Genomic DNA, 72,089 nt, shown 5'->3' with positions numbered 1-72,089 from the left:
TGTGGATGTGTTCCAACCTAGAAGCTCTCTGAATCCCCTACTATTGCAATTTTTATGAACACTTCCTCACATAGGCATGATCAATTATTAACTCCATCTCCAGCCCCTCTCTCCTCTCTGGAGAAAATTCCAAGCTTCTAATCATAGCTTTGACTTTCTGGTGACTAACCCCCATCCAGGAGCCAGCCAGGAGCTACCTGGGAGCCCACCCAGAGTCACCTCATTGGAACAAAAGATGCTCTTAATGCTCTTATCACTGAGAAACTTACAAGGGTTCTAAAGAGCTCTGTACCAGAAACTGGAGGCAGAGATCAATATATATATTATCTCACAGCACACCCTCTAGTCTCTGGCTACAGATCCCTTACAACATGATACACAAATCAAAAGGTACTGCACATGGCCAGAATCCCATGCTCATTAATAATCATTCCAGACCATCATCATATTGTATGAGAATGTCTCCCAGAATGTGAGGCCACTCAGGTTTGCACACTTTCGTTCAATCTTGTCAGGTTCCAAAAGTAGGAGTGGTCTCAACAAACATAAGCCTTCACCCTTTTAGGCATCTGATATAATTGAGCTAAGAGACACTATCATCTCTTGCTCTGAGCCTCTTTCAAGATATTAATGTTATACTAGATTTCCCTCATTACATAAATCGTGCATTCATTACTTTACTCTTAGCTACTATCCCTTCTTCTATTTATACTGAAACTTTTCCGCCTTTGGAAGGGACATTAAGTTTGGTTACTGTACTGGTCTAGACTTCAGGCAGCAATAATACTCTAGCAAGTGTTTCCCCCTCAGTTTATTCCCATTCAGGTAGCATACGGTTACACAGATGCAGAACTAGTGAGCTATATTTACCACCAGGCAAGATAGCTGCATTTGCTGATAGCTCTAGTTTTGCCAGATAGAATGAAGGCACATCCTGCCCCATCAGGCCCTTGGGGACTGTAACCCAAATGTTAGAAATATAGTTAGTTTCGTGCTTGGGATTAATTCTTGTTTCCCATCTTTGTAGTTGCAACCATGGTCCTGTGACCATTGCATCAGGTAGGGAAAAAAATGTTGATGTGATGTAGGGAAGAAAGAAAAAGAAAAAAAAAAGAGAGCCACTATACCAACGTCCTCCTTCCTTGGAAAGAATTACGTAGTCATACCAGCATCCTTCCCCACAATCTCTTCCCCAGATCCACCAGATAAACAGAAATCTATCTGGTGGGGACCCTCCTTAAGCCTCACTTGTGTTATTGAGTGTGAGCACACACTCATGAAGACATGTAAGCCAGCCCTCCATGTCTTAATTTCCCCCCATTTTAGACAACTGATGTTTCAATTGCCCATTCCAATTCTCTATCAAACTAATAGAATATCTCTCTGACCATTGTTGGACATTATGGGCTGTAAAGTAGTATGGTTCATAAACATACTTTATCTACTGTTTTAAATTATTAAGGTTTGTTTTATGGCTCAAAATATGGTCTATCTGGTAAATGTTCCATGTGCACCTGAGAAGAATGTGTATGAAATTCATTTTATTTTATTCAGCTTTTGGCAGTTCTTATAGACTTTGTGATAGACTGAATAATGTCCCCCAAAAGAAGTCCACATTGTAAAGGGATTTGGCAGATGTGATTAAATCAATGATCTTGAGATGATAAGGTAAACCTAGATTATCAGGATGGGCCCAACGTAATCACAAGAATCCTTATTAGGGCAAGAGGGCAGCAAGAGAATCAGAGTCACACAGAAGGAGAGGTAACAATGAAAGCACGTGTCAGAGACAGAGACACTGAAGATGCTACATTGCTGACTTTGAACATGGAGGAAAGGGCCATGAGCCAAGAAATGCAGGTAGCTTCTAGAAATTGGAAAAGGCAAGGGAATGGATTCTCTCCTAGAGCCTGCAGAAGGAATGCAGCCCTGCCAACACATTGATACTAGGACTTCTGACCTCCAGAACTGTAAAATAAAAAATTTGTACTGCCTTAAGTACAAGTAAGTTTGTGATACTTTGTTATAGTAGCAATAGGAATATACATCCAGATCTATATTCAAAGGCACTAATTGTTTCCTCAGCTGGGTTGAATATATTGATGATCCCATTGAACACGTTTTATTCTGTGTGTTTTTCATTTCTAACTTCTTTCTTTGATTTTTTCTAATAGTTTTCATCTCTCTGCTGAGAGTGTCCACCTAACATTGCATGTTGTGCTCTTTTTCCATTTCAACTTTTTGCATGTTAATATTAGTTATTTAAAATTTTTCTATCAGATAATTTCAATATTTGTGTCATTTATAAGTCTGATTCTGGTAATTGCTTTGTCTCTTGGGCATGTAGTGTTTTATCTTGCCAAATTACTTTATTTAAAAGAATGGTACAAATGGAAGAACTTCAGTGGATGTTTTGGTACAACTTATAGAAAATGTAAAGGTAACCCTAACATGATTGCACTACCTTGGTGATGAAGAAAGTCACCCTTGTGGCTATGGGAAAGGTAGACTTGGGTTAGTATTTGTTATCACTGTCTTCCCAGGGTGTGCATGTCAAAGAGATACTCTGCCATGCCAGATTTTGGAGCCTCCATTTTGCACTAGTTGCTTTTGTGGTCACCCAATTCTTTGATGAATTTCTTCTACTCATTCAGGTGTCTCAATGAAATCACACAAATGGTGGTGGTTTTGTCAATGGCCAGTGTGTGCATTTTGTACTGACTGATTCAGACTTTTTTCTAAGTGTGTTAGAATATACTAATACACTAAGACTGTGTTTTCTAAATACACTCCACTGCATTTAGCCCATTCTTCCAGTCATCACTATCTATCTACCAGCTTGGAGTAAAAGAGACTATGATGATTTGATATAAAAAAGACTTCTATGCACCCATCTTTCTGGAGACAGGAAGGTAGTTTAGAAAGCCATATAGCCAGCGAGTAAGGCATAGTTGTCCATTCCATCTTTAGGTTTGGCAAAGCAGAATACTAGAAAAGGAAAAAACTTGCAGAGAGTGTTGCCAAGAACCCTGGAGAAAAATGGACCAGAGTGATACTCCCTGGGTGCAAAACAAAGATATAATCAAGGAATAACCCCTACCCAAGGTAGAGAGATCCAGAAATATTTGTCCTGAGTGATTTCAGAGTGGGCCTAAACCAGTGACCATTTGTCAAGTGGAAACGTTAAATACAGTTTCCTTGTCTTTGTTTCACCATTGCATATTTGATGTTTGGGAGCAGATAACTTGTCTCTTTAGAGTTCATGTATATGGACCTGACGTAGATTAGGAGATCGTTGACTTCAGATATCCTGTACGGTAATCACACTTGATGCAGTAAATTAGATGAGAATTTTGGGGATTTTAGCACAAAGGTTAATGTCTGCACATGAAGGAAGTGAGAATAATTGTGACAAGAAGAAAGACTGTGAGAAATTGGAAGTTTTTTAAAGGAAATTTTCTGCCATTTGGCCTTGCAATTCACTAAAAGGAAGGGGACGTTGATGTGGAGTTGGCCGTGTAGCATGTTTTAGCCAATGGAATACAGGTAGATGTGATGCAAGTAGAGGCTTTACATGTGCTTAGGTGGCTTGGCACGCCCCCTGCCACTTCTATAGTCTCTATGAGAACAGGCTTCTCGTAGCTACTGTCACTTTAGTCTGGACCTCCAAATGAAACATGGAGTATCAACCACATCTGAAGTCTGGATGTAAACCAAGTCAACTTGCAATTTTAGACAGAATCACCAGGGCTGATCTCCAAACCTATGAGTGTGAAAATGAAATTTTGCTATTATAAACCGCTGAGTTTTGAGATTGTTTATTATATAGTAACAAATAGCTGCTATGCAGTCAGCAATAACCAAGATAACTGACTTTAAAATTTTTGTCAATCTGGTGATTATGATTTGGTATCTCATTGTTTTAATTTAGACTTACCTCATACTTAATTAGATAGATCATTGTTTTAATTTAGACTTACCTCATACTTAATTAGATAGATCATGTTTTCACATATTAATGGACTATTTGCATTTTCTCTTTTATGAATTATCTATTCATCTATTTTGACCATTTTTTCACTTGGGTACTTTTCTTTTTTCATTTGTGTTTTCTCCCATATTGTACACATATTCTTCTGAATTTTGCACAACAATCATTTGTTGGTTGTATGTATTGCAAATATTTCCCCTCTCTGTCACGCTTTTCTTTGTCATGGCTTTTGATGAATAGAATGACAACTTTATTGCAGTCAAAGTTATTTAGCTTTTTAAAGTTGTACTTTTGGTGTTTAAGAAATTCTTCTTTGCTTCCAAGTTATAATGATATTCTTTAAGAATGCTCTGGCTATTCTTGGCCCTTTGCTCTTCCATTTGAATCTTCAAATTAGCTTGTCAAGTTTCATTGAACACTCCTTTGGTATTTTGACATAATCTAATACTGGAGTCTTTTCATACTTGGGCAAACATACATCCACTCCAAAAACAGAACAAAACAAAATGAAAACAGAAAAGGATATTGTGAATTACTGAGAAATCCTGTGAACATTGTACTGCCATATTTTATGCACTATATAGGCAGATAAATTCCATTCTTAAACTAAAGTGAGGTTCACAGAAACATTGGTATCCAAATTTGGACCAAGAGAAATTTGTTTTGATCTTTAGAAGTGCTTATGGCAATCTATGCATCATTTCATCATCTGATCACTGCCTACCCCTCAGGCCTCTTCACTCATCACACTCCATGACAATTTATTCTCCAGCAATATCCTATTATGAGTATTACCATTGAGTTTCCATGCTATTTCATGCTCTGTGAATTTTTATTACTTTTAGAAACGCTTGTCATTTTAGATGTTTTGAATCCCTATTTATTCTACAGGACAAATGTCTACAAAAGACATCCATGGACTGAATTAATAACTCCTTCTACTTTGCTGTCATTGAATCGCACACGACATTGCAATAACTTATTTACATGTTTTTCTCACTATGCTAATTATTATGCCCTGAGTTAAATGGCTCCTCTACTATGATTTTTTCTGGTTCTGTCATCAGAGTAGTGCTGGCCTCAAAGGATGAATTTGAAAGGTTTCAGTCTGCTTCAATTTTCTGGAAGAGTTTGTGTAGAACTGATATTATTTCTTACTTAAACATTTCATAGAGTTCACCAGTGAAACAATCTGGTCCTGGAGTTTTCTTTGTGGAAAGGTTTTTTTAACTTAAATTTCTTTAACAGATATAGAACTATTCAGGTTATCAATTTCTTCTTGAGCCAGCTTTTGGTAGCATATGTAATTCAAGAAATGTTCTCACTCTATAAATTGTTGAAATTATTTGCATAATTTTTAATAAGATTCTTTTATCATCCTTTTAACATGTGGAGCTTCTGTAGTGATATCACTTCTCTCATATCTAATATTGGCAATTTGCGTCTTTTTTCTCCTTGGTCATTCTAGGTAGAGATTTATCAATTTTATTCATATTCCCAAATACCTGCTTTTGATTTCACTGGTTTGTATTTTATTTTACTCTTTTGTTTTCTATCTTATTGATTTTTGTTTTCTATCTTATTGATCTCATTTCTGTTATTGAAATCTGCTGTTCTGTTATTTCCTTTCCTCTGTTTACTTTGGATTTCCATTTGCTCTTTTTTTTCTAGTTTCTTAAGGTGGAAGTTGAGCTTATTGCTTTGTGATCTTTCTTCATTTACGTTTAACGAGATTATCAATATGCTTGTATTTAAATTTGTTGTCTGTCATGCTTGTGCTTCCTATTTTTCATCTGTTTTTTGTTCTTTCCTGTATTTTCCTGACTTTTTTTACGTTAATGAATCTTTTATGATTCCATTTTGTCTTCTTTCTTACCTTCTTAACTATACTTCGTTTTATTTTTTATTTTACAATATACATCTTTAACTTATCACAGTCTAACTTCAAATAATATTTTACCACTTCATCCATCCATTGTGCTATTTTTTACTACATTTTACTTCTACATATATGTCTTTAACTTATTACAGTAACTGGTTTTAACTGGTTCATAAAAATTATTTCAAAGATGTCCATTTTCATTTGTAAACAGGAAATCTATAAATTAGAGAAGAGATTCTTTTTTGACAAGAATGTATCTGAACAGCCTCGAGTATGCATTACAGCCTTCTCCAGACATGACAGGTGACATAAAATTTTGTTCAACTAACTCCTACTTTCCCTTTCTGCTTCTTTCCAGTAATAAGTTTCCAGGACTGATGGATTGGAATTTGCTTGGATTTTAACACTGTATTGTTTGAATAACAATATTTAGTTATTCTTATTTATTAATTAAATAAGAACATGTTTCTGTATTCCAGGAAGTAAGAACAGTTGCAGCCGAGTAATATCCTGTTTCCACGATGGGTACAAATGCCAACGTGTTCTAGATATCCTGGATTTGTGTATGTGTGTAGATGTTTGTCTCAAACATGAGAAGAACCATATATATATGCCTATGGCATGAGAAGTAGAACATTTTTCTAACATTTGCTTTCTGATCTGTCTCTATAAAATGATATGGGCGAGGGAAAATAAGCTTATGAAATATCGAAAGTTTTTAAAGCAGCTAATTTTAAAACACAATTAAAAAGATGTTCCCATGTTTTCATGACTTACCTCAGATTTCTTTGGGATCATATTGAATTCCCCCCTTGATTTTCTTTACCTCTGCATCATCTAAGTCAGCACATCTTTTCTTTTAGGTAAATTAGATTATTTTTATAAATAATATTTCAATAACAGGCTCAGTCAAAATGGTATGTGGTGCAATTTTGATATCTTTCACCTTCTAGGGAAGTTTCATAGAACAAGAAAAAGTAAACAATCAGAAGCAGAGCCTGCTTCTCTCATATGTTTCATGTTTGAGCTAATTTGCGGATGTTCTTTTAAATAAAGTACACACTTACATTATCCAAATATAGCCATTTTCTCAGCTAGATTCCCTATTTAGACAGATATAGAAGCCATTTAGACAATCAAGTGATTATTAGAATGGAATTGTAAAAGAGCTATCATTTTACTTTATATACTGTTATTCGATGTTATACTTCAATCTGATAATTTTCATTCATGAACACAAATTAAGAATAATTACTTGTCATCTTACTTACTATTTATTTTTCTTTTTTTCCCTCACTGTGTCTTCTGGGCAGAGCAGTAGATTTCTTAGTCAGCTGATGCTCCATGTAATATAGGCATATTTCAAATAAAGCAGATGGCTATGAAGAAAAATGTTGACCCAATTTCCCTGAAGACATATTGATAAGAGGAAAGGATAAAGAATATTTGTTGTAACATCTCTAATATCCACAAAAGTTATTTGTGCATATGAATCATTACATTAGGGATTAATTACCTGAATAAAAATTAAAGACTTGAAGAGAACAAGAAGAAAAGCCACAGGCCAAAAGGAAACATTTGCAAAAGACATATCTGTTAAAGGACTGTTATCCAAATATACAAAGAACTCTTAAAACTCAACAATAAGAACATCAGTAATCCAATTTAAAAATGAGCAAGATCTGAACAGATAGCTCACCAAAGAAGAGATACAAATAGCAAATAAGCACATGGAAAGATGTTCAACATCATATAGCACAGGAAACTGCAAATTAAAGCAGCAATGAGATACCACTATAAACTTATTAGAATGGCAGAAATCCAAAACTCTGACAAGACCAAATACTAGCAAGGATGTGGAGTGACGGGAACTCTCATTCACTGCCGTGGGAATGCAAAATGGTACAGCCACTTTGGAAGATGGTTTGGCCATTTCTTACAAAGCTAAACATACTCTTACCACATGATCTAGCAGTCACACTCCTTGGTATTTATCCAATTGAGCTGAAAATTTATGTCCATACAAAAACCTGCACACAGATTTATAGTAGCTTATTCATAATTGCCAAAACTTGGAAGCAACCAGGATGCTCTTCGTTAAGTGAACAAATAAGTAAACTGTGATACATCCATACAGTAGAATATTATTCAGTGCTAAAAAGAAATGAGCTATCAAGCCATGAAAAGATATGGAGGAAACTTAAATGAATATTACTAAGTGAAAGAAACCAATATGAAAAGGCTATACACTATATAGTTCCAACCATATGACACTTTGGAAAAGACAAAACTACAGAGACAGTGAAAAGATGAGTGGTTGCTAGGGGTCAGGGAGAGGGAGAGATGAATAGGTGGAGCATAGATTATTTTTAGAGCCATGAAACTATTGTATATGATACTATCATGACATATCATTATACCTTTGTCAAAATCCATAGAATGTACAATAGCAAGAGTGAATCCTAATGTAAACTATGGACTTTGGGTGATAACCTTGTGTTAATGTAGGTTCACTGATTTTAAAATATGTACCACTTTGGTGGGGGATGTTGATAACGGGGCGGCCATGCTTATATGTGGGCAGGGGGTATGTGTGAAATCTCTGTAACTTCCACTCAATTCTGCTGTTAACCTAAAACTTCCTTAGAAAATAGTCTGTTAAAAAAAATTACTGCTCTTATGTGGGATATTGATGGGGAGGCTGTATGTGGAGGAATGTAGGTGGAATATGGAAACTCTCTATACTTTATGCTCAACTTTGCTATCTAATTTTTGTCCATCACCATACATATGTTCCCCTCTATCCATTTTGCCTATGCCCCAACCCTCTTCCCCTCTGGTAATCACTAATCTGTTCTCTTTATCCATGTATTTGTTATCTTCCATGTATGAGTGAAATCATGTGGTATTTATCTTTCTCTGTCTGGCTTATTTCACTTAATGTCATACTATCAAGGTCCATCCTTGTTATGGCAAATGGGACGACTTTGTCTTTTTTATGGCTGAGTAGTATTCCATTATTATAGACCATATCTTCTTTATTCATTCATCTGTAGAAGGGCACTTGCATTGTTTCCATATCTTGGCTCTTGTGAATAATGCTTCAATGAACATAGAGGTTATTAAGTTTCTTTGAATTGCTGATTTCAAGTTCTTTGGATAAATACCAAGTAGTGGGATAGCTGGATCATATGTAATTTCTATTTTTAATTTTTTCAGAAATCTCCATACTGTTTTCCATAGTGGCTGTACCAGTTTGCATTCCAAACTGTAGTGTATGAGGGTTCCCTTTTCTCTACATATTCTCCAACATTTGTTGTTTTTTGTCTTAGTAATTATAGCCATTCCTACCTGTGTAAGGTGATATCTCATTGTAGTTTTCATTTGCATTTCCCTAATAATTAGTGATGTTGAACATCGTTTCATGTGTCTGTTGGCCATCTGTATCTCTTCCTTGGAGAAATCTCTGTTCACATCCTCTGCCCATCTTTTGATTGGGATGTTTGTTTTTTTATTGTTCAATTAAATGGCTTCTTTATATATTTTGAAGATCAACCCCTTGTCAGATAAATGATTTACAAATATTTTCTTCCAGTTGGTGGGTAGTTTTTTCATTTAGTTCGTGGGTTCCTTTGCTTTGCAGAAGCTTTTTAGTCTGATGTAGTCCCAATTGTTAATTTTTTCTTTGGCTTCCCTTGCCCAAGTAGACATGGTATTTGAAAAGATGCTGCTAAGACCAATGTCAAATAATGTACTGCCTGTTTTCTTTTAGGAGTTTTATGGTTTCAGGTCATACATTCAAGTCTTTAATTCATTTTGAGTCAATTTTTGTGTATGGCACAAAATAATGGTTTACTTTCATTCTTTTGCAAGTGGTTGTCTAGTTTTCCCAACACCACTTATTGAAGAGAATTTCCTTTCTCCATTGTGTGTTCTTGGCTCCTTTGTCAAATATTAACTGTCCATAAATGTGTGGGTTTATTTCTGGGCTCTCGATTCTGTTCCATTGATCTGTGTATCTGTTTTTGTGCTAGTACCATGCTGTTTTGTTTACTGTGACTTTGTAGTATATTTTGAAATCAGGGAGTGTGATACCATCAGCTTTGTTCTTTTTTCTCAGGAATCCTTTGGCTATTTGGGGTCTTTTGTTGTTACATCTAAATTTTAGGGTTATTTGTTCTATTTCTGTAAAAAATGTTGTTGGAACTTTGATAGGGATTGCGTTGAATCTATAGATTGCTTTAGGAAGTATGGACATTCTAACAATGTTAATTCTTCCAATCCAAGAGCACGGAATATCTTTCCATTTCTTTGTGTCTTCTTTGATGTCTTTCAACAACGTTTTATAGTTTTCGGTGCACAGATCTTTCACCTCTTTGGTTAAGTTTATTCCTAGGTATTTTATTCTTTTTGTTGCAATTGTAAATGGGATTGTATTCTTAATTTCTCTCTCTGGTATTTCGTTGTTAGTGTATAGAAATGCAACCGATTTTTGTATGTTGCGACTTGACTGTATTCATTTATTGTTTCTAAAAGTTTTTTTAGTGGATTCTTTAGGGTTTCCTATATATAAAATCATGTCATCTGCAAAGAGTGACAGTTTCACTTCTTCTTTTCCAATATGGATCCCTCTTATTTCTTTTTTCTTCAGCACTCATTCTTAACATACCTCAAACAATATAGCCATAGGTAGTAAGGTTAAGGATGTGGAGTGTTAGACAATCATAGTGTCCAACACAAATACAGATATTTTTACAATAGTAGCATCTAGAAATATTGTTTTCACACAGAGGAAGTGATCCAGAAATCTTTTCCACATCTTGGAAACTTTAGGGTGAATTTATACATTATAGAAAAATTGAATAAACCATCACTTGAGTCTACCAAAATAATTTTAAAGCAGAGATATGGGTTCATGATCACCAAACAGTACAAAGGATAACATTTAACTACAAAATGGTTGAAGTCATTCAGAGTGCATAACTACATAGAGACAACTAGTTGAGTGGCATAGCTCACATAACTTGTGGTCTTATCAGGTCCCCACCAATTTGCCAGCATCTGAAGATAATGCTGATTTTGAAATAGAAATATAGGAAGGAAGAATTTCTTGACATTTCTCTCTCCTTCACCCTAAACATTTAATCCATCACCAAATTTGGTCAATTTTCACTGTAAAATATGTTCACTCTCTCTACTTCTTCCAAGTTTCCTTGCCGCCACATTAATCTAAACACCCATCATCTTTCTCTTGGCTTCCTATAATAGTCTTCTATCCCTATGTCAACTCTCTTTCTTTTGCAATTCATTCTCCACACCGCAATTGGAGTGATATTTACAGGTGTATTATCATCATGTTATTCGTATGCATGTAACATTTCAATGGCTTTCTGTTATACTTGAAACATAAACTCCTTAACATGTCCTTTATAATCCTATGTGATTTGGTTCCAATATATTCCTCCAATCTCATCTCTCTCCTTACTGCATCCCACACTATCCTTGTCTAAGTTCTTTGACATGTAAATTTTTTTCCTGCCTCCTGTTCTCGAAACTTATTATTCTTTAAAACTGTTACTAATTCTCTTTCTGCTTCTTGAACTAAATAATGCCATCTCACCCTTTAGATGAGGCTTCAAAATATGAAATATAGAGTTAAAAAATTCCCATTTACTAAGACATTACTTCTTACAATCAGAAACAAACATGGCATTTAGAGAGGCACTGTTAAAAATTACACAGAAAAAAAAAACTGTTGACTAAAATCAGTTGAATACCAAATTTATTGTGTGGTGAGTACTAAAGCCAGCATAATTTTCTCTCCCTACATTAAACTGGGGCTGGACACACTTTCCAATCCCTATTTTAAACAGTACTGAGACCAAGCAATAATAACTTAGTTTCTTGTTCCGGGAAATACCAACTAAACAGCTCACTAATCAAGGTTTCCTTCAAGACTTTTGCCTTGCTGTGCCTACCAATCCAAAGCTACTATGTTATAAACGCTGCTCAAACCCAACCAGTTCTCTGTCTTTCAAGGTTCACCTTATAATCACTCATCCCAGGTCCAAAAACCTTATAAATACCCTTCCCTAATTTTTGTCTTCTGAGACGCTACTAGACTGTCAAGAGAGTATTTTCCATTTTGTCAGTAGGTCCAATAAATTCAGCTTTGCTTGATCAACACGTTTATATCATTGTCTTTGGGGGATTTGACAGTCAGTAGATACCATGCAAGTTTTTGTGCACATCTGCATGCATTCTCATTGGATACATGCCTAAGATTGAATTGTTGGGTCATAGGATAGGCATATGTAGTACATTGTTAAGTAATGGTCTCCTCCCCATATCCATGTCTTTTAATAGTTCTCTCATACATTAACTATGTGAATAGCTTTAGCCAATAGGACATCAGCAAACATGACATAAGCAGAGGTTTAAAAAGTGCTTGCACATGGGGCTTGTCTTTTCAGAACACTTATGCTATGTGAAGAAGCCTGGGTTAGTTTGCTGAAGACTTGTACCCAACCATGAGCTATCACCAGACATATGAGTGAAGCCATTTGAGACAATCTTGTTCCAATCAAGCCATAGTATTGCAGCAACATTTCCCAGTCTTGTCTTCCCTGAACAAGACTAGTAAAAGAACCACCTGGCTGAACTCAGCACAAGTTGCTGATGCAGAGAATCATGAACAAATTAAAGGATTATTGTTTTATGCCACTAAACTTTGAGATGATTAGTTAATGTGGCAATAGATATGGTATATAATTAACTTTAATAGAAATTGCCAAATAGCTTTCCAAAATGGTTGCACCATTTTAATACTCCCATCAGAAGTGTATGAAAGTTCAAGTTGCTCCATGTCCTCACTGACATTTGGTATTGTCATCTCCTGTATTTTTAGCTGTTTTGTGCAGTGAGATCTTATTGCACTTAGAATTTTCATTTTTTGATGAGTACTGAGTTGAGAATTCTTATATGTTTATTAGCCATTTGAATATCTTTTTGTGAAGTTCTTGTTCAAGTCATTTGTCCATTTTTAAAATGTTTATATTTTTCTTTTTAGTATTGATGCTGGAGTTCTTTATAGGTTCAGGATGTGTCTTTCTATCAGGTATACAAATGGTAAGTATTTTCTCCAGCACTCATTGACTTGCCCTTTGATATTCTCAACAGTGTCTTTAGATGATCAAAAGTTATAAATTTTGACAAATTCTAACTTATCCTTTTTTCAGTTATCCTTTTGTTAGTACTTTTTGTGTCTTGTTTAAGATGTCTTCATTTACCCAAGGCCATGAAGACATTTTTCTATGTCATCTTTTCCAAGCTTGTAGTAGATTGTTTCCAAGATGTTCACCACAAATTTCTTCCCTCTGCACACATAATGTGGTTCCTCTAATAATAGAAAGAATATATTCTTCTCTTCCACTCAAATATGGGTTGGCTGCCCATAGCAACTCACTTGACCAACAGAATGTGGTGAAAGTGACATTCTTGAACTTTGGAGGTTTGGTCAGAAAAAGCTTTAAAGCTTCCACTGTAGTTTCTTGTAAGAGTCACACTAGAGGAACTCAGCAAGTGTGTTAGAAGTTTAACTACTCTGAGACCACCATGGTGGTGAAGGAGCGGTCCTAGTAAGCAACCATCTCAGATGATGCACCAGAGACATAAGTGAAAGAGCATATTGGATATTTTATTCCCAAAACATGTTACTTGGAGAAGAAATAAAGCCCCAGACAGATGGCCCCATATGAGCTGTAACAGCTATTTTCAACCTTTTAAGCCATTCTAGCTGAGGCTCCAGATATCTAGAGAAGAAATGAGACATCTCTACTGTGCCATGATCAAATTCCTAAACTACGCAATCATGAGCATAATATATTGTTGGTTTTATACTTCTAAAATTTATAGTAATTTGCTACGCAGTGATAAATAACAAGAACAAAACATAAGTTTAGCTTTTACATTTAGTTCTATAGCTCATCTCAGTTTAATTTTTGTGTATGGTATGAAATAGAGTTAAGTATCATTTTTTTCCCACACGGATATTCTGTTACACAAGCTCCATTTTATGCTAAAGAACTTCTTCCTTTTTTATTGAATTGCTTTAGTGACATTTAAAAAATAAATCAAGTGAATATTTGTTTATGGATCAATTGCTGAACTCTTATCCTGTTCCATTAACGTTTGCCTTTCCTGTAGGGTATTTTTTTCTTCAAGATTATTTTGGCTCTTCTAGTCTTTTGCATTTTCATGTAAATGTTAGGATCATCTTGTCGATATCTATAGAAAATCCTGTTTGAATTTTGGTTTGGACTGTATTTGTAGATCATTTTGGGAAGAAGATACATCTTAAAATACTGAATCTTTTTTATTTGAATCTTCTAGATTTTCAATTAATTTTTATTTAGATCTTATATGAATCCTCTAGATTTTCTTTAATTTTTCTCATAAGTATTTGTTAGTTTTCAGTGTGGAAGTTTTTCACATCTTTCATTGTATGTTAAACCAAACTTGCATTACTAGAGAAAATCCAAGCTAAAAGTAGGAGCTCATAGCATGCAAATGAGGAATTGAATGGGAGTGTTTTATGATTAGACAGTTTGATCATAAAATGTTTGCATTAAATATAAACTTAACACCACCAGGACTTAAACATTTGTGGTGATTTGAAAGTCAGTTTTGAGAACAATGTGTCAATTACATCTCTAAGTCAGAAAATTTCATAAAGGTGAAATCTTTATATTGTTTGTTCACAGTCTTAAATGGTTTCTGCCCCAATATGACCAGGAATTTTCATATCTGTAACCAAATAGACAGGTAATCACTTCTTTCATGCTACAGGTTTTCCGCAAATGCCTGTTAATCTGTGACTATCCATTCCTTCTTAGAAGTGAAGCATTACTGTGATTATGGTACAATGGAACAGTCTGCTGAGGGGACAGGGCTTGTGGTTTGTCAGGTTTTACTGGAGATGGCTCTGGCTTGGCCATTACCTTTAGAGGCCCATAAATGTTGGTATCAGTAGGTCTTTTGTTTGGGGCTGGACAATTTACCTAAAGACGAATATTCAAAAATCTTCTGTAGATTTATAAACAAGTCTGGTAGTGATCTCAGAATCAATAGGGGAACATGGATGGGGCAGTCTTACAATTCAATATATAGACTTTCATCCATTCCATCTATTTTCAGTAGATTAACCAACTATGCTGAGCTTGGTATTTGAGAGTCTGGTTTCCTTTTCAGCCTTGCAGTGGATTAGACCACAGTTTTTTGTCAGAGTTAAGGGTAGGATGATCATGTGGTTGGTGGAGTGAGAGGAGAAATTAAAGTCTATTTGGATCTTATACATTTTTCCAAAGGTTTCCTTTGAGACTTACTTGTACCCTCACATTCAGAAATAGCTAGGTGCCTCACAATCCAAATCCTATCTAATGTTATGTGAAATAGATCAGCTTGCTTGTGCTCCTCTCTCCCTCCTTCCCAACTAGGTTAGTTTTCAGTGTTTTTGAGCCTAATAAAATGATTAAGCGATAACCTGATTTCCAGCTTCCCAAAAAGTTGTTGCTTCTCTCCTCTATTTAAAGGTAAAAAGTATTAGACTTATACAAATAATTGTGATTTATTTAGATATTTCATAAACAGACATGAACTCACCACCTGACTGGAGATTCTGAATATTGATAATAACATATCTACCCATAGGTTTCTCATCTTTCCATATCCCTGCTCTCTTCCATCAGAGAAAACCACTGCCTTATAGTTTATGTTCATCATTTCCTTGTATTTAGTTTTATGACACATATATATAGTCCTGAAAAGTATATGGTTTAGTTCTATTTATTTCTAGTTTCTAAACAGGGCAGTACATTGCATGTAATCTTCTGGGAATTACTCTTTTTCTCTTAATATTATTACTAAGATTCATTCATAGTGGTGTGTGTCAAATAATAAGAAATATGTATATTGGTCTCCGCCTCCAGTTCCTGACATAGAACTCCTAAAACCCTTGTAAATAGAGGAGCTAAGAGAATCTTTAGTTCTAACATTTAGTCTTTGGCCCTAGTTCCTCAAACAGAGCTCCTAAAACCTTTGTAATTTCCTGAGTGACAGGAGCATCTTACATGGAGTTCCTAAATTCCTTGGAATTTCCTGGGTGATAGGAATGTCTTTTGTTCTAATGAGGTGGCTCTTGCTGGGCTCCTGGATAGGGGCTGGTCACCAGAAAAACCAAGCCATTGTTAGCAGCTTGGGATTCTCAACCTCCCCTTCTCCAGAAAGAGGAGAGGGGCTGGAAATTGAGTTAATGATCAATCATGCCTACTTGAGAAATCCTCCATAAAAATCTCAATAGTATGAGTTCAGAGATCTGCGTTGGTGAGCACGCCAACTGGGAGGGTGAAGCACCCCAACTCTATGGGGACAGAAGTTCTAGTGCTAAGAACCCTTCTGGACCTCACCCTATGCATCTCTTCATCTGATTGATCATTCATATCTTTTAATATATCCTTTATAATAAACCAATAAGTGTTTCCCTGGGTTCTGTGAGCCATTCTAGCAATTATTAAACCCAAGGAGGGGGTTATGGGAACCAAGATTTATAGCCAGTTCGTCAGAAGTACAAGTGGACTACCTGGGACTTGCAGTCAGCATCTAAAGTGGAGGCAGTCTTGTGTGACCAAGCCCTTAACTTGTGGGATCTGATGTTAACTCCTGGTGGATAGTTTCAGAACTGAATTTAAATGTATGATACCATGCTGGTGTCAGAGAATTGCTTGATGTGTGGAAAACCACACACACATCTAGTTCAGAAGTATTGTGAGTGTGAATAAAGGAGAAATACAGGAGTGTTTTTTACAAGACATTGCGTAGTTGTGTGTGTTCATTCCTGTTGACCACTATGTGGTATTCCTCTTAAATATACTACAATTTATTTATTTATCTCCATTAAAAAATCAGGAAAGTTATGCATGAATCTTTGTATCATAAAAAAAGGTTATGCTTAATTCAATTCTGTGCACTTAAGGATAAAAGAGATAGGATTTTGAGAAAGAAGTAGTCATAGTTTGAGTATAAGTGATTAAAACTTGGAAAATTTTTCAATCATCTTGACCTTAAAATTAAATAATATGGCAATGTGTACGTGTGGTATTTGAAGTATGGCCTATAATGATCTACCTTCATCAATTCAGACTCATACACTAATTAGCGCAATGGGATCACCTTTGAGTTTAAGAAGGAAAATCAGAAGTCCTTGAAGTTCATTCTTTCACCCTCCCATTTCTCCCTACTCCTGGGAAGGGAGATTGGTCAAGGGGCTCTCTAGAACCATAAACTACACAACATACACACTATACTCCTGAAGATACTTAATGAGGCTATAGTGAGTTCTATAAACTATTGTAAGTGGAAAGATACTCACAAGGTATGTTTGTCATGTCAATCTTGGCTCTCCCCCCACTCCTTGGTAACCCCCATTCTATCCTCTGCTTCTGAAATTTGACTATATTCAATGCCTCATATAAGTGGGATCCTTTAGTATTTGTTCTTTTGTTTCTGGATTATTTTTCTTAGGATAATATCCTCCAGATTCATTCATGTTGTTGCAAATGGCAGGATTTTCTTCTTTTCTTAAGGCAGAGCAATATTCCAATGTATGCATAGGCCATATTTTCTTTATCTATTCATCCATCAATGGGCATTCAGGTCACTTCCATGTCTTGGCTATTATGAATAATGCTAAATGAGCATGGGAATGTAGATATCTCTTCCAGATCCTGAATTCAATTCCTTTGAATATATACTCAAAAGTGGGATTGCTGGATCATATGATACTTCTATGTTTTAATCCTTTGAGAACCTACATATTGTTTCCCATAGTGGCTGCACCAATTTACATTCCCATCAACAGTGTACAAGCGTACCCTTTTCTCCACATCTTCATCAATGTATGTTATCTTTTGACTTTTTGAAAGAAGACATCCTAACAGGTGTGAGGTGATATCTTCATTGTGGTTCTGATTTGCATTTCCCTTATGATTAGTGATGTTCAGCACCTTTTCATATACCTATTGGCCATTTGTATATCTTCTTTGGAGTAGTATCTATTCGTGTCCTTTGCCCATTTTTAAAATCTGATTAATTGGGTTTATACTCTTGAGTTGTAGGAGTTTCTTACGTATTTTGGATATTAACTTATCTTAGTTTGAGCTGCTATGATAAAAATGCCATAGAATGAGTGGCTTAAACAACAGAAATTTATTTCTCACAGTTCTGGAGCCTGAAAAGTCTGAGATTAGGGTGCCAGTATGGTCAAGCTCTGGTGAGAGCCCTCTTCTTGGTTGCAGACTGCCATTTTCTCCTTGCATTCTCACATGGCAGAAAGTAGAGAGAGTGGAAGCAAGCTCACTTCTGTCTTTTTTGCAAGGACACTAATGCCATTTATGAAGTCTTCACCCTCATGATCTAATTACCTTTCAAATGCTCTACTTCCTAATACTGTCATATTGGGGGTTAGGTTCTCAAAATATGAGTTTTGGGGGTACACAATCCTTCAGTCTATAGCAACTATTTATCAGAATTTGGTTTGCAAATATTTTCTCCCAGTCTGAATGTTGCCTTTTCACTTTGCTAACTGTTTCCTTTGCTGTGCAGAAGCCTTTTAGTTACATGTAATCCCATTTGTCAATCTTTGCTTTGGTCGCCTTTGCTTTCAGTGTTGTGTTAAGAAATTATTGTCAAGGCCAATGTCAGGAAGCATTTTCCCTATGTTTTCTTCTAGAAGTTTTACAGTTTCAGGTCTTATGTCTAAATCTTTAATCCATTTTGAGTTGACTTTTGTGTATGGTATAAGAAAAAGGTCCAACTTCATTCTTTTGTATAGGAAAATACAGTTTTCCCAACACTATTTATTGAAGAGATTATGTTTTCCCCATTTTGTATTCTTAGCACCCTTGTCAAAGACCAATTGACCATATACGTGTGGGTTTATTTCTGGGCTCTCTATTCTGTTCCATTGGCCCAATAGATTTTTAATATATTCTGGTCACTGCTTATTCTTGGGATTTTGAAGCTAGACTCTAACAACGTCAAAAATTTACTTAATTTTGTGTTCTTTTTTTTTTTATTGAGGTCAGATTGGCTTTTAACTGTGTAAATTTCAGGCATACATTATTATATTTCAGTTTCTGTATAGATTGCATTGTGTTCACCACCAATAGTCTAGTTTATATCTGTCACCACACACATGTGCCCCTTTACTCATTTTGACCTCTCCAACTCCCTTTCCCTCTGGTAACTACTAATCTGTTTTCCTTACCTATGTGTTTGTTTGTTTATCTTCCACATATGTGTAAAATCATACAGTATTTGTCTTTCTCTGTCTGACTTATTTTGCTTAGCATAATACCCTCAAGGTTCATCTATGTTGTCATAAATGGCAGGATTTTGTCTTTTTTATGGCTTAGTAGTATTCCATTGTACATATATACCCCAGGTTCTTTATCCCTTCATCCGTTGATGGGCACTTGGGTTGCTTCCACATCTTGGTTATTGTGAATAATGCTGTGATGAAATAGGAATGCATAAATCTTTTTGAATTTTTGATTTCATATTCTTTGGATAAATACCCAGTAGTGGAATAGCTAAAAAGAATTCAACACTTTTGTTTCCTTAGGTAAGCATGTGTTTGATGCCACAGAATAATTAAATTCCTCATTTTACTCTTCTATGATCATCTTTACAGGGACTTGTTAGATAACATTTTTAAAGAAGGCTGCCATATTCCCATAACTTAGGGCATAGTTTGTATGACAATGATATTAAAAATTGCAGTAGAAAAAATATGGTGGTAGAGATACATTTTTGTTTTTCAGATACACAATCAATTCTGGAATTTTAAGAACTATTAATTACACAAAGCAAAACAAAATTTTTATTTTTCTTTCCTTTTTCTTCGTAAAGAAGGAAATGTTGGCATTTTAAACGAGAAACCAAAAGAAAGAAGTTACTATTTATACTTAAAAACTACATATACTTTTAATTTAAATTTTCTTATCAATTATAATTGTGATATTTAATTTAATTTCACACAGAATGGATATGAATACATATGTCTTTGTGGAGTTTTGTGAACCCTCCTTTCTTCTCAAGTTGATAAATATTATTTTTAATAAGCCTTCCAATGATGACTGATATTCTCATATTATGGATTCATTCCTAAGTGACAGTTTTTAAAAAATCATCTCCTAATGGAATAAAATATTCCAATGGAAAGAAGCCTGAGGATCTTTTTAGCACTTCTAAAAGTAGTAAAAACTTCTGAGTCCAACAGAAGAATTTCTTTGGTACCACAACAGAGACAGGGTAGATAGTTTGTTGTGAAAACTCCTGAGCATAACTTCAGGGAGTACACCAGGAATAAAATGGAGATCATATAGGATCAACAATCAACATGTAATTTATTTTATAATAGATGTATGGCACTCATTTCATATTCACGTTTCTTCTGTTATACCTCTACAAATTATTTTAGCTGGATGTTAGGCCTCTCATAGCACAATAAACATTTTGTTTTTGATTCTCAGTCTTAAGAATACTCCCAATAAACTTTCAAGACAGATATTCTGTAAAATACAGAATATGCAAAATAAATGTGCCTTTCTAATTATTAAATTCTGTTCGTAATTTCCTAAACATATATAAAAGAAAAAGAAGCATAGAAGTAGAGGCTATTCTGGAAATCACCAGATCTGTAACACATGTTATGAAAGGTTATATCATCACAGAAGTAGAATTCTGGGTGTTACCTGACTTAAATCTCTAGTGCCTTGAGAAATGGTATATGCAACTCTGCACCAGAGACAAAAAGAATTTTCTTCTACCTCCACGTCGCAATACATTCATTAAAAGTAGTTTCTGTTTTGAGTGTAACTTCAATGCTGTATGAATATGATCATTCCCACTGCCCTTCACAAAGGCCGTCCCCTAACTTTCCAGCATACCTATGATTTGCAAACATACATTATTCCGCTCATATCTACAGAAGACTTTTTTGAAAATATTTTCACTGGTTTTAATGATTGATTAGCAATGAGAAATGGGTAACAAATAAAGAATAATTAAATAGGGACTTTGAGGGCATTGTATGCAAGAAAATCATTTTAATATGGAGGGGAGAAATATCCTTCTTATGTCAATTTGAAGAGGTTTAAAATTCTGAACTGTTGTTACCATCAGTTACCATCAAACCATGGATGGTGAAATTCACAGTAATTCCCCTGGAGCTTATGATTCAAATTTAGGGAGAAAAAAGTTTTGTTCCCAAAAAGTTGGGGATGATTTTTTTTTTGAGGCAGATTAGCCCTGAGCTAACATTCGCAGCCAATCCTCCTCTTTTTGCTGAGGAAGACTGGCCCTGACCTAACATCTGTTTCTATCTTCCTCTAATTTTTTTTTTATATGTGGGACACCTGCCACAGCACGGCTTGATAAGCAGTGTGTAGGTCCGCACCTGGGATCTGTACCCCGGGCCTCTGAAGCGAAATGTCGTAACTTAACCACTATGCCACCGGCCAGCCCCTGGGGATTTTTAATACCCATTGAGATTTCAAGATTCCTCAATGACTTTTTTTCTTTCTCATCATAGAGTTTATGTTGAGTTGATAAAAAAAGTATAAAACATTTGACAGCAAATTTCAACTCAGTCAGTATATTGTGATAGATTCACTTATAATCTTAAAGAACAAAGACAGAATTAGACATTGCATCTATTAAAATGAAGGAATGATTTCCAGACGTAATTAAGCAGTTAAAATTAATAATCATCCCAAGCTATTATTGACCACTTACGCTCTGCATGGCATTTTAATAACTTAATATTTGGACTGGTGCTAAAAAGGATTAAAATAATAAACAGCCCTACTATCAAAGAACTTACAGTCTAACAGGAAACATATGAAATATATAAATATAATAATAATATTAAGCAGAAAAACTGTCATTTCAGCATATAAAAATGTGATAGGTTAAAAGGAGTGACAGAGCATTTTTCAATCAAAGGGTCCCAGATAATTTAAAAAAATATGTTGTGTTTGAGCTGACCACTGAACCATGGGAAAGATTTGGACACAGGGCAATGTGGGAAGGGGTGATGTCATGATATTTATAGATAAAGAAAAAAGAGTGAACTTCTATATGGTGACAATTCTCTTAGAGGGTCTATGGTATACCCAGCATTCTTGAAAGATTGTACAAGTAGTAAAGAAAACGAGACTGAGGCTGATTATTAGGTGACCTGTACATGCACTAAACACTCTGTAGCAAAGACACTGTTCAGTGGATAAAGGCAAAGGTTCAGACTTACACACACCACTTTTGAATCCCACTTATCTACTGTGTGACCCAGGTTAATTTACATAGGATCTATAAACCGTAGTTTTGCCATTTAAAAAATCAGTTTGAAAATACCTACTTCCTTTTATTAAGAAGCTTGAGACTACAAACTTAGTTTTATAACATAAATAAGATGTATAGTTCAGTTTGTAGGGAAAAAATTATGCTTCAGTGGAAAATTATGCATTGTCTAGATTCTAGAGGACATCCCTTCAAGTTATCTGATTCTGATTCTGTGGCAAGTATTTTACCACATTGTAAATTATAGATAACTGATAGCAATGCAGAATAATTCCTGCCTGTGACACGCAAATCCAGTCCTGTCGGGTAGAGGTTGAACTGGCTTCCCTGCGCCGCCGTAGAAGCAACTTTACCTTCATTTACACATTCGTCTCCACATTCCTTCACTTCTCATAAATTTGTGCTTTTTGTCTGGTTATTACATTTTCTTGGTTTCTTCATTAATTGAGTTGAATAAAATCTTTAACACATGTTTATCTTATATCTATATGAGAGTTATTTCACCTTTCTTCCGGGATTTAATTCTTTTTACTACAGATTATTTTGCAAAGATATATCTATTTTATGTGTAGCTGTGATTGATTCCTATTGACTCTGGATATGCTTCAGTGTATTTATCCATGTTTTTAAAAATCTAAGAGTGTTTGACACATTGGCTAAATTTATTATAAGAGCAAAATAAATGATAGTGTTTGAAAAAAGTATTTTGCCTAGGACTTCGTAACTTAGCATATCTCTCTTGTTCATTATTGTCTCCCCAAAACCTTCTTCAGTGCCCCTTTCACTTCCTTATTCCTTAAGGTATAGATGAGTGGATTCAACATAGGAGTTACCAGGTTGTAGAAGAGGGTGAGAAACTTGCCTTGGTCTTGGGAAGAGCTGTTTCCCGGCTGCATATACATATAGATGATGCTCCCATAGAACAGGGAGACCACAGTGAGGTGGGAGCTACACGTATTAAAGGCCTTCCGTCGTCCAGCAGCCGACTTGATCCTCAGCACTGCTGCAGCAATGTAGCCGTAGGAGACAAGAATAAGAGTGAGGGGCAGTAGGACAATGAGAATGGCGAAGGTAAAGGCCAGCATTTCCACTGGGCGAGCATCCACACAAGCCATCTTGATCAGTGCTGGCATTTCACAGAGGAAATGGTTAACGCGTCTCCGGCCACATCTGGGGAGAGTCATTGTTAGTGGGGACATGACAATGGCATTGACCAAGCCACTCCCCCAGGCCACAGCCACTAGTCGTAAACACAGCTGGGGGTGCATAATGACCAGATAGTGCAAGGGTTTGCAGATTGCAACATAGCGGTCATAAGCCATGACAGCCAGCAGGATGCACTCAATTCCCCCAACAGAAAGGAAAGAGAAAAGTTGGACAACACAGCCAGCATAGCTGATAGTCTTATCAGGACCCCAGAGGTTTACCAGCATCTGTGGGATACAACTAGTACTGAAGCAGAGATCTAGAAAGGAAAGGTTTGCCAGAAAGAAGTACATTGGGGTATGAAGTCGAGGGTCTAATACACACAAAAGGATTATGGTTGAATTTCCCAACACAGCCACTGAATACAGAATAAAATTTACTATGAAGAGCACCATCTCCAGCTTGGGACGATCAGAGAAGCCCACTAAGATAAAAGCATACTCTGAGCTGTCATTGGCTTTTTCCATGGCCTTCCTTTCACATCATCTGTATATCAGACAAGAATAAAATGAAGAATATTTAATATATATTTTCTGAAAACCATTGAATATCACGATTTATAAGGAACATATAAGCTACGAAGGCTAGCAACCCATCCACCATTAAAACAGCTTCTCCCTAGCCATCCAAGCTGTTCCTCATTTGTTCAAACACATAAGGCAAATTATTTCATTGTTGGAAAATTCTGACTTATAATCATCATTCTTTTATTAAGTAGAAATTTTTTCCCTTATTTATAAGACAACTATAATTTTATTGAAATATACATCATATCTAATCTCTCTTCATATGACAGCCATTAAAATATTTTAAGACAATTACTACATCTAAACTAAATTTTCTTTAGGCCAAGACGTTCAATTTCCTTCAACTATTCTTCATATGACAAGATTATCAAGTGTATTATCACGCTAGCAGCTGTCTCCACATAATCTCAATTTGACAATGACCTTCCGGAAATGTGATAACCAGGGCTAAGCTCAGTATTCAAGATATGATTTGAAAAACACAGGGACTATTACAATCTTATTAATGTGGTATAAGTATCCATTTACTTCATAGCATCCAGGTCATCATTTTATTATTTGGGTTATAATTGTCCCTACTAAATATCCCAGTTCTTATTCCCATAAAATGCTGTCAACTCAGATCTCTATCATTCATTTCTTTGAAAGAAATAGAATCCTGCAGCCTAGATTGCCAGGGTCAGGGAGGATTTTTTTGTCCAGAAATAAAACAGCAACTTTGGATGTATTTGTCTTGTGGTAGTCTTTTATAAACATCAAAACAACATGATTAGCTTGCAGAAGAGAAGTGCATGGCAATAGGGATGACGGAGAGAGAAGGAAGGAGAATGTGGTAAATAAAGAATTTTTAAAAGTAAATTAAAAAAAGATTGACCCTAATTTGGCTAAGAAGAATAAATAAAGCTGGATTCATAAAAGACAGGTTCCTAATTGGAATAGAGGATACTAGGATAATAATGAAACATCAGAGATGGAGAGACAAGTGTGAAAACAGCAGAATAGCAAGTACAGATGGAAACATGACAAACCCTTAGTCATGTTGATTCTTTGACAGCTTAAGCATAAATAAAAAGACTAAAATTATTAAATAGATATTTTAAAATATTTAGACTGCTGTATGATTTAGAGAATCAAGGGGTGCTTCAATTAGTGATAGTATATTCAACTAGTAAGCTGGGAAAAAATAAAGACAGAGCAGAGCATAAATTATTGTCACAAATATTTTGATTTTCAAATAAAAAATGTGTCTTTGGTGAAAACTTCTCAACTTCAAAGTTCCTATAGTAAATTTATTTTCCACAGCCAAATGCAGTATACCAAAGTAAAAGAAAGAAAATTTTCCTGATTTTCACTGGTCATATAAGCTTACCTGGTTTCAACTTTCCCAAGGGACCTAGGGAGAACACATATTAATGCTTTTTTCTCTGATTGAGATTTATTATGTGGGATATTGTGGAAGATTGTGAGTGTAATATAGGTAGAAAACAACACTAAGGTGATATGAGACCAATGCATCAGAAAGTATACAGAAGTGGTTACAATGATCTCAGCTTGTCCAGAAACAGAACAACAGTAAAGCCCTGAACTGTCTCCCGTGCATTAGATTCTAGTTTCTTCCTGAATGTAAAAGAGTTGTTAAAGCCATGTGATTCCTTTTTCTTATAATTTGACTGAAGTGACAGAGTAACAGTATATCACCACCGCAGAGAAAAGGTAAAATGGAGTAATTGCCATAGGGCAGTTAAATTATGAAGAAAAGAAGCACTTGTAATAGAAAATATCATTAGCATTTGTCCTCTGTCTACTTGCCATTTGGGCCAAACATCCAGCCTTCAGGAGGCTTTCAGGAGCTGTCAACCAAAGACCCAAAGCAAAGACTTCCTGCTGACCCCAGAAGATAACCTATGCACATTTGGAAGCTCTTATAGATCTAGGCAGAAAAAAAACAGAGAACTAATTTCTTAGCATTGAAGATGGTGCCTGGATGTTGACATACATGCTTTCTTGTTAAGATCACGGGGACTGCACACTCCTTTGGGTAATTAGCTGGGCTGCAGAAGAGAATAGAGGAGTATAGCCTTAGGGGAAATCTTGGAATAACATCGGATGATTGGGAATCAAAACTCTTAGGTTCTTTCCTTGGTTTCTGTCTGGGGCCACAGTTGTCCATAGCCTCAGAATTTGACCTTTCCTTCCTATGGTCATATTCCCGGTGTTTGGTGGGGTGAAAAGATCAAGTTTGGTAACATAGTACAAATATGAACCACTTTTGAACACCTCTTTATCCTTGAACTGAAATGAGATTTAGTCCGTTTTCTGAGGAAAGAAGAATTTTAAAGTCTAAATTTCTTTATATTGTAGTATAATTTTCAAAAGGATAATGAAAAATATTTCTCTTTGTGACTTCATTTGTAAATATTTTTTTTAAAGATTAGCACCTGAGTTAACAACTGTTGCCAATCTTTTTTTTTGCTTTTTGCTTTTTTCTCCCCAAATTCCCTGCCTACCTAGTTGTATATTTTTTTAGTTGTGGGTCCTTCTGGTTGTGGCATGTGGGATGCTGCCTCATTATGGCGTGACGAGCGGTGCCATGTCCGTGCCCAGGATCAGAACTGGTGAAAACCTGGGCTGCCAAAGCAGAGCACGCGAACTTAACCACTCGGCCACATTTGTAACTTTTATTTTCACTTTGATTGCTAAAGTTACTGGAATGTAGTAAATATAAAATGAATATGTGGAATTTGATTGGTTGATGTTCTTTAAATTATATTCAAACATAAAGCATAAATCACACAGATTACTCTTTGGAGAAGGTAAAATTGCCCTCCAAGAACCTCCAAAATGAGAACATCATCTCTGCGACCAGTGAAATTAAGGACTAGAGAGATTCCAACACGAGTGCTATGTACCCTAAGAATAAACATCAATCATACTCACTGATGCGACACACTAAAGCTTACATGTTTTCCCCAACTGATGTTATTTGAAACTCATGACTGACCCTACAAAAACTCATTTCACAAGCAGAACATATATATAAGTTACCTGGGTTTTAAATTGTATCATTTTATAGTTATAAAAATAAGAATAGAGTAAAAATGAATGTAGCCATCAGGTATTATGGCTAATGAAAAAACTGCAATGGCCCAATAAGTTCCCAGGTAAAGCCTGCTGATAGTTTTTGAAAACAGAGAAATATATTTGCAACACATATGTGGAACAAGGAGCAAATATTTTTAGTGATCCAAGAGCTTTTTCCAACAAATAAACTTTTTCAAATAAATAAGGATTACACTTGCCTGGACAAGACAAATGGACAGAGGATAATGAGAGAAAATTTACTGAAATAGTAATACATATGGTCCTAAAATACATATTTTTTCAACCTCACTTATAATTAAATAAACACAAATCAAAACAACAACGAGATATTATTTTTCTCCTATCATATTGTAAGTACTTTTCAGTTTGGTAATATGCAAAGTCTATGAAGATATGAGAGAATGGCGCTCTTACACACTGTATGGGGGAATGTAAATCAGGTTTAAATTTTTGAAGGATGGTTTTACCAAATTTAAATTTGGCAAATGCACAAGTCTTTGACCTATGAATTCCATTTTCCATAATTTATTAGGATTGCTTCCATAAGTGCATATAGATATATATATACCATAGTTACATTGTGGCTAAAAAAGGAAATGGACTAAGGTCCATAGACTAAATAATGATTAAACAAATGTTTGCACAGTTGTAAAATAAGTAGCATAAAATCACAAAAAAATAATTTAGTGTGTGTGTATCAATATGGAAGAAAAATAAAATATACTAAATATATTTTAAGTATATTACACAATAAATATTTTAAATATGTTTAAGTTTATTGAACATATTAAAATTATGTTAAATATAATTTGTGCTTTAAAATAATATATTAAAATTAATAAAATATAATTATGTTACATATACAAAATATATTAAACAAAAAAATAAAGTTTCAAAATTTCAGATATAGTGCATTCCCATTTCTATGATTTACATAAATATACAAAAATAATTGGAGTGTGAAGGAACTAGATTTTCAGTTTTCATTCTTTCAGATTAAAAAAAATTGTTAACATATAGCCATATAAAAATGTAACATTTAACAAGGATCATATGTTACTTTAACATTTAAAAGAGTTAACTAAAATTTTGGAAGTGAATAAAAATAATTTACCTTGACTTCAATATTTAGATTTGGCTCCAGAACGATCTTAACTTCATAAAGTATATATATCTTTGCATCTCATTCCTGGAGCATAAAAATATTGCGATCAGTTATATGCATGTTTTAGAAAGCTCGTGTTTCTGTCTTTGACTGTGACACAGGACCACATTGATCCAGAGCTCTCCAGCTGCCCAGTTTTCTGACCCACATTAATATAGTGACATAATTAAATTCATTACTCCGTCATTTCCTCATGATTTGGTAGAAAATAATAAATACTTTTGCCTCTGTCACAGATTGACTTTTAGGTAGAGAAAACAAATGTTTTTTAAAATCAAAGCAGAAAAATGATTTGTAGAACTGAGAGCCAATCACAATTCGATTGATAAAATCTAGCACAGTTTCCACCAGATATTTGCATGTTCCCTCTAAATTAAACTTCACTTTGATTCTGTAGGCTCAGATAGACCTCGTAAACACGGCACTACCAAAAGCATTTTTACACAAACTACTATTTTTTTTTTTTTTTTTAACGAATTGGCTTAGTTTTCTTCTTGCCATTTTTCAAGATAGTAGTAAGGATAAATGTGGAAGAAGACTAGATTTAACAGTACATTGTTTCCTGCCTGTAAGTATTTTACAGTTCTTTATATGAACATAAAATTAATGAATATAGATAACTAAGAAGAAAATGCAGAGTTTTGAGTGATGTGTTTTTTCCTGTTCTCCCTGTCTTCTAAGGGAAAAGAAAATATAGGCTGCCTATTATCTTGCTTATCAAGTGACTTATCTACCCTGATAGTTATGCTCTAAAGGAGATGAGAAAGGAAAGATGGAATTATAGATTGGAAAAACTGAAGAATGATAAATGTTTAGATCTATTGATAAAAATAGTTTTTCTTAGGCCATTTCTCCTTTCTGGTAAAAGTGAAAGATGGCTACACTTGCTCATGTGGTTCCCTCTGGATAACTGTGGAAAATCTTAAGGGATTCTGGAGGATGAGGTCATGAGTAACATTTAAAACTAGAGTAGGCAGAAGAGCAAGTTTCAACTTTTGCAGTCCTTTTTAGAAGTTGGAAGGAAAAATAAGACCCTAGAGATCTCATTATAATGATTATTAGTATGGAGCTACCGCTAACAATGGTCTTGTCCACAGGGATCCAGCTCGTGGAAGAGTAGAACTGATTAACCTGTTCTCCCCATGCTGGATACAGCTATTAAAAAGTTTCAAATGAGTTTCATTATAATTCATAAAATAGAGAAATCTCTAGGGTTATCTATCTTAGAAGAGAAACAGTCAATTAAGGGCTGATTGCAGTGGAGAGCTAACGCGAGTCAGCGCCTGTCACTGTGGTGTTCCCTTAGCCTTACAGTTCCCTGTCAGAGCTACTCAGCAGCCCCGGGGATTTACCCAACAATATCACGCACATCATCAAATCTCAACTTTCCCAACATAAGTGGAATAATCACCCCTTCCCTTCTGGATGGCATTTTGTTGAGCAGGCGCTTAGTAAGTGTATCTAGGAGAACTATTCTCTATCAGTGACATTTTTTTGTTGTATACTTACTTTTCAGCAATAATTCCCATAAAAACTTCTAATGCAGAATTACTCTGGGAATGCAATAAACTTTTATTCACCAGACATACTTGCAGGCACTGTGAAAGTCACCTAGTGTATAAATAAATGTTATGTACCTGCCCTTAAGGATTTCACAATGCAGAGAAAGGTAAGCATGAGGAAGTTATAACATTGTGTCAAAATTACTGTCCTACTCAAGACAGAGAAAAAGATAAACATTGAGTTATTCATTCTATTGTGTTTGCTAATTGCTCATTATTTTTCCACTCTGTGATAGTTCCACTTCCCCTTAAGTATTGTGTTCTCTGCTTTATTCCCAATGATTAACAGACATCTGGTCTTGTCCAAAATGTCCATAAGACATTTGGTGCACAGCAAAAGTTCCTTGATATTTGGTTCTGTCCAAATCTTTCATCAGACATTAGGTCCACAGCAAAAGGTCCTTGATAATTGGTTCTGTCCAAAATCATTTGGCATGAAGAAAATATTCTCATGGATGTTTTGGACAGGACCAAATGTCCTGCAAGGTTCCCAATGCCTAGCCAAGTGTTAGCACATAGTAGTTACTCAATAAATATTTGTCGATTATATTACTTACTCTATGAGATGATAGTAAATATCACATGTTGAAGACTTGCTGTCTTCTACAATAAACTTTTTGAAAAACAAAAGCCATAGATCACTTTTGTTGGAGTAGATTCTAAGGGCAAATGATTGTAGTATTGACTTTTATATAGATAAAAAAATGGTGACTATCTATATACGCGTTATTTCTTCTTCATGCATCGCCATTTACCAAAAGTAAATATTTCTTAGTTTACTGACAATTATGTACATGTAATTTAATAATAAATACAAGTAAATGGAAACAGGTAATACATAGCAAAATTAAAGATTAACATATACTGTGTCCCAGAAATTTCACACCTACAGAAAAAATCTATACCCAAGAGATATATCTTATACATATACCCAAGAGGTAAATACAACAAGGTTGATAACAACTTTATTTGTAATAGCAGAAATTGGGCACCTAAATGAATGCCAATTGGGGTACTGATTAATACGCTGCGGTCCATTCATGCAAAGGAATACACTAGTACAGAAAATGAATCAAAATAGACGAATCTCACATGACGTCAAGGGAGAGCAAAGAAAGTTTTGCACTGGTTGGCGTGATCATGCAGGGAGTTATAAGTCACATTAACAGTTTAAACTTTACAATAATTGCAATGGAGGGTTTCCCCATACTGACTGTGAACAAGTCCCTCCATATGTTGAAACAGTATATTCTCCATGTAACTTCTCTCTAGTTCTTTTTTTTAGAAATGACACAAATCGAGTCTAACTCCTCTTCTACGTGACATCTTCCCAAATGTTTGACTATATCTGGCATTTCTGTTTCCCATTTTGTTCCTTTGAATCATGTAATCCTGTGATTTATAATAGAAATACGTATACATAGGTCTCTCTCCCAAGTTCCTGACACAGGGCTCCTGAAACCCTTGTCATTTCCTGGATAACAGGAGTGTATTTTGTTCTAATAAGGTGATCTAGTGGGTCCTTGATGAGGACTGGTCACTAGAAAAAGCAAGCCATGATTAGAAGCGTGGAATTTTTCAGCCCCACCCCCATTCTCTTGAGAGGGAGATGGGCTGAAAACAGTTAATGACCAATCATGCCTATATGATAAATATTAAAATTATTAAAATTAAGATGTTAAAAATATTAAAATCCCAATGGTAGGGGGTTCAGAGAGCTGCCAGGTTGGCGAACACATCCACACTGGGAGGGTGACATACCCGACTCCATGGGGGTAGAAGTTCCTGCACAGGGACTCTCCGAGACCTCACCCTATGTATCCCATCATCTGTTGTTCATCTGGGTCCTTTATCATTATCCTTTAATAAACTGGTAAACATAAGCAAGTATTTCCCTGATTTCAGTGAACCACTCTAGCAAACCTGGGGAAAGGATCATAGGAACTTCCAATTTGAAGTTGTGGGTCACCTGGAGACCTACTACCTGCGAATGGTAGGTTAGGAGCAGTCTTGTGAGACTGAGCCCTTTGCCTGTGGGATCTGACACTATTTCCAGGTAAATTGAGTTAAATTGTAGGACACCCAGCTGGTATCATGGAGAATTGTTTGATGGTGTGGGGAAAGGTTCAGAGATGGTCCCAGAACCTTTTAGATCTTCAACAGAAATGATTATCATGGGTGCAATTTTGTTACAAAAACTCTCTAGACAGAGTTATACACACAGTTATATTTATTATAAGGATTGAACTGAATTCAGTTATTTATGTGTAGTACAATGAATACATGTCCTCAGTTGTATTCTTATGAGAATCACTACCAGTCCTCTAATTTCTAAGAATATAACACAAAGTAAAGGCTTTTGTACCGATGTTCAATTTCATCCTATAGAATTAATTAACCATTCCTTTTTTTTTTTTTTTTGAGGAAGACTAGCCCTGAGCCAACAGCCATTCCCATCTTCCTCTACTTTATATGTGGGACGCCTACCACAGCATGGCTTGCCAAGCGGTGCCATGTCCGCACCTGGGATCCAAACCGGCAAACCCTGGGCTGCCGAAGAGGAACATGTGCACTTAACCACTGCGCCACCAGGCCAACCCCAATTAAGCATTCTTGATTGCTGTTATCTTTAGATTTGTTTCTATGTCCTATATTATTTGCAATCTCTCTCCCATTGTGTGACCTGTGAATCTAATAATGCTGCCTTCTTTCCTTAATCTCAGTTATTGATTGTATATTAGCAGACAATAAATACTTATATCCTATTACAATAAAACCTCTCTTCCCAAGTAATGTTCCATTAATCAGCTTTTTAGTGTGGATATGCAACTAGATATAAACAAATAGAACTCTACTTTTTTCTAGCTTTCATTATGTCACAAAAATATGTTAGGAAAACTGTCTCAACTTTTAGAATGCAACTAAAATATATTACATTTAAAGCATTTCTCTACCATATCAATCTGATACTTCTACAAAGGTGAGATATGTTGGTGAAGGTGTGGAGAGATTGGAACCTTTTTACACTGTTGGAGGGGTGTAAAATGGTGCAGCCACTGTAGAAAACAGTATGGAAGTTCCTCAAAAGTGAAAAATAGAATTACCATATGATCCAGTAATTCCACTTCTGAGTATATACCCAAAGGAACTGGAACAGAGTCTCAAACAGGTATTTGTACACTATGTTCATGGCAGCATTACTCATAGCCAAAAGGTGAAAGCAAACCAAATGTCCATCAATAGATGAATGGATTAGCAAAATGTAGTATATTCACACAATGAACTACTATTAAGTTTTAAAAAGGAAGGAAATTCTGACATCCTACAAGATGGGTGAAACTTGAAAACATTATGCTGAGTGAAGTAAGTCAGTGACACATACAAAAATTCTTTATGGTTTCGCTTATGTGGGATGTCTAGATAATAAAAAGCATAGAGACAAAAAGTAAAATGGTGGTTACCAGGGGCTGGGGTGAGGGGACTTTGGGTAGTTATTGTTTAATGGCTATAGAGTTTCAGTTTAGGAAGATGAAAAATATTCTGAAAATGGATGGTGGTGACAGTTCCTCCAAAATGTGAATGCTCTTAATGCCACTGAACTTTTACCCTCATATATGGCTAAAATGGCAAATTTTGTGTTATGTATACATTACCACAATTTAAAGACAGCATTCAACATACATTTTCCTTAAAAAATGGTTTGGATTAGAAAACTAAATTTCTCAGAATTTCAAAAAAATGAGATAAAGTTAGTTTAATGTCTTATTCTAAATGAATCATTTATATATTTTTAATAATCACAAGGTAACTGATAATAGCTTAGTTTAGAATTTCTCTATAAATCATTTTCTACCAATATAAAATTATATACCAGTACAAAATCAAATCTACCAGTATAAAATTAATTGAATCAATTAATCCTTCATTTAAGAAAATTAAAAACTTTCAATTTTGATTTTTCTTCTGTGTTCATAATTCACCAAATTTCACTTACATTGGGTTTGCAATGCACATTTGCTTCTGGTAATCTGATTTATTGTGTATTTGGACCTTTAGCAATGAATTCATTTTGAGCGAGGAAAGTCTTATATTATGCTTTCAATATCCTCTGTTAGTATGTTGCTTCCATTTACTCTTTTAATGATGCTTATTTCTAACAGGAAAGAGGACTGAAATCAGAACTTGGCAAATCAGATTTATTTCTCTTATCTGTTAGCATTATATTATGGCAAAAGCACATGGTGTTACTATAGGTTTTAAGGAGTAACAATAATAGCTGTATTTTTCTATTATTGTATTTTCTATGTGTGTGATGTATTTGTAGAAGAAAGCAAGAAAAAAGATGGATAGCACACAATTAAATAACTATATCAAATGTGACTCAAGAATCAAAAGAAACAACTGATAATGTAGGTACATGCTGCTTCCTCAGCACTTTGATGACTTCTAAAGGGGATACGGGGGTTGAGCTTATGGTGTAAAGGTTAAGTTCACGTGCTCCACCTCGGTGGCCCTGTTTCATGGGTTTGGATGCCAGGTGCAGGCATACCCACCACTCATCAAGCCATAATGTGGCGGTGTCCCACAAACAAAATAAGGAAGACTGGCATAGATGTTAGCTCAGTGACAACCTTCCTCACCAAAAACAATAAAAATTAAATTAAATTAAATTAAATTAAATTATAAAGTGATATGAGGGCTGGCCTGGTAACGTAGTGCTTAAGTTCACACGCTTGCTTCAGTGGCCCAAGGTTCGCAGGTTTGGATCCCAGGTGTGGACCTAGCACCACTTGTCAGGCCACGCTGTGGCAGCATCCCACATAAAATAGAGGATGATTGGCACAGATGTTAGCTCAGCAACAATCTTTCTCAAGCAAAAAGAGGAAGATTGGAAACAGATGTTAGCTCAGGGCCAATCTTCCTCACAAATGAATAAATAAATAAATACATGCATACATACATAAATAAATAAAAACAAAAGTGATATGGCAAAATATATGATATAGTCTTTCTCTCAAGGAGACTAAAATGTAATGAGACTATTGCTGTGCAAGAAAATGGTATGAAAGAAGAAATCACTGAAAATCAGTATATCATGTGCTATTTTAAAATCTAGACTGTAGGTGCTTTAGGGTTTAAGAGAATGGTGATAGTATTAACAATTGGGAGAACCATGAAAAAAATTTCAAGGAAGTGAAAATTAGCTAGGCCTGAAAAACACGTAGGATTTGATCCAAAAGGAAGTGAAAAGGGATTCTTCCCATTAGGAGGAAAACATGCATATAGAAACTTGGCAAGAGAATGGAAAATCTGGGCACAATTCTGGAGAAAAAATCATTGTGGTTTTTATTATTAGGCTGACATGGGAGTGGTATAGAAAATTTAAAACTAGGGTTGTTAACCTCAGCTCCAAATTAAAAGTGGCTATTTTTCAGTGTTTCAGTAAACCTCCTCCAATCATATGAAAAAATATTTGTGTGAGTGTGTGTATGATATTACTGGAGAAAGAATTTCTGGCTTTTATCATATTCTCAGAAAGGTCTAAGTTATACCAAACGTACAAATATTGATGTAAAGTTTGAAGATGTTGAAGTTACACAGTTGCTGGTGAAGTGGTAGACAAGTTTCCGGTACTTGTTCAATGAATACGCTTAGGCAACAGAAAACTAACATAGCTTTCTGTCAATGAAATTGTATTTGAGGGAGATAATCACAATAGTTCTCTGTAGGAATGATGAAAATAGGGCAACTTGAAGAGAAGTAAGTTAGTAAGCCAAGTAAACGTTAAGCATTTACAAAACTTATTATTTGCATACTCCTTATTTCTTGATTAAGAAGACTCTTGCAACTAACCTTTTAAAGGCCTCCTTTACCTCTTTGTTCCTAAGTGTATATATAAGGGGGTTCAGCATGGGTGCAATGATTCCATAGAAGAGGGAAACCATCTTTCGCCGGTCTTTGGAGTTAGGTGATGGTGGTTGCAGGTACATGGAGATAGCTGTACCATAAAAAAGTGACACGACAATTAGATGGGAGCCACATGTCCCAAATGCTTTTTGTCTACCTTCAGCAGATTGGATTCTCAACACTGCTTGGGCAATAAAAGCATATGATATAAGAATGAGTGTCAGGGGTATTAGATGGAATACCACACTTACAAAGAATAGTTCAGCCTCATTTGCTGTTGTGTCAACACAGGACAACTTGAGCAGAGCAGGGACTTCACAGAGAAAGTGATCAACTACACGGGAGCCACAGAGTGGCAGCTGGACAGTCAGCGTAGACAACCACACTGAGTTGCCGAAACCAGTAATCCAGGATGAAGCTGCCAACTGGAGGCAGAGCCTTCGGTGCATGACAACTGAGTAATGGAGAGGACGACAAATAGCTACAAACCTATCAAAGGACATGACGGCCAGCAGAACACATTCAGTGGCCCCCAGGGCAAGAAACATGAAAAGCTGAGCCACACAACCACCATAACTAATTACCTTCCTGGCGCTGTATAAATTCACCAGCATTTGTGGAACTGTACTCGTGGTGTAGCAAAGATCTAGGAGTGACAGATTGGTAAGAAAAAAATACATGGGAGTGTGGAGTTTGGAGTCCAGGCATGACACTAGAATAATGGTCAGGTTTCCGAAGATAGTTATGATGTAAGAAATGAAGAAGACCACAAAGAGTGGAAACTCCAGCCATGGTTGATCTGAGAAACCTAAGAGGACGAACTCCTGTGGGATGCTCTCATTTACCCGATTCATGATCAATGTTTCAACTCTTCATTTCCTGAAACATAAAAATTTAGGAAATCAATAAACACACATTTATTGACTATTTTGATTATTTTTAATCACTTTACTACCTGTTTGAAGACATTTACAGAACTGATATTGCTTGTAACATGAAAGATACTTATTTGGAAATGTTCATAATTACCTAAGTATTCTAACATTTAATCTTTCTATATCTGTATCAGCACTTCAAAAATGAAATCAAAAATTTAAAAAATAAATACCTGATTTAAACAATTTTAATAAAACCTGTTCTTTGATTTGTTTTTTTCATTTGGTTGATCTTCATTTGCACTACTTTCCGCCTAGATAGCTATTATTAGGAAGTTTCGGCTACAATCCCTGCCATATTATTTTTTTTCCTAATTTTTCCTCAATGCCAAGGAGATTGTTTTCTCATCTGAAACAATTAAAATGAATTAGACCACCCCCAAAACTATGCAGATAGGTTCTATCAAGCTATCAGACACATTTCAAAGAAACATGTCTTTTGCCTTTTAGGAGTTGGTAGAATCAGAATAAAAAGATGTTATAATATGGAATTTGGAGCCAGACAAGCCTAGGTTCAAGTCTCTTCTGTATAAATCATTAGTTATATCATACTGGGAATGTTTCTTTCTCTCTATGAACTTTAGGCTCCTCATCTATAAATTAGTATAATAATACCTTTCTGCTGTGGTGGTGTGAATGTGAATGAAAGAAACTGCAGTGATCCAAGGTCTCTGAGATGTTCAGAGAGGAAAATCGCCTATGATTTTTAAACTCTAAATATCCTCGAGTTACAAATGGAAAGTGACTCTGATTTGAAAACTTACCTTCCCATTCCCTCCACAACTCCAAAACTGTCAATCTCAACAATAGAGGTGATAGCAACTATCTGATGTGAATTATAAATGTGATCTTTAATGTAAATTGTCTGGCGTAGTGCCACAAACAATGCAAGTGAGAGTACTATAGTCATGCAGGAACTTTGGCACATTTAGAGCAGCGGCTCTTAAGAGCCCTAGGACTGCTGGGCGTACTAACATAAGTCAAAGCTACCAGCTGAAATTTATCCATCTCAAAGTCGTCTCCCTTACTAACACCACCCTCTATTATTTTATTGTGATTTTGTTAGGATAGAAGTGTGAATTTAAGGATAAGAACATAATTTTTGAATTATTGTCGAATGTGTATTTTAATTTTGCTCACGTATTCTTCAGCTCTCAGTACAGAGTGGTAGGGACGATTTTTTTTTTTTAAAGATTTTTTTATTTTTTCCTTTTTCTCCCCAAAGCCCCCCGGTACATAGTTGTGCATTCTTCGTTGTGGGTTCCTCTAGTTGTGGCATGTGGGACGCTGCCTCAGTGTGGTTTGACGAGCAGTGCCATGTCCGCGCCCAGGATTCGAACCGACGAAACACTGGGCCGCCTGCAGCGGAGCGCGCGAACTTAACCACTCGGCCACGGGGCCAGCCCCGGTAGGGACGATTTTTATAGTCCCTCAAAAAATTCCTGTTGCTATACAACTGTCAATAAAATGAAGTATGAGATATAGATATAAATTCAGATATAGATGTGAATGTGCATAAAAGCTGAAATCTTCAAGGAAAAAAACAAGTTTCTGTTCATTTAGCATGCTTCCATGTGTTTTACATAAGGCAATATAATATTGCATATGTCAGTATTCACATATGTGTAAAAATTACCTGGAAGTACACAGAGGTGTTAAAAGTTGTTACCTCCAGGGAGTGGGAATGGAGAGAGAGTAAATAAGACTTTGATATTTAACTTTACTCCCGCTCATTCTAACTTTCAGTAAACAAGTATTATAATACCTTTTACTATAAATATTACTGTATATTATATAATAACTTTAAATGTCTTACTCACTTATACTCTGCATTTTACTACAAGGACCAGCATTGCTTTAGACTTTAATACCATAAAAAAACAAATCTTATAAAAATTTAGCCTTTTGTTTCTTAATGGATTCTTAAAACTGAGTCTGAGTTAAGGCTCCACGTGAAGATTTTCTAAAGGGTGGAGTAGGGGGACATTGGGCATCTTAGTAGCAAAAAAAAAAAAAAGCCACAGATTAGAAGAATTCTGAAAAGCTGGACAAATGGAATTAGTAAAGGGAGATTTCACAACTTCAGTTTCCTTGAGTTACTCAATTGTTGAAAAAATGTTCTCAAATTCATATAATCGGGGAGACTGTATGCCCCAGCTTACCAGGGCTGCTGAGCTTACTCCTACGGCCCTGATGTAATTATTAAGAGAACCCTTCCACTCTCAGAAGGGTTCTTGTTTGGATGAGGAGTTGTAAGGTCTCCCTAGCTGTAATACTGAAGAGAGAAATAATTTCCTAGTTATTCTTCAGGAGGAATCTCATCATCGAGGACATTGAATTTGTTTCTCCTCCAATCTGAGCCAATGGTCTTTCCTTACTGGCTCTAGACCTGGCATTTCTCCCCTTGAACTCAGCCAAAAGACGGCCTCTCCAAGAAGCCCTCACTGCGAGAGCGGGAATTCAATTAACTTTTCACCATTTCATGCTGAGTTTTGGTAATTACAAAAGTAATGAACTTGCTTTTGTTATTATCAACACAATGCATTGGTTGGTGTGCAATGTCATAGGTTGTGTCTCTTCATGGTCCACAGTAGTGAGAACATGGGGAAGGGGGAAAAGTATCAGTCCTGGAGAAGGCAGGAGGGGATAACAATGATGGGCCAGAAGGCAAAGCAGGAGAACAAAACTTCTAGGGAGATTGTAGTTCGCCTACTTCTCATATGCTTACTTTTGGGGCAAATTTTCTCGACCTTTCAAACAACCAGTGACTTCAAAATATATCCCCTCTGAAAAAGAGATCTTCCTATTAAAAAGTTGAAATATCATTATGTATTCAGAAGTTCAGTAATTTGTATTGTTATTCTTAATCAGTAACACTAGGTTGGAAGGATTTATTAACAACTGAAACAAACTAAGAAGTCCTTAACTATGTCTGTGAAAGCCCAGCAAGTAGGCTAACTGATTATTTACCTGATTACATCTGTGCAGATGGTGGCCAGTCATGGCCGAGGCCTCAAAAAGCCACACAATCTGTATCTCTGCTCCTGAGTAGAATTCTTTGTGCAGCATCTTCAGAGGCCATTTTTCTCATTTTGAGTAACAGCTATTCCCTTGGTCAACATACGTAGGAACGTCTTTTAACAATGTGAGACACAAAAAGGATCAAAAATAGGTAAGGGAAAGTGAGTATTTTCAAAAGCAGCAGTTGAAAGGAGCTATTTGGACTTTTAGAACTTTCACTATATTTGACTCAGGATATTTCAATTTATATTGCCTAGATAAATAAAATCTATTACACCTCTTTGCCTATATATTGGTTGACATTACATTCTCCAGCCACATACTGGATTTTCTCACTCCATGACTGAGATTCTAGGATTCAGAATGATAAATTTCAACAAAGTCTTGGAAACTTCTTTTTAAGCTTTTACTATGGAAAGAGCATTAAGATAAGAAAGATGACAAGTGTGGTAGTTTTGATCCTGCCACTAAGTCACTGCACAACTGGGAAAGTTTCTCAAAGTCTTTGGAAAGCAATTTAAGCTTCTGTAACACTGGAATTTTCTGTTTTCCATTCAATATAAAAATTGATTGCTTCTAAGTTTTCTCAAATTATCATGCTTCTGTGAATGTATAGAAAGCTTTTATATACTACACTGAGCTCCCATCTTCCTGCTGGCGTATAAGGATAAATAATAGGAGTATTTTATTCACACAACATTGCAATTTGGCTTAGTTAGATGGAAGTTTGTCAATATTTTTTTTCAATTTCATAAAAGATTAATTTGGGCAGAAACCTGAATTAGGAAGCTCAGAGACGTTATTTTCGCCAGCTAGCACATCACCGACTGAAGGTTAGAACCCAAGACTACACTTCTCTAAAATTTTAATTTTAAGTGATATGATAATAAATAGTTCATAAGAAGAGTGCTCAGAATACTCAAATTTCAGTATGTTTTGTATAATTATTTACAGGAAAGTATTCTACATACCTCCATTTCAAGAATTAGAGAGCGGATGATTCGTGTGTCTGTGTGTTTCCAAGAAGTTTTGAATTCTAACAGAACTAATTAGAAGAATGCAGACTCAACCACCTCTTCATAAGCTATTCAATTGTAAAATGGATATGATGAAGTTTGTTCAACTTCTCCTTGTTCCACACTTTAAGTGGCAAATTCTGAGATCTCCATTCAGGATTAACTCAGAAAATATAAGAATAGGAATAAAATATTGCAGACAACCAGAACATGTTTTTCTGGTATTATATTGGAAAATATTAAGGTATTAACTGTTATTTTCAGAGTTCTCCTCACCAGATGTGCAAAATAAATCAGGATAGGGAACTTCCTTTATTAGTGTTAGTCTGTGCTCTAGTTTACAAGGAAAAGTAATAATCCTCATGTGATTTATGTTAATTGACCATGATATCCGATGGGGAGAGAGAGGAGATCTCTGTGAAGCGATCTTTCATTTTCAGCTTAGACTTACTCCACAACACGTTTCTCTAGAGACCATCTCTTCAACTTTTCTCCAAGACAAAAGACAATGACAATAGGGACTAAAAAACTTTATCAAATAAAGATTAAATTTTGTGTCATCAAACCGAGAGATAGCTTCCTTTTCTAATCTACTAAGTGAGTTCTGTGAAGCCACATAGAAAAGAAAACTGCCCATTTGCTTTGAAATTCTATCTGGGGTCAATTCCTATTCGACAAAACAGACATCTATTTAATTTACCATAGAAATATTTTTATTACTTTGTTTTATATATCCAAATATTCTATCTTTTTACATATACATTATATATCCAAATATTCATTATATATCCAAATATTTCTATCTTTTCTTTCACAGATTTTGTATTTCTAGGCTTAGTTAAGAAGCTCTCCATCATTTTAATGTAGTCTTCTAGATTTTGGGGGCAAGATTTAAAAAGCGATTCATGTTTTTCTATAGTCTTTTTCATCCTGGATTTACTTTTATATGTTCTACTATGTAGTTCCATATAAATTTTTCAGATGAGTAGACACGGGAAAGATATATTTATAATAATTAAAAAGGTTAGTATCTATAACATGAAGAGTTTTTAAGAAATCCAAGTAAAAACACAAATAACACAATAGAAAAAAAATGCCAAAGAATGTGAATATATAACTCAGAATAACAAATCTATATGAGAAAATTTTGAATTCCAAAATAACGAGGTAAATCTGTTGAAGTAATGATAATAAGCCACTTATTGGATTGAAAAAAAAAACGTATAACCAGCGGTAACTCCTATTCCTAACATTGAGGAAGGGAAAAGCCTACTCTCACAAATTATGGATAGAAATTCAAAGTGTCACTGGAGTTTTAGAAATAAATAGGACAGTTAATCTTGAAAAAAACATATACATCCATCAACCTAGCAATACCATTCATGGAAATCTATCCCATAGAATAAAATTACCAGTATAGAAAGAAACAGGAGCAAGAATTTTTATTGTAACATTGTTTGTAGTGGCCAAAGATGGAGAAATAATTTACTCCCTCAATAGGGAATTGACTGAGTAATAATTACTGTGATATTGAGATATTTCTGAGAAAATGAAGATGCAAGAAAAGTAAAGTGAACTTAACCACATAAAACAATGACTAAAATTCTCTAAATATAATTTTATGCACCATATGCCTGTATGGGATTACATGAGAATGAGAAAAATAAGGAAGGACACTTGTTAGATGCTTAACATGGACAATCCAAAGGGGATAAAGTCTGATATTTGTGGAAGGAGAAGGAAAGGTCATCAAGAGGAACAGGAAAAGAAAACATTGACTTAAACCCCCCAAAATAATATATAATATTCTAAAATTACTCAAACTAATAACAGTTGGTACGTCTGAAAGTATGAGTGGGCATGAGGGTGGGATCAATCAGGGAAAAAATGATGTATGTAACATAAAATTTCCTTTTTTCACAAGTTCTTGTAACATTTAGGTAATTTAAATAAAGTAGTATTTTAAAAAGAAAATAGAAGGCTCAGTAAATAAGAAAATAAGTAAATAAGAAAATTTTAATTTGTAGAATAGACCAAGGTAAACAAACTCAAATTTTTCAGTAGTCCTTAAAGTGAAACATTAAGAAATAATGCCCAGTTATCGAGGGCCAGGAAATAGGAGAGAATCTTCAGAGTTCAATAGTAATACTAACACTATCCTATCAGTGCTCATCGTCCTCACCAATGCCCTACAAAATAGCTACACTTCTGTCTTCATTTTGTTGATTTAGAAACTGAGGCTTAGAGACATTAAACAAACTCCTAAATTCACAGGCTTTTTTGGAAAACCAGGGATAAACTATGAAATCCACACTCTGGTTCATTTGAATTTAATTTCTCCTCCTTGGCTAGTGCCAACCTCTCCCCTCACTCCTTCTTACCCTCATTTGCCAGAGGGCTACTTATTGGCATAGTTCTCTCTTGTTTTGTAAGGGAAGATCTCCTGGAATGCTATAATTTAGTGTATTAATTTCTGACCATCCTACCAACTATCTTATGTCAGAGTGGAACAGACATGGCCACAGTGAAATTTTAGTGACTAACCTTGTGGGTTGGATCCCTCAGGCTATATCTCAGGAAGAACTTCCTATGCAAGGGAGAACTGAGCATTGAGAGAGACAAACCTCTAATAGTACATTAGGAAGCACTAAGTATTAAATACTGAGAGACTAAGTAAAAATCTGAAGACCTATGGGTCAGAGACAATTTCAAACTTAGAGATAATAAAGTCACAACTCATTGCCAAGTAGATATGGAATCTAAAGAACAGCATCTTAGAGAAAAACAAGGGAGGGTCTTGGGCTACTGCCACAAATGTTGATGGGTATTTATGTTTGGATTAATGGTGGCTGAGAACATTGTGTGTGGATGGCAAGGACTAGTTTAAAGTGTAAATGCAAGTAGGATATCCGAACTTCTTTCTCAGTTCCTATTTCCCTTTTCAAGATGGAAAGGTCTAGGCTATCATTGGGTTCAGCATGTAAAGGCTCAGATTAAACTTGAAATATCATGGGATTAGATGGTCTCCTGTGAACTGATATTATGACTCAAACAAATCTTAATTACTGCCCCAGGTGTTAGAGGTGACATGGTTCTGGAAGGATTTGGGCATTTTCATACATGTAATCCTGGCATCTTATCCCAGGAAGTTAGGTACACATTAGGTTAAGGGCACAGCCTAGCTAGGCATCCAAAAAGTAGGAATTCAAGAATGGAGGCTAAATATAAATGCACAGAAAAATTTGTGAATGGTATGAAACTGAGAACCTTACAGAGTTTGATGGCCCTAGAAATAGTATTGTAGTTTGTGGCAGCAAAGGAATGTGTGAGTGTATTAGGAGGAGAGCTGAAGAAATCCTTCACAATATTTATCTCATTCCAATGCCTGAATTGTGTTAGAAGATGCTTTATACTTTTTTCTTTGCACTGGATGCTCAGCAGAAATTATTGAGTGGAAAGAGGCTCTTCCATGTATATAATGATGAATGCTCTGTGGAAAGGAAAAATAGTGAGCGAGAAAACCCATATTTATATAAAAGTTTGGGTTTTTTAGACATTTGCTGAATATGAGAAGCAAATTCTGTGGTAATAACGTAGAAAATCTGAGACAAAGGTCTGTGGAAGATCTGAGACAAAGTTGTCTGGAGTAGGGGGTATAGATGGCCACGTAAAAGTTGTGTTTTCTGTAAGAGAATTTCTATAAATGCAGAAAAGACTGGAGATGATGGCTCACATAAAGAAAAATGAGAGTGATGTGGGGAGATGCTGAAATTCTACTAAAGTTATAAAGACAACCCATACTGGAACCCATAAGAGTGGTGATTTTAAAGCAGTGAATACTGAGTTCACCTGGTATGAATAGTACTAATTAACCAAAGGCAACAATGAAGTTTCTTTCAAAAAAGGGCAGTCTAAAGAGTGATTCTCTCACTTTTTCATGATGCTGCAACTAACAGAAAGGAGTTATTTTTGATACAAAGATGAAAGTGCTCTTTTGAGGTTACCTTTTGAAAACAACTCCAGTAGTAAAGCATGTCATTTTTATTGTCACAAAATCTTTATAAAATCATCTTTACATTTCATTTTTTGTTTGTTGCTGGTGTAAATACGATTGATTTTTATGTATTCTTCATTTTTCCAATGACCTTGATAACCTCTCTTAACTATTCATAGTTTCTGTGTAGCCTCTTTTGCATTTTCAATCATGTCATTCCCAAATAATGACAATTACATTCCTTTTTTTTCCCATTTCTTATGCATTTATATATTTTTCTTGTTTTATTGCACCAGGTAGGACCATCAATATAATGCTGAAAAGTGGTGTAAGTGAGCATCCTTGTCTCATCCAGCATTTCACCACTGTGTATGATGCTTGCTGGAGGTTTCTTGTAGATATTCTTTTTCAGCTTAAGGAAATTTCACTCTATTCTTAGTTTGCTAAGATTTTAAAAAATGAATGGGGGTTGAATTTTATCAAATGTTTTGATTGAATTTATAGAGACTTTTTCCCAATTTAAGAAAACTTTGATAAATAACACTAATTGATTTTAAATGTTGCACTGCTCTATTCCTGTGATAAAGTCCACCTGGTTACAAACTCTTGTACTTTCTACAGAATGCTAAATTAAATTTGCTCATAATTGTTTAGGATTTTTATATCTGTTTTCATGGGTGATTGGTCACTGGGTTTCCATTCTTGTAATGTCCTTGTCAGATTTGGTATCCAGATTATGGTGGCCTTATAAAACCACTCATGAAATTGTATGAGTTTGATTTTCAGAGCAACTGTGTAAGAAGTAATCACAAAATCCCTGGGCTGCACAAAAAAAAAACACTTATTTTTGCTTATTAGTTTCTGGGTCAGCTTGATAGTTCTGGTTCCTCAGATCTCATTCCTTTCTGTGGACTGTCTATGGACAGTGAAGTTTGACTCGATAATTTTGGTGATCTTGTCTGAAGCCTCAGCTGAGAAAACTGGACCAACCTAGCCCTATTCCATATGTCTCATTCTCCAGCTTGCTATTCTGAGCATGTTCTTAAGGTTAAGTCAGAGGAGCATGAAAGAGAGTTGAAAACATGCAGAGCCTCTGGCATATTCTGTTGACCAAAGCAAATCACAAGACCAATCCAGATTCAAGAGGTCAGGAAATAGACTTCACCTCTTGATGGGAGGAGCTACAAAGTCACACTGCAAATGGCATGAATACAGAGAGGGGTGCAGAACTGGAGAGATTTTGGCAATCAATCTATCACAGTCCACAGTCTTTCTGTATAATATATATAACTACTTTCTTCCAGAATCGCCAAAAATCTGTCCAATCATGGCATCATGCACAAAGTCCAGGATCCCAGGATCTATATGAGGTTTAGATGCAGCTCCTGTTAATCTGTAGACCTACTATAATAAAAACCATGGTGCTCCACCCAGATAACTTCTTCAGATAACCACTTTTCTTCTCCAAAGTGTTGGAAATACTGGCTACTGACAAATCACATCACTAGGATTTCTTTGTTCACGAGGAAATGCCTTGACCAAGGTTATGCCTCCTCTCAACTTTACAAAGGCCCGTTCTCCTTTGCCTCTACTGGGAAAATCTTAAAGGCCATTCCAGCTCCAGAACTCCCCAAAAGACTGTCTGAGTTTCAGCCTTAGCTGTAACTGCATTTAGGATTTACCAATAATATGGAAGCTTGCCATCTCTGAGTGGGTCCCAGAGCAGGACAGGGCTCTGCAGTAAGTCCAAACTGCAGCACAGGCATAGTATCCCACGATCTTAGAAGGAGCCATGTGAAATCTCAGGTAAGTCCCAGTAAAAGAGTCGCAGTGCCGCCCTCTAGGGTCTGAAAGCCATCTGCAATAGAAAACCATATGCTTTTCTAAAATCAGCTTTACAGTATTAATGTCTGGTAGGGACAGCGCTCCTTCATAGTTTTAATTTTTCAGTGTCTTCCTAGCTTTTCTTGCATTTTTATTTTTCCATATGAACTTAGTATCAATTTGTTTCAGGCTAATGCTAATGGTCTTTCTTTAGCTCTACCATATTTTATATATTACAATAATGCAACAAACACTTAGTGCTTACTACATGCCAAGAACTGTTCTAAGTGCTTCCATGCATTAAATCATTTAAATATAAAAACAGCCCTTTGAGAATGGCAATATTATTATCCATATTATATAAGTGAAGAAACTGAGATACAGAGACGTTAAATTCAAGGTGGAGATGGGATTCCATTCATTCGAGGAAGTCCTCGTTATTAAACACTTGGACCTTCTCTCTGTGGAATCCACATAACCTCAAAATTAACTTTATCCTGACACACGTCTTTCAGATTTTGGGGAAGACAGAGTGTCTTGGAGCAGCATATATTTTACTGAGACTTTGTGTATGTGATTCTCCAGATAGGGACTATCTGAGTATCGATAGGCTGGAGCTGCATGTGATACCACAGCAAAGGGCCAGGGGAAAAGTGCGTGGTAGTTAGTGAAAATCTCCTAGGACAAACTTCAGAAATTGACATCTTGTGACGCGAGTCTTGATTGCTTATTATTGGACATGGGCTATTGTGATGATACAAGAGGAATTAACTAGGGGGAGCTTATGAAAGCAATATACCATGCTAAGAGGAGTTTGCAAATCTTTCTCCTAGGATTGCATGTCCCATGATTCTGGTGACCGGCACGAAGCTCTACATTCTCTTGCGTCTTTAAGCTAATCTCCACTCCACTCCTATAGAGGGCTACAGCTGAATGAGAAGGGGTTCATGATGTGCTGTGAGGGTTAATTCCAGCATATCTGGAAATAAGAGATATACCTGCCTGGCACTGACCCTAGTCAAGGCAGGAAACATGCTGATTAAGAATGTTGCTGTATAACTGTTGGTGCAAGGAGTTTTAGGAAGGTTTTTACCAGCTTGTCAACATTGTTTATTGATAAGAATGAGATGGATGATTTGCACCTGGTCTCAGTGAAACCTCTGAAGGACTCCGTTGTTGGGTGTGGTTATTTAGCAAGAAGATGTCTATGTGACCAGCAGAGTATAAGAAGCCCCGTCTGAGACTACTTTTGGGGCTCCCTGTTTTCAAGGAGTTCCAGGCATATATGGGTAGTTTCTAATCTGAAACAGAAAGTGCATCCATACAGTTCTTACAGAGAAAGGAAAATTAGACCTCACGCCTGGCTTCTCCAAACCTCTTGTTAGGAAGCAGCCTGTATCTGTGATGCATATCCTTACTTTAACGCTGTTGCTTTTTTGTTTGCTTTCCTAAAATAAACTGTAGATTCTTACGCATTATTTTGGGTCCCGTGAGTCTTCTTTAGCAATGGAACCCTGTCTAACTGCCATTGTTAGTGCACATGACGGTGGTTTTAAAATGGAAAATAGAGGAATTTTCAGAAATGGCTTAATATGGGAAGCCTTCTTGTAGAAGTGAATTTTCAACTGACCATTTAAAAGGTGATATTTATTCAGAAAACTCTTAGAGGGTACTTGTGACATACTGAAAGCCTGCCATGTATTTTCACATATTCCATATAATTTAATATATAGGAGAAAAGTAACAGCAAGAGAGAGCTAGGAAAAGCAGGAAAGAATATTTCAGCTAAAATGCTAAACAAATACTAAGATAAATAGGCAGCAAATACTTGTCTTAAATCAAAGAAAGAAAGATTAAATTGTAACATCAGCTCCCAATTAAATTAAATATTCATTTCGAGCCAGATCTGAGGACTAGCCCAGGGCCTTCCCTAAGGAAGATATCAAAGAAATGGGGGGTACAGAGCCGTTATATACCGTCTTGGAACAAAAAGCGTACATTGCATATGACAAGAATGTCCCCTTTACAATTGTCATAAGATGCTTAGCTGGCACAGCAGATCAGTGGTCACCAGGTCAGTGGTCACAAGGTGAGCACAGCAGGTCGGTAATTAATACTTAGTTCCCAGGAAGAGATGCTTATCCTTAAAGAAAGGCCGATATGGGGAGAAGTTACATCCCAATCTTTAAAGGCATGATTCTCGTCTTTGGGACATTGTAAATATTTAAAGTAGACATACAGTGCATGCTCAACAAGCCAAATCAGACCCTTCTGGAAAAACACGATCATGCCAAATTAGTTTTAACCCAAATGGCTTCCTAATACACTTCAATATATCATATTGCTTTTTATTTATTTATCACTTTCAAGTATTTAAATAGTAGTTTGTTTCTTCCATTGCTTCAACTGTATTTGAATTTTTAATAATAAAATTGTCACGCCTTCTTTCTATTTCACAGTGAAAAGAATAGCAGTGAGAAAAGAACTTGCACAAGCTCCCATGCTCAAAGCTACCTGACTATGAGCATCTGTGCTCACACACTTTGCCTTCTCTCTTAACTATTAGGAACTCTTCCTCCTGTTTAAAACCAAACTATCCCCTCACGAACTGGATCCTATTTCTTTTCATCTTCTCAAGATCATCACTGTTGCAATTTTCTTCTCTCTCTCCTGCATTTTCATTTTACTGCTGTATCATTCCCTTCCCTCCAGTTTATCAACATGTTCTAATTTCTCTCAACTCAAAAATAATTCTCTTTTGATCTTCCATCCCCTTACTATTACCATCCATTTCTCTACTTCCCTTTAGAGTTAGACTCCTCAGAAGGTTTGATTTTATTCACTACCTCCATTTCAGATCCACTTTTCGTCTCTTGTATATACTCCAATCAGGATTTTATTCTATCACTCTACTTGAAACAGCTCTTTGCAGGTTTGCTGGTGAGACCCACATTACTAGATCTACTGGTCAATTTTCATTCCTAATCTCACTTGAACTATTAACAGCATTTTAGGCACTTGATCACTTATTCTTTCTGGAAACACTGCCTACTCTTTCCTTCCAGGAAAACCCATGCTTTTAATTTTCCTCCTACTCACTGAACACTTGTCAATCCCTTTCTATTGTTCCTCCTCATCCTCCTGACCTAAATATTGTGCTTACTACGCCCTCTGCTGGGAGCTCTCTTCTCTCGGGTATCCGCATTGCTTGCTTCCTTATCTCCATCAGGTCTTTGCTTGAACATATTTTCCAAGCTCTTCCTTGACCCTCTCCATTTAAAATCACAGGCCTCCTGTATTTCCTAGCACCCAGCCCTATTATACTCATCTTCACACACTTATGAATGTTACTATCATGAGTTTGCTTTTTTTATTAGTCTATTTTCTCTCTTATCCACCAGAATGCAAGCTCAATGCAGTAGGCATTTTTTGTGTATTTTGTTCCAATACCCAGAACAATGCCTGGCACTATATATATTTGCTGGATGAGTGAATGAGGAGGAAAAGTGTGAACATAGTCAAAATATAAAATAGGTTAAAGTTGTCTTCAGGGTCCTTGTACCACTCGTCAAGACAACAAGATGGAAAATGATCTGATAATCTGATTAATAAGCATTTATTGAGATATCTTCTCATAGCTCTTAATTTAAAATCACATTGAGTATAAACACACACAAGCATATATGTAATATTTATTTCTCCTGGAGGAAGTTTAAGCACCGTGGCTAAGAGATACACAACTGTGCACAGTGGGTTGAAATCCTGATGCTCATTTCTACCTAAACATCCATCTGTTCCGTCTGTGTAAAAGATCATTCTGTAAGGATCAGGCATTTATTGATGAAATGAAGAAACTATAGAGGATAAAAATGAAATGTTTCTGCTTTTTTTATTATGGAGAATAGTCTATTATTCCCAGAAGATGGTAGAACAGTTAGAATATATTTGATTCTTCCTACTTTATATATAAGTAAGTAAACTTTATAAACTACTTTGTAAATTAAGTAAAAGGTCATGCTGGGCCATCATCATGTTATTAAGGACATAGTGACCTTTTTTCCCTTAAGATCTGATATTCATCATTCCCTATCACCTATAATAGTGGTTCTAAATTTTTTAGAGAAGAGTGTGATGAAACTTATCCTTTTTGGGGGAAAAAGGGAAATTTTGAAGAGAATTAGTCAGGAGTTCCATAGGGAGTTTCCAGAATGGATATATCTATGGAAACTTATACTCTATCTGCTGATCTCCTGCTCCCAGTCCAAGATATTATTAATTCTAAAGTAATGCATCTAAGCAGCACAGAGATGAGATAAAAATTATTGTAATCATTGTTCAATAGAGATTGATTCTAAAAGGATTTTTCATTTATTTAGAAATGTATAGAACGTTTTTATGCCAGTAAGACACATAGTATAAGTTGTTTTTCCAGAAGAGATGAGAAATGCCAAGTCTTCAAATTCTGTGCATTGGCTGCATTAATAATGCCCTTAATAAACATCATCATGGCTCAGCATCATCTTTTACTTAGCTTATAAAGTAAGAAGAATCAACTATATTCTAATTTTTCTACCTTCTTATGGAAATAGTTAAAACTAAATTAAAAACCCATTCTTTCCAGCCCTAACTAAACTAAAATAAAATCTAATCTATCTGGACAAAGTATAAGAGTTAGTGCTCAAAAATGGGAAAATATGCACATTGTGCATATTTATTAAGTATTTGGTATTTTTTCTGTGGCCTTTAGATTCACCTTAACTTTCTTAAAGATTTTTAGGGGTTTAAATGAGAAATTGCTAAACCCATCCTTTATCCAGCTCCCAAAGATGCCACTGGCAATACTTCCAAATTTTTGAATCCTTATTCACTTGCAGAAATTCTAGCATATTATATGTTTTCCTAGGTTATGAGATGGGATTCAACCAATTAATAATATTTCAGGTCTTAAGAAACATGCCTGCCTTTAAGATTCCTTCATTTGATACAAATCATTCTAATCAATTTCCGTTATAACTGGTGAGGTACTGCAGTCATTAATGTAAACGTGAAGAAATGAACATCCAGAGAACACCCAAGCATAAAGATTCCAACAGTTCCCCAGAGGTCATCTCATTCTTCTCTGCCTCTATCCAAGTTTATCCTTATAACATGTGGGAAAACTGGAGACTCATAATCTTTAAACATTTTGAGCAAAAACATCCTTTAGCCTTCTTTTGTCATTAATAAAGTATTAACAATTATTGAATATGAACTAGAAATTCTTCCTTCTATATAAAGCAAATACCTCATGGTCGTGCTTTATATCTTTTCCTCTCTACTTTCTATTGCCTCAGATAGGCAAATATAAATATCATTAAACTCAATTATATAAATGATTCAAAATATGCAGGATCCATATATAAGTTATAGTATTAGAGGTACTAGGCGCTAGATAATTGAACAATTTATTTTGCCTCTCATTCAGGCATTTGGCACTATAAAGGCACATTTGACCTTTCTAGGAAAAATAAGTATTTTTTTTTTTTTGCTACTTCTAAGTTCATTCTTTTCATATATGTTGAGGATGTACTAAGTACAAATCGTTAAGATAGAAGCTGGCATATACAAAAGTGCCTGGTGTCTACCTTCATGGCTGGTATTTTGCAAGCATAGGTCACTTTTGGTCTTGGATTGGAGCCCTCCTAGTGATGAATACTTGACTTCGAGGGACTTGAGAGGAGTACAAGTGATTGCCAACTCAGGAATATTGCATTTTCTCAACCTAGCTAAACCACTGAATTCCTCATTAAGTGCTTTTTCAGTCTTTAATGCCAGAACGTCCCTTTATTGGCTGGGTATAACAACATACATAGAAGATGGGTCAAAAGACAATCCTAAAATTTGATCACTTTCTACTAAGCTTCTGCACTCCCCTTCCCTAGCACCTTCTTCATGGCCTCTTTAACGTCTTTGTTTCTCAGTGTATAGATCAGGGGGTTGACACTGGGAGTGATAATTGTGTAGAAAAGAGTAAAGAACTTGCCCTGATCCTGGGAATAAGTGTTTGCCGGCTGGAGGTACATGTATATGATGGTACCATAGAAGAGTGAGACAACAATTAAGTGGGAGCTACAGGTGTTGAAGGCTTTTTTTCGCCCGGCAGCTGACTTGATCCTAAAGACTGCTCCTGCAATATAACCATAAGAGATGAGGATGAGGAAGAGTGGTGCCAGGATGATAAAGATTGCCAAGGCAAATGCCAGTGCCTGAAGGGTCATGGTATCTACACAAGCCATGCCAATTAGTGCTGGCATCTCACAGAGAAAGTGGTCCACTCGCATGTGCCCACAGCGGGGTAGCATCAATGTCTGGGGTGCCATTATGAGAGAATTGCTGAAGCCACTCAGCCATGCCACTGAAGCCAGCTGCCCACAGAGACGTGGGTGCATGATGACAGTGTAGTGCAGGGGTTTGCAGACTGCAGCATAGCGGTCATATGCCATGACAGCCAGGAGGACACACTCCACCCCTCCCAGAGCCAGGACAAAGTAGAGCTGGATGGCACAACCCAGATAGCTGATGGTCTTATCTGGACCCCAAAGGTTGTAGAGCATCTGAGGGATGGAGCCTGTGGTGAAACACATGTCTAGAAATGAGAGATTGGCCAAAAAGAAATACATTGGTGTGTGCAGCCGGGAATCCAGAGCAGAAAGCAAGATGATGGTCATGTTGCCAAGAAGAGTCAGCAGATAAAAAGAGAGGACAACCACAAAGAGGATCAGCTCTAGGTGGGGACGGTCAGAGAAGCCAACCAGGAAGAAGCCTTCAAAAGAACTTGTGTTGTCCTTTTCCATCACCTGTGACCACGTATTACCTGTTAGGAGAAAGATGAGTATCTGTGAAGAACACAGACATATTCCCTCAAAATGGAATGACTGGTAAAATGGTAGAACAGAAACTTCCTTGGAAATGCTGGATGCTTAACCCAGAATTTCAATAGCTATTAATGAAGTCATTATTTGGTCTGAAGAGCACAGTATGCAGTGGCTTTTCAGGCTCCTGGCTGTGCCTATTTACCAACATTTTGAATCATTCTTTTCAGTTTGGCAGGGTGTAAAAAGTTACTTTCAAAAGCTGATAATCTTACAAGGGAATAAACACTCAAAATTATCCACTTTTTTTTTAAGGGGAAGCGTCAAATTCTAGTCATATGTAACCTGTGGATGGAAATAGTGGCTTTGTCTCTGGATCAGAGAACTAGGCTTGCTGTTAGGTGAAATCTCATTCTAAACATTGTCTCATCAATATTGGGAAACCTAAAGTCATATCCAAACTCAACAGGGTACAAATGATCAAGCAAAATCTTAGGAAGAAGATGACCTCTTTATTGTTTATAGCTATGCCTCCGATTCATTCACTCCGTTTACTGGAGCCTGACTCTAACATCTCTCCTACCCCTCTACCCAGCCCTGTCCTAAACCTCTGTGATAAAATTGTTTTACGTCACCAAGGTGTATTTTAACCCTGGGATTGGGTGACTTTTCTGAAGTTGTGAATGCTTTCCCATAAAGATGAAAAAGAGATAATGCATTTCCCAGAAGTAAAGAGTTTCCCAGAACTCAACCTCAATGGAATTGACATTCAATGTTCTTTTAACAGCATTTTCTCTCCTCTTACTCACATTTTATTCTTACAAAGAACTCCACTTCCAGGAAGCCTACATTGATTAGTTTATTTATCTGTGTCTTATGATCCCATAGGACTGAAAGATTTTGTATCTTCTATGATACTTTATACTTCAATTATTTGCCAGTGGTTTATGTCCTAGGGTGAGTGTATTGTCCAATGTTAACCAAGGGCAAAGTCTCATGCTAATATTTTTGCATAATTTCCTAAGCAGTTAAGAAGTAATAGAGTTGTGACTCTTATTAAAAGAGAATGTGTTATATCTCTCAGGTGCATTAGGAGGCAAAATAGGGTCAAATCCACTGCTCTAAGAATGCTTTGCCATAATTGAATCATGCTGTGGCATGTGTTCTGAACAACAGATTTAAGATTTTGTACATTAAAACTTTGACACTTATTGGAGATTATAGGATTCTCAAAGTCATCACTCCAGAGGCCGCAAGAAGCTTCTGTAGTGGTGATGAATGGATGCAATAATATCTAGGTGGATAAACAATCCACTGATTGTATAACTGAGGACTGACACTTTTAACCAAGCCAGGATTAAGGGCTTTCCCTCCACTTCTTATAAAATGGAAATTTAAAAACATATATAATGCTTAAGAAAGAACATATATGTATACACGAATGATCTTGGAGTGTAGCTACCAAACTGATGATAATGGATGTCTCTGGAGAGGAAATTGGATTAAAGACTGTGGCTGTCTCTATATCTATAATGTTTTATTTCTTTAAAAATAGCTGGAAGTTTGATCATAAGGAATAACTATTAATTCTGAATGGTGAGTGTATTTTTTGTCTTTTATCTGTATTTTTTCTACTAGTCTTTGTAAATTTCTATATGTTTAACATCTCAAAATATAAAATAAATATAAATTACAAATTATTTAAATGTTAATGTAACTAATATTTATGGACCTTAAGAGCTAAGCACTAAAGTTTACCATTTGACATAGTTTACCTCATTTCATTCTCAAAGTGACCCCAAGAGGGGTGGGCCCGGGGCCAAGTCGTTACATTGGAGACCTCTGCTTTGGTGGGCGGGGTTTCGCTGGTTCAGATCCTGGGCGGGGATCTAGCACCTCCTCAAACCATGCTGAGGGGGCGTCCCACATAGCAGAACTAGGACCTACAACTGGAATATACAACTGTGTACTAGGGGCCTTTGGGGAGAAGAAAAAGAAGAAGAAAGAAGTTGGCAACAGATGTTAGCTCAGGGCCAATCTTTTAAAAAACAAAAGTAACCCCAGGAGGTCAACAATTTTGTTATTCAATCTTACAAATTAAGCTCCTGAGGCCAAGAGAGTGAAGAAATAAGCTACCCCAGATCACACGGCTGTACATGGAACCGACTGGAACCCCTGAGGTTTTACTCTAGAGATCACTCCATCAATCTCAGCAATCTCATCAATCTCAACACTCATCAATCTCTAACTATAGACTTAGGCAGCACAATAATTATATCGTCTGCTTATAAAGAAACTAAATAAGTTGTAAAACTGAGACTGCAACTCATTTCTTTGAAAAGAAAGAAAACTCCGCTGCACACTTTCAAAAGAAAACTTTGTTGCACAAAGTTTTCGATAAAGTTTTATTGCTTATAAATTGAATAAAGCAGGTAGCAAAGGTGTAGTCACATTTTTATTCAGGAAATGAGATATGTAGCTAAAATTTGCCTGCCAGGATGTCTTAAAACTGCAGTCATTGGGCACAGAAACTCCGTCAGCGTGAACGTAGGCCTGGCATCCTTTGGCCCTTCCAGAAGGGAGGCAGGGCAGCTGTGCTTGGCAGTGACTCTCTCATTCCATGGTTATCATTACTGGGGCCCAGGACAGGCCACCCCAAAATATCGCACAATAGCAAACTGATTATTTTGAATTAAAGTTATTTAAGAAGCAAAAAGGGCTTTCTGATTCTCCCGTCTTTGTTCCTCCTGAAAGCAGGAAATAAATCTCCTACGTAAAAGGTGCCCTCCTTGCATCCTTATCACCAGAGCTGGGGATTCAGGGCCGAGGAGCCTGCATAGACAAACCTTGCTCATTTACTACCTCCAGCCTAAACTCTACTTAAATTCCTCACTAATTATGTACCCCAAGCCTGAGTTTCTTTGTCCTGTCAATTTTTCACAAATTTACGTTTGTTTGTGTAAAAAATATATATACTGCCTATTTTCACTCTCTAAGCATCATTTCTTTATGGTCTCCAATACGTATGTATTAAACTGGATTTTCCTCATGTTAATCTGGTCTTCTGTCCTAACTGTAGATTAGCAGGAAAAAATATTTGTGAAACTAGTTTCTTGGACAAAAGCAACTCTAGTACTCTTTTGAGGATGCCTCTTGCATCCATTTGTTAAGCCGCAAAAAGCTTATTGGTTTGAGTCACTAGCAAGATCCCACTAAAAACTTCCACTACCTATACGTTAAACTGGATTTTTCTCCTGTTAATCTGGTTTTGTGTCAATTTTATTATTAGTCCACCCATAAGAATACAAGACGGAAAGAAAGGGGATTTTCCCCCACCCCTACAACATACTCAGAATTTCCTTATGTGTGTGTATGCATATATATACACATATGTATATGTACAGGTATATATACATATGTTATATATATGTATACATATACATATATATATGCTGGCCCTTCCAGAAGAGAGGTCAGGGCAGCTGTGCTTGGCAGTGATGTGTATGTATGTGTATGAATGTTTATCAACTATATAGTAGAGTACAAACCCAAGTTATTTTCTTTTTTATTTTGTTTTCTTTCTTTGCTTTTTATCTTTTTTCTCAGATCAACCAAAGGACCCACAAAGCCTGAGATCATTCAATAGGATTATTCTCATGAATTTTTCATTCTGATACAAAGTTTTCCTAGTTGCTAAACCATCCATTCACTGTCTGCCTTTCTCTTCATATTATCATATCAATATTCAGTCTCTACTCTTCTTTACCAAGCCTTGCCTTAGTGAGGACTGCCTTCTTGCATCTCTGAACTGTAGTAACTAATTGCTGATTCCTCTGTTTGCCAAGAATATTCTTTTAAATGATATATGTGTGTCTACTCTCCGTGTTGGAGTTCAAAGTTCCACTGTTAATACTCAACACTCACAATTACTGAGAGCTCGTTATTCCATATACTCTCACATGATGCAGGACCATAATTAGTATTTTTAGTCTCAAAACTTTTCAATTCAGTAGATTCCACTGCTTTTTAAATTCACGTTTTTTGGAAAGAACTCCATTAAAGGGTTCAAAGTCTCTCTCTGGCTTCCTCATAGAGGGAGTTACATTAAAGCACAGTCTTTAAAATGTAATCAAGCCTATTCAAATAAAGTGCATAGACATTTAGGCTATGAAGTATTGGCATAATAAATCTAATTGCCCATGATTCAGCAATAGTCTAAGGTTCAAAAACAAAACAAAACAAAAAAGACAGATGATTGGATAGAGGTCTAGGTTACGTTTCTTTCTACACAGGATCATTAACTTACCAAATTTGACTGCAACCTCAGAAATGCCATGTCCACCATTCCTTCTCTTTCTTGGGACTTCACTTGGAAGTCCAGGTGGGATGACCATAGTGAAAACAAGAAGAGAAAAATGACATTTAAGAAATTTATGAGAATAGGAAGGAGATAGATAAAGAGGCAACAGGACCCAGCTGAGCTGAATCTGGATGGAGAATGTTGATAAGCGCACAATAGTTATACCACCTGAAGGCCCCAAATATCCACATACCCTCCTTCCACCCCAGATAAGGAGCCAGATAAGGAGCAGCCTGAAGGAAGCTAGGGTATCTCTGATGTACATTCAGCACAGAGAACACTTAAAGATCAAAGGATTCAAGTTTCAAAAGGAAGAAGTTTTTATGGACTTCAAAGTTGATATAGGATTGGGTATTTCCTTTTCTGCTTCACCCTATGGAATAAAACTTCCTTTTCAAAAATTCCCTTAACTAATTATCTCTAACAAAGGTTGGGAAAGCATACAGTCTCAGAGGAAATATCACTCTTCCCAAGACAAACACACACACAAACACACACAGAGGCACATTATAGATTCACCCAAGAGAGAGACTGAGAGAGAGCACAAAATCTTCCTCACTGGGTCTCAGTAAGATCAGTAGTTAGTCATGAACATTAAGGCATGGAAAGTGGCCACCTCATACCCAATTCAGAGTAGAAGCTGGAATCAATGAAGAGATGTGGGAGCATCTACATGCGCCTGGTTTCGTTTTATGATGCGTGTCCTCTGCTACTTCCTCAGGGTGTGCAGTGCAAAAAACTATTCTCAGTCCTTTACCATTTTGTTTACTTAAGATTAACTTTCTGTGGAATTTCAAGGTCCATTATAATGAAGCTTAACTTGAATATTTTCCATTTAAGACAGATACATTGAGAAAAGGAGAGCAGATTAAAAAAAAGAGATTGATTTTGACACAATACCAAAAAATCAGCCAAACTATTAAAATAATCTCATTTCAATTTGCCTAGTTTGGTAAAAATTACTAAAATATCTTAGGAAAGTTACTATCTGACTGACAAATGACTTCAGCTGAGTCATTAGAATAAATTAGCAGGTTTTGGTTTTTAAAAAGGACAAAAAATAATAGCGTGCACAGTCAGATGAACCATTCCCCTGAGAGTTACATCTTATACTTAAGTTATTAGGTGGCATTACCATCTCAGCCTAATATTTTCTCATGAAAACTAGGGAGAAATGCATAGAGAATTTGATGCTTTCAAGAATTTCCTATCTGAAATAATTAGTGCCTCTGATAAATGAAGGAGATGAGGTTCTCATCAGGTACCTAACTCAATGAAGGATGTGGAATTGGGTAGCCAAAGAAGAAATTCTAGAAGCAATCTTTAAATTTTTTGCCACTTCACTTCCTCCTCTTTTACTAACACTTGGCCTGTCACCACCCCTAACCCATTACAAATATATTTAAACTTCTAACTGATAGAAATATTATAGCAGTGGAAAGAGATTTTCTGTGAAACAAAATAATATAATCCAAGGGTTATAAGCGATTACAAGAGATGCTTCCCAGAATATTACCATATGATTTAATATGTTGTAATATGACATCATAGAAGTTACCAGAAAAAGAAATGAAATCTACAAGTCTCTCATCTTTTACAAGTCAGCCATTTTTTCCATCAAATGCAATTATATTTAAATGAGTTCTCTTTTATTACAATTTAACCTAATTTATTGTCATTGTAGCTTTTGTGGAGGTAAACGACAGATTATTTATAAAACTTTTATCACATGTATTAATAAAATTTGATGTCAAATGTTCATCATTTTTTTATCCTTGTTTCCCAAACCTTCTTTTCCTTTTTTTTTTTCTTTTTTTTAACACTGTATGATTTTAAATTTACTGAGAATTGTTTTATGGCTTAGCAGATGGTATCTTTTGTTGAATGCTATGTGCACTTTTGTAAAGAATATATACTGTGCTGTTAGTGGTAAAGTGTTCCTTAAATGTCAATTAGGTCCGGTTGGCTATGAGCGCTGTTCAAATCTTTTCTAGCCCTCCTGGTTTTTGTCTACTTCCATCAATTACTGAGAGAAGAATGTTGAAATCCCAAACTGTCACTGTAAATTTGTCTATTTTTCCTTCTAGTACTGTCAAACGTTGCTTTATTTATCTTTGAGCTCTGTTATTGGGAACAAACAGATAGGTCAATTATGTTTCCTTGACTAATAGATTCTGTTATCATTAAAAAAATGCTTCTTTTCATCTCTGGTAAGATTCTTTGTTCTGAAATCTTCTTTATCTGACATTCCACCTTCAGAGTGACCAGTATTTGCATGGTTTATCTGTTCCCAGTCTTTTAAGCTATTTGTAACTTTATATGCAGTCTGACAATCTTTGTCTTTTAATTGTTCTTGGATGCTTTATATTTTATGTTATTGTTGATATGGTTAGGTTTTAACCTACTACCTTGCTATTTGTACTTTGTTCCTTTTCTTTTCTTTTTTTACTATTTTCTTTTGGATTGAGCATTTCTTATTATTCTATTTTATCTCTACTGTTTGTTATATTTTATTGGTTCCTTTAAGGTTTACAATATACACCTTTAACTTATCATAGTCTATCCTCAAATAAAATGCCTCTTCTCATATAATGTAAAACATTTACAACAATGTAATTCCATTTCCTGCTCCCTGTCGTTTGTACTCTTGTCGTCAAGTTTTAATTCTGCATATGTTATAAACCTTACAACACAACCCCCCCATACTTATTTTTCTTGATTTTTGTCTCTTTGTGATTTGTCTAGTCACCAAGTCTTAAAACATCTCAGTTTTCTCGAGCCATCTCTTTCCCTGAATTCTTATATTCAATAAGTTTCTAAGTCTACCCATAACATCTGTCTTTCACATCTCTGCCTTCTTTTTCATTTCCACTCTCTTTCCCTAGCCCAGTGCCTTGTTAACTTGTCCCTGATGTGTTACAAGAGCCTGTTCATCAGTTCATCTCTAGTGTCTCACTACTCACCGTCATCTTGTACTGTGGTATAAGTGGAGTCTTCCTAAAATATAGGTGTTATCAAGCCATTACTTAAATTCCTGTGGTGACCCTTATTGCCTAGAGAAATATACAAATATTCCCTAATGTTGATGCTGGTTCTGGGCCAACTTACATTCCCAGCTCTACCTAAAAGAGCTTCTGGCCAGCCCGGTGGCAAAGTGGTTAAGTTCACACATTCTGCTTCGGTGGCCCAGGGTTCGCTGGTTCAGATCCCAGGTGCGGACCTACACAATGCTTGTCAAGCCATCCCGTGGCAGGTGTCCCACATGAAAAAAAGGAAGATGGGAATAGATGTTAGCTTAGGACCTGTCTTCCTCAGCAAAATGAGGCTTGGTGGCAGATGTTAGCTCAGGCCTAATCTTCCTCAAAAAAAAAAAAAGAAGAAGAAAATAAAAAATAAATTAAAACATAAATAGAAGAGCTTCTGTTTATTTTATACTTCAAATGCACTAAACTACTCACCATTTTTCCTAAACAATAAAAAAATGAATCTTCTCTGGAAGACAATTTGGAATCAAAGAGAAAGAGATTAGCCTTGAGAGAGACAATGGCTCAAACTCCAGCTCAGAAACAATCAATCCAGGCTTAAAAACTAGAAAACCTCGTTTACTATCATTGGGGAAAAATTATTTTGAAGACTTCCTGTGAAAGTTAAATGAGGTAAAAAATATTAATTATCTAGCATTGTCCGTGACATAAAGTAAATCTTTGATAATTTTGACTTTCCTTACTCTATGTCCCCTTGCTTATGATGTTCTCTCAGAGGGGAATGTTCATTCTATTAAAAATAATACTAAAATAATCAAAGTTCAGTTGAAATATTCTTCCTGGAAAATGCTGTTATTCCTTTTTGTTAAACTTGGCTGTTCTTTCATCTGGGTTCCAGAAGCTCTTCATTCACAGTTCTATTTTAGCACTGACTACACTCAATATTGGATTTTAGTTTATTTTAAAGAAAACTTAAAGAGGTGGATTATCAGGAAGTGAATTCTTGATTAAGAGAATAAAATGCATGTAGAGAGAGAGGAGAAGGAAAAATTTAGAGGAGTATAGAAAAATGAAAGAATTGAAATGCTTATGGTGCTTGGTATGTGAGGGTATATGATAGCAGGGGTAGAGGATAGTCAAGTGGAGGGAAAAAAAGACACTTAGCTGATCTAATTAAAAGATATCATAAAGAAACCCCTTTGGTGGAAAATGACATTTTCTAGTGCCTCTATTGTCCACTTACACAAAGGCAAGTGTACAATAAAAAATTATTAGGCATGAAAAGAGCAAGACCATATGATCAGTAATCAAGAATTTTTCTTTAGAAAAATCCATAGAAGGGCCGGCCCTATGGTGTAGTGGTTAAGTTCAGCATATTCTACTTCAGTGGCCCAGGTTCACAGACCTACACCACTCATCAGTCATGCTGTGGCAGCAACCCACATATAAAATAGAGGAAGATTGGCACAGATGTTAGCTCAGGGCTAATCTTCCTCAAGCAAAAAGAGAGGAAGATTGGCAACAAATATTAGCTCAGGGCTGATCTTCCTCAGCACAAAAAAAATAAAGTCCATAGAAAGAAATCCCTGGATAATTCAGATTTTGAAGTTGAAAATATGGACAAAACAGATGAACTCAAGATAATTTCACCAAAGATAAATATAAACATACGAAACATAAAAAGAATAGAATGTACATTCTAGAAATTAAAAGTAAAATAATTGAAATTAAAAACTCAGTCTGAGTTTAATATTATAAAATAGGAATAGTGACTGGAGGACAAGTAAGTGGAAAAAAACAAAAGTAACACCAAGAAAGAACAAAAGTGAAAACAAATTATGAACATAACCACATATAGGTCCTACACAAACGGTTTAAGATACAAATAGTTAGGGTATCAGAAGGAGACATGAGAAAGAGTGGGGCAGAAACAAAATGCAAACAAACAATGGCTAAGAATTTTCCAAAGATAGCGAAAACATCAACCAACATATTCAAGGATTTCAGTAAACTCTAAGAAAGATAAACTGAAAAATAAAACTTCATAAAGGTTTATTTTCTTCAACATAATGCCAAAAGCATAATTCATAAAAGAAGAAAATCAATAAATTGGGCTTCACCAAAATTGAAAACATTGCTTTGTGAAAGATCCTGTTAAACGTATAAAAGAACAGAACAGCTCTAGACTAAAAGAAACATATATTTGCGAACTATATATCTGACAAAAGATTTAGAATATGTAAAGAACTCTCAAAACTCAGCAGTAAAAACACAAATAATACAATTAGAAAATGAGCAAAAGACATAACTGACGTTTTACTACAGAAGAAATATTGATGGCAAAAACGCACATGAAAGTATGTTCAACATCATTAGCCATTAGAAAGATGCAAATTAAAACCATAATGAGATCACTATACACTTAAATAAAAGAGCTGAAATTCAAAATAGTGGTAACACTAAATGCTGACAAGAATTCAGAGAAACTAGATATCACATGTATTGTTGGTAGTAACGTAAATAACACAACCACTCTGGAAAATAGTTTTATAAGAAACTAAACATACACTTAACATATGACCCAGCAATCATACCTCTGGACATTTATTCCAGAAAAATAAAGCTTATGCTCACACAAAAGTCTAGATGATATGGTTTATAGCAGTTTTGCTTGTAATAGCCAAAACACACAAACAACCTCAATGTCCTTCAGTGGGTGACTGGTTAAACAAACTAGGCTGCATCCATACCAGGAAATACTACCAGACAATGAAAAGGAACAAGCTGTTGATACATGTGACTGCTTGGAAGGATGTCAGGGAATTAAGCTGAGTGAAAAAAAAGCCAGTCTCAATGGGTTGCATACTGTATGATTCCATTTATGTGACATTCTCAAGATGACAAGCTTATAGAGATAGTGAACAGATTAGCGGTTGCCAGGAGTTCAGAATGGGAGTCAGTTAAGAGAGGAAAGAGATGGGCGTTAACTGGTAACAAGAAGGAAGCTTGTGGTGATGGAACAACTGTGTATCTTGATTGCGGCAGTGGTTACACAAATCTACAAATGTGACAAAATTGTGTAAACTACATGTACACACAAATGAGTGTATGTGAAACTGGTGAAACCGAGAAAGATTTGTGGCTTGTACCAATGTCAGTTTTCTGGTTTTGTTTTTTTGGGTTTTTTTGAGGAAGATTAGCCCTGAGCTAACTACTGCCAGTCCTCCTCTTTTCTGCTGAGGAAGCCTGGCCCTGAGCCAACATCCGTGTCCTCTACTTTATATGTGGGACGCCTACCACAACATGGTGTGCCAAGCAATGCCGTGTCCGCACCCAGGATCCGAACCTGCCACCCTGGGGCCGCCAAGAAGCAGAACGTGCAAAGTTAACTGCTGCGCCACCGGGCCAGCCCAGTTTTCTGGTTTTGACATTCTTCTATAGTTACTTGAGATGTTTCATTGGGGAAAACTAAGTGAAAGGTACACAGGACCTCTCTGTATTATTATTCTTGCAACTTCATATAAATCTGTGAGTTTTTCAAAATAATTTTTTTTAAACTAGGATGAGGAAGATCTGTATGAACAAATACAGAGTGATTTCCAGGGTATGTTGTTAGGTGAAAAAACAAAGATCAAAGAGTGTCTATTACATGCTAACCTTTCACAGAAGAAAGAAGAGGCTATAATAAAACATCCATATATCTGCTCTCTTATGCAAAAGGAAATACAAGAAGGATAAACCAGAAACTAATGAGATTGGATATCCACCAGGGGTGAGCATGGAATAGAATGTAGAGAATTGTGGCAGGAGACAGCCTGGTGGCATAGTTGTTAAATTCAAACACTCCGTTTCAGCAGACTAGGATTTGAGGGCCTGGATCCCAGGCGCAGACTTACACATTGTTCATCAAGCCATGACTTGGCCACATCCCACATATCAAAAATAGTGGAGGATTGGCATAGGTGTCAGCTCAGAGACAATTTTCCTCAAGCAAAAAGAGGAAGATTGGTGACAGACGTTGCCTCAGGGCCAATCTTCCTCACGAAAAAAAAATGAAAGAAAGAAAGAATTGGTGAATCAGAATGGTGTGGCAAGGATGAAGGGGATTGACTCTTTTCTGAATACAACATTTTGAGTGGTTCTTACTCTTATAACTTTAATAATGTTTCACATAGTCAAAATTTAAATAAGTAATTAAAGTCAACCAGAATGGAGATTACCCAAAAGGAATACAAACAGTAATAAATGAACCTACTTGTATGACAAATGAGCAGCATAACCTTTCTAAAGAGGATGAGGAAGAAAAGAACTGACCTAAATTAACTTTGGGAAAGAGTATTTGACTACCAGGCAAAGGGCAGACTAGTCTAAGGTTATGACAAAAAGAACTGTACACAAATATTGTACTCTAGTTAGTAAAATTATTATGACCAGGAGTATAGGTTAGCAATTCTGAAACTATTTGTATTGTTATAATTGAGCAAATAATTAAATATATTATGGATCCTGAGAGCCAGCTTTCCTACTGCCAGAGAAAGAAGGTACAAACAAAAAAAAGGAGGGAGGCTAGAATGAACCCTGCGATATTTGATTGGAATCAGAGGCATCAGTATGAACTTGTGGGTACACACACACACACACACACACGCACGCATACAGAGGGATAGATAAATAAACTAACATATATATGTGTATGTACGTGTGATTATACACATATAGATATATTTCTAAGCTCTGTTTTCTGAGAGAAACTTACTGGGTTTTTAAATATTTTATTAATTATTTTCTCTTACAGTTTTTCCTTTGTTGGTTTTTTTTTTCTTAAACATTGGCAGCTGAGCTAACAGCTGTTGCCAATCTTCTTTTTTTTTTCTCTTTCTGCTTTTTCTCCCCAAGTCTCCCCAGTATATAGTTGTATATTTTAGTTGTGGGTCCTTCTAGTTGTACTATGTGGGACGCCGCCTCAACCGGCATGATGAGTGGTGCCATGTCCACACCCAGGATCCGAACCAGAGAAACCCTGGGCCACCGGAGCGGAGCACGCAAACTTAACAACTGGGCCACGGGGTCGGCCCGCTTTGTTGTCTTTTAATAAAGAAATTCGAAGATGACAATGGAAGGTACTCTTTGTGTATGGAAATCAGAAGTCTATAATTTCTCACTTGTTTTATTCAAACATCGCAAAACATCTTTCAAAATTTCAGTTGAGCTTTACCAACTTTTTGAAAAACTTCTTTATATTCCTTTGTGTCCCGGATTCTCTTTTAAGTCTCTGAAAATATACTCCTTCGTTAATTGGAGTCCTTAGAGTGAGTAAGTACCCATATTTTAAGGCTTGAGCAGCAGTAGAATGGCTATCCACTGCCCACATATTTCAGGTGCTTGGCATCATCAGAAATCTTCACATTCCGGCCCTGCGTCTTATGTCATGATGCTGATAAGTCAGTAGGATCAGAAGTCAGACTATTCCTAGAAGCCATTCCTACACCAGAAGGGTTAACAATAACTAACCTATACATAAAAGCGACTATGGACCACATAACTGTATTCTTAAAATAGCTTTCACTTAGCCAGATGGCAAAAATTCTCACAGCTACTGCATTACCACTGGACATGAGAATTACAACAGAGGGAAAATGGAGCGGAAAAGAGAGTGGCCTGAACTAATTATGGATACAATTTTTTTGCAAATGTTACAAAAACACATGTTTGTGTGAACACTTTGTTAGGATCCTTCCCAGAGTCTTGGAAGGGGCCCCATGCAAGTGATAGACTACAAAGATTAAGCTCCATCAATTTCGTGGTAACTCCATCTCTGACATTGCCCGTGAAGCCACCCAGACCAACAAGATCCGTGCTGCAAAGTACAAACTTGGCTCAAATCTGAATCAAGAATTCTGCCTCCAGCCAAGATAGAATAGCTTTCAGACGTCTTCAAGAACCAGAAAAGTCATAATAAGTATAAAAAATCATTTGTGTAAAATATCAGAGAGCTACAGAAGCAAAAAAGACAAAAAATGAATATTCAGTTAATATTCCATGGAGTGAAGAACCGTGAAGAACCGTGAAGAAGTCAGCTGAAGGTGCTTTTTCCCTGGGAGAACTTGCGGATTCTGGATGCAAGCAAGAAACCAATAACTTATCTGCAGCTGGTAAAAGGACCACTAGTAGGGAATAAAGAAAAAAACTAAACAAAACTTTGTCATTTCTGTCATGCTAAAGTGACAAAAATGGAGAACTGAGGGCCTGAAATACAAGGCAGTTTTCCTCGAAAGGTATTTGACAAGGCTTTAAGTTAAGTAGGGAGGGAAATTAAAAGCTATGCCAAAAACCTCTGAATACACAGCTGAATTTTTAATAGTCTTACAGTACTAAGGAATTAAAGTTTAGAGTTCATGACTAACCCAGAGGATGGATCCGGGTTCATACATTAGTCTCTCAGTTGAAAGACCTCAAAGACTGTACCATAACAATAGGGATAACAGGAGATAGACCAAGCCTTTCCAATATGGCGACCCTGTCTTGACTCAGCTTGGGCCCTACCTGCAGACAGGGGCTCAATATCCCACTCTGCCCAGCAAAAGAAAAGATGACCCTTGTCTGGAGGAAAGTATCATCTGAAGACTCCAATTTTTATATGCACTGACAATCAATTCATCCAACAACAGCAGAATTCTAATTCTTTTAAAGGGCACCTGGAATATTTACCAATGGTAAACCATATTCTGGGCTGTATACTAAGCCTCAATGAATTTTCAATGAAGGATTCAAGTCATATAAAGTATGCTCTCTCACATAATGGAATTAAATTGGAAATCATTACTAGAAAGATTTCTGGAAAATCTTCAGATATTGAAAGGATAATAAGGAAATATTTAAAACAACTTTTTGTTAGTAAATTCCTTGGAAAACAAACCACCAAAGCTCATTCAACAAGAAAGAGATAACCTAAATAACCCTACAGCAGTGTTTCTAAGCCACGTGAATTTGCCTCCAAGAGGAAATATGCCAATGTCTGAGAATGTTTCTGACTTTTATAAATGGGGTTGGGTTTGGGGTTTGGGGACGCTACAGGTATCTAGTGGGTAGAAGCCAACTATTTTGCTAAATATCCTACAATGTGTAGGACAACCTCCCACAACCAAAATTATCTAGATCAAAATATTAATAGTCCTGTTGCTGAGAAACTCTGACCTATAGCTATTTAAAAAATTGAATTTGTAGATAAAACCTTCCCACAAAGAAAATTCCACTCCCAGATGGCACTGTTGATGAATTTAACCAATTGCTTAAGAAGAAAATAAGGCCAATTCTCTACAAACACTTCCAGGAAACTGAAGAGGAGGGAATACATTTTATGAAGCTAAGATTATCCTAATATGACAATCAGACACAGATATTACAAAAAATGACAAAACAATATCCCTCATGTACATAGTTGCTAAAATCCAACCATATATAATACAATACATCATGAGCAAGTCTGGTTTCTCTCAGAGATGTAAGGTTAGTTTAAGATTCAAAAAACGAATCAATATAATTCACCATATTAATAAACAAACAGAAAAACCATATAGCTATATCAATACATGCAAGGAAAAGCATTTGACAAAATATAACATCTGTTACTGGTAAGAAAAAAAAAAACAAAAAACAAAAAGCACTCTGAGTAAACTAAGAATAGAAGGAAATGTTCTCAACCTGATAAAGGACATCTACAGCTAACATTAAACTCAATCATAAAAGGCGGAGTGTGTTCCCCTGAGATGGGAAAAAGGTAGGGATATCCACCTTTGCTATTTTTCTTTATCGTTGGTTGTATTGGTAGTTCTAATAATTCAAGAAAAGAAATAAAAGGCATGCAAATTGGAAAGGAAAAAGTTAAAACTCTATTTACGGAAGACTTGATTGCCTATGTAGATTATCTTTGTAGATTATCTATGTAGATTGCCTATGTAGAAAATCTTACAGGAAAGCTATTGGAACTAATAAGTAAATTTAACACGGTTGCAAGATACAACATTAATACACAAAAATCCATTGTATTTCTGTGCACTAGCAATGAACAATTAGAAATTGAAATTTAAAAAATAATACTATTTACAATAGAAACATGAAATATGAAATAGGGAGAAGTCTGAGAAAAGATGTACAAGAGCAGTATACTGAAAACTAGAATACATCGCTGAGGGAAATTATGTAAGACTGTTGTATAAATACTGTGGTCAGGATGCAGAAGACTCACAGTGTTAAGATGTCACTTCTTCCCATATTAATTATGGGTTCAATGTTATTGTAACCAAAATCTCAGCAAGATTTTCTTTATAGAAATTGGGAAGCATATGTAAAATTCAGTCCATTTAAAGGTGAGTACATTCATACAATAGAATACTACTTAGTAATAAAAGGGAATGAAATATTGATACATGCAACATAGATGAATCTCAAAATAATTATGCTGAGTGAAAGACACTAGACCAAAAAAAGACAGAGGACATATTGTATGATTACATTAATATAAAATTCTAGAAAATGCAAACTAATCTACAATGACAGAAAACATATTAGTGGTTGCCTGACAACTGTAGAGTGGGAAGGATTGGGAGAGAGGGAGATTCAAAAGCGAGAAATTACAAAGGACGAGAGGAAACCTAAGGCTATGAGAATGCTGTTATTTTGATTGTGTTGATGGTTTGTCAAACTGTACTTATCAAGCTTATCAAATTGTACACTTCAATATACTGTTAGGAAAATAAATAGGCAATCCACAGACTGGGAGAAAAATATTTATAAATCATACATCTGACAAAGGATCTGTATCCAGAATATATAAAAAATTACTCTTACAAATTAATTATCAAAAGACAAATAATCTAATTTTTTTAATAGGCAAAAGACATTCTGGGGTGTTTTCCAAAACCAAAAATGAATTCTCTGATTCTCTGGACACCAACTGCTTGTTCAACCATTCAATTCAATTCTGACACAAACTATTCAGAGTTATCATCAGTTCCCATAGGTTAAGGGGTTCAATCTCACAAGCTTGGTCCCACTTTAGATGTGAGTAACGTGTCCCAGCCTCCTGTACTTCTGACTGACCAGCTGCAAATCCGGGGTTCCTGCAATGCCCTTCTCGGTTTTGATAATTTGCTACAACAGTTCACAGAGCTCAGGAAGACATTTTCCTTATGTTTACTGGTTTATTGTAAAGGATATTAATGAACAGCCCGATGAAGTGGTACATAGGGTGGGGTCCAGAAGGGTCATAAGTGCAGGAGCTTCTGCCCCCAGGGAGTTGGGGTGTGCCACCCTCCTGACATATGGATGCATTCACCAACCCAGAAACTCTCTGAAACCCATCATTTAGGGAATTTTATGGGAGTTTCATCACATAAGCATGATTAATTATTAACTTAATTTCCAGCCCATCTCCTCTTCCTGGAAGTTGCGTGGGTGGTGGAGCTGAAATTTCCAGGCTTCTAATGATGGCTTAGTCTTTCTTCCAACCAGCCCCTGTTCTGAAGCTATCTAGGGAGCTGGCCAAGAGTAGCCATATTAGAACAAAAGATGTTCCTATCACCCAGGAAATTCCAAGGGAATTAGGAGCTCCATGTCAGGAACTGAGGACAAAGACTAAATACTTGAACAGAAGACTCTCCTGTCACCCCTACCACTCAGGAAATTACAAAGGTTTTAGGAGTTTTGTCAGGAATGGGGAACAAAGACCAAATATTCATTTCTTATTATGCCACTGACTTGAACAGACATTTCACAAAAGAAGATATGCGAATGACCAATAGGCACATGAAATAGGGATTGTTGTCATTAGCCAGTAGGGGAATGTATATTGAAACAGTCACTGACTAGTTACCCTGAGGAACTCAAGGGTGGGTTTGGATATTTTAACCATTTTTTGAAATTGCTCTTTTTCCTTTTGTTATGTTAAGGAGATGAAATCACCAACCACCCTGAGCCGGACCAAGCCTCACCACGAGAGCTATGCCTGTGACCTTTGCCTTATTTTTAATGCTAAGATCTCTCCAGGAGGAGCTTAGGACTTACCACCATAACCTGCAGTGTACGTGGAAGCATGTTTCCCAGCTGAGCCTGTGCAAGAGAATATCCATCTATCCCTTTTGAATATTCATTCCCCATCCAAAATAAACACCCCTGCTTCCCTTTGTTTAGAGACACCAAGACTCTGGAAATGATTCCTCATGGTCTCCTATTTGCTGCAAATATTCTTTACTTTGTGAGACAACTACTTCTGGTGTGGAGTCTGATTTAACTCACCAAGAGGGAACCCACTTTAGTTTGGGTAACAAAACCACAATGATATATCTACACACCCACTAGATTAGATAAAATTGAAAAGACTAATGACATCAAATGGTGGCAAGGATATGAAGCATATCTCCAAACATAGTTGGTGTAAGTGTAAAATGGTACCTTTTTTGGGAAAATTATTTGGAAGATTCTGAAAAGCAATTACACACCTTGATATTTACCCAAAAGGAAAGAAAACACATGTCCACAAAAGACTTATACAAGAATACTCACAGCAGCCCCACCCATTAATAATAACACCAAACAAGAAACAATCAAAATATTCTTCAGCAAGAGAATGGATAAACAGGTTATGGTGTATTAATAAAATGGAATATTATTTGGGAAGAGAAATGAACCTACTACTGATATATGCAATAACATGGATGAATTTCAAAAATATATACACAGTTGAAAAATCCAGACAGGAAAGTTTACAAACTATATATCTTAGTCCATTCAGGCTGCTATAAAAAAATACACAGACCGGGTAGCTTATAAAACAAAAGAAATTTATTTATCACAGTTCTGGAGGCTATATGATGAATGAGAAGATAGCATCATTTCTGTAGTATTCTTGGCAAAAATGAACAACAAAGAAAAGTCAAATGTCCCAGTTGAGAGACATTTTATAAAGTGACAAGCCTATATTCTTGAAAAACGTCGATGTCATAAAAGGCAGGGAAAACTGAAGAATTGTTCCAGATATGAGGAGACTAAAGAGACATGACAACTAAATGCAACACATGATTCTAGTTTGGATTCTGGACCAGAAAGAAAAGGATGGTTATAAAGGACAATTTTACAGCAATCGAGAGAATTTGAATGGCGTCTGTAGATTGGATGGTAGTATTGTATCAGTGTTAATTTCCTGACTGTGATGCTTATACTGGAAAAGTACTAGGAGAGTGCCCTTGTTTTTAGGAAATACACTCTAAAGAATTAAGGGGGACTAGGGCATCGTGTTCACAATTTACTCGCAATATGAAAATGGTTCAAAAGATTTACGCATAAACTTTC

The 72,089-nt window shown here is 36.0% G+C and overlaps 3 protein-coding genes across 3 annotated transcripts; all 3 read right to left on the bottom strand.

Annotated features, from left to right (window-relative positions):
• Positions 1–23,035: 23,035 nt before the first annotated feature.
• Positions 23,036–23,962, bottom strand: OR2W4 (olfactory receptor family 2 subfamily W member 4). Its single transcript, NM_001391169.1, has one exon. It carries the CDS (start codon positions 23,960–23,962, stop codon positions 23,036–23,038), a length of 927 nt encoding a protein of 308 aa, NP_001378098.1.
• Positions 23,963–35,670: 11,708 nt separating this feature from the next.
• OR2B6 (olfactory receptor family 2 subfamily B member 6) lies at positions 35,671–36,612 on the bottom strand. Its single transcript, NM_001391171.1, has one exon. It carries the CDS (start codon positions 36,610–36,612, stop codon positions 35,671–35,673), a length of 942 nt encoding a protein of 313 aa, NP_001378100.1.
• Positions 36,613–52,442: 15,830 nt separating this feature from the next.
• On the bottom strand, positions 52,443–53,381 carry OR2W6 (olfactory receptor family 2 subfamily W member 6). Its single transcript, NM_001391173.1, is given in 1 exon segment — positions 52,443–53,381. A coding segment is annotated over 1 exon segment (939 nt).
• Positions 53,382–72,089: the final 18,708 nt, after the last annotated feature.

The sequence above is a fragment of the Equus caballus genome, chromosome 20 (genome assembly GCF_041296265.1).
Source record: "Equus caballus isolate H_3958 breed thoroughbred chromosome 20, TB-T2T, whole genome shotgun sequence".
Lineage (NCBI taxonomy): Eukaryota > Metazoa > Chordata > Mammalia > Perissodactyla > Equidae > Equus > Equus caballus.
This window is presented reverse-complemented; position numbering and strand designations above follow the sequence as displayed.

Excerpts from the sequence above, each read along its gene's own strand:
- OR2W4 (NM_001391169.1), bottom strand. The coding sequence starts at position 23,962 with ATGGAAAAAGCCAATGACAGCTCAGAGTATGCTTTTATCTTAGTGGGC.
- OR2B6 (NM_001391171.1), bottom strand. The coding sequence starts at position 36,612 with ATGAATCGGGTAAATGAGAGCATCCCACAGGAGTTCGTCCTCTTAGGT.